The sequence below is a fragment of the Vipera ursinii genome, assembly GCF_947247035.1.
Source record: "Vipera ursinii genome assembly, chromosome: 3".
NCBI classification, from domain to species: Eukaryota; Metazoa; Chordata; class Lepidosauria; order Squamata; family Viperidae; genus Vipera; species Vipera ursinii.
This window is the reverse complement of record NC_139516.1, coordinates 153,584,651-153,656,739: the sequence shown is the minus strand read 5'-3', so window position 1 is coordinate 153,656,739 and position 72,089 is coordinate 153,584,651. Positions and strand designations below refer to the sequence as shown.

The 72,089-nt window shown below is 37.7% G+C and overlaps 1 protein-coding gene across 1 annotated transcript; it reads left to right on the top strand.

Annotated features, from left to right (window-relative positions):
- Positions 1–28,323: 28,323 nt before the first annotated feature.
- Positions 28,324–53,812, top strand: GALR1 (galanin receptor 1). The gene is made up of 3 exons (XM_083359969.1): positions 28,324–29,155; positions 40,674–40,739; positions 53,416–53,812. The coding sequence occupies exons 1-3, from the start codon at positions 28,439–28,441 to the stop codon at positions 53,731–53,733; spliced, it is 1,101 nt and encodes a 366-aa protein (XP_083216095.1). The 5' UTR covers positions 28,324–28,438; the 3' UTR covers positions 53,734–53,812.
- Positions 53,813–72,089: the final 18,277 nt, after the last annotated feature.

Here is a 72,089-nt window from a genome sequence, read left to right as displayed (position 1 = left end):
AGAGTACAGTTCACGAAGTTCAGGTTCAGGCTCGTGCATCTCTGTGTAAAGCTCTTTTCTGTAGGTAACATGTAACGCTGCTCCGCTGTCCAAAGTCCAAAGTAGGCGTCTGTCATACTCTGGTTGAGGCTGTGGATCGTTGGTTACAACCAATGTGGCAAGTGGAGCTTGAGGATCATGCCTGGGACCACGACCACGACCTTGTCGTCCACCTCTACCTCTGCCTCCTCTGGAATCTGTTCCTCTGGGCTGGTACATGGCGGGCGCTGGAAACCGTTGGGGACAATCCCGGGTGGCATGTCCCACACGATTGCAGATGTAGCATCTTGGCATCCTTGGAACGTAGGCTCTTCCATGGAAGGGACGCCTCACTGGAGCCTTCGATGCAGGTGGTTCCCTTAAATGTGGCGTGGCTTGCATAAGTGCCTCTTCTTCGGTTAAAATTCTGCATACATGATCCACTGTGCGTTGAGCAATAGGCACTTGATTAATCTTAGAAATAGCATCTTTCCATTCATAATTCAAAGAGTTAATGATAATGCTGATCATTTGACAGTCATCAATAGGATAGCCTTTTTCACCCAGTTCTTTTCTTATTCCTTTCATTTTAGTTAAGTGTTCTCCAATATGCTCACCAGGTTTTAATCTAGAACCATGGAACTCAGACAAAAGTAAACATGTAGACTCAATGGACGTAGGCCGGTAACATGCTTCTAATTGAGTCCAAATTTGTTGGGCAGTTGCATCTTGTGAAAACGTGAGCTGCAATTCAATGTCCATTGACATCAATAATGTTGTGCATGCTCTATTATCCAAGTCCCATATGTCAGGAGTCCATGGCTGGGCAGGAGGATTAAACACCATCATGTGAGTACCTTCTCTGCGTAACAAAAGCCCAACCTCACTGACCCATGCCCTGTAATTCTGTCCTGACTTCTTTAATTTTGAGTCACCAGCCAGTGGTACAATGGAAGGTGTTTGATGAGGAAAATACAATTGAGGTACTGGCTGTGCAGGTTGTGCAATCCGACCATAACCTGCAGGGGGCACCAGTGGCGTCTGTGCCTGGACATGCGGCAGTTGCATTGAAGCTGCCGGTAGTCTTGGTGCTGGCTGTGACTGTCTTTGAGCTGCTATTCCACCCTGGCCAGCAGGAGGCGCTGGCGCTGGGACTGGTGCATTAGCATAACCTGCAGATGACTCTGGCCTTCGCATATAAGAACCCGGTGGCAATTGCATGTGGGCTACATATGGCTGTGCTCTGCCAGGTAGAGGGGCTTGCATAGAAGCAATATTAACAGGAGAAGCAATAGTAACAGGAATCCTAGCACCATCAGGGACTGGAGCCTCAGATAACGGCAGAAATCTTGTATCTCTGAGCAAAGACTCCTCCATAGACAATTGCGAGAGTGAGAGCTCCAATTCATGTCTTAATGCAGCTTCACCAGTAGATGGTGCTATAACATTTGCTTCAGGCATCACTGTGGCTCTGTATGGCCTTTGAGACAGCCCATAATCATGTGACATAGGAGCCTCCGGTTCCCATTCGTCTTGCATGACACTCAATGATGGGCGTGACTTTAGCTTTAGGGAAGAAGGAGGCAATATGGCTTCTCCTTGTGGGTGTGGCAATATGGCCGATTCTGAAAACTGAATGCCAGCAGAGGCTCTCCCATGCTTTTCATACCATGCTGCACACAACTTTGCGTTTAGCAGATCCTTCTCTAAAATTTCAATTTGTTCATAATAACTGTGCAAAGTCTTCTCATGCACAGTTTGCCCAGGGCTTGGAGAATAATAGCTCACTTCCTTCCCTAGTGAAGCCCTAGGTCTAGCACCAAATCTCTCATAATCAGCCTGATCCCCATGAGCAGAGGTTACAACTGGGGCATCAGCTTGAGAGTCTGTAAAAACAGAAAATGGTGAAACTGACCTTGGCTCAGAGGCTGCTTCTTCAAGATGTGTAGCCGATGCCAACGGAGTCTGAAAACTTGAAGGAAGATCTCTCTGTGGAACGGCTGCCTCCTCCTTAGCAGACAGATAACAGGCCTTCTTCTTTCTGCTTTTCCTGGGCATATTGTCAGCAATGAATCACAGCCTCCTCAGTGCTGGACTAACTGCCTAATTAATTGCCTATCAATAAATCTTGAAAACAAAAATAAACCATCCTCTGCTACCAAATGTCGCGGAACAATTAACAGTCCGACCAGAGGTGGATGGACCGTGGTTCATTTGCATGGTCAATATCAAAGAAAAGAAAACCAAGACATATTCTATAGTAAAACTTTTAATGAGAAAACAAAAGACCTAGACTGACCACATTCTTTCATCAGGCAGAAGGAGAAAAAGGTAAAACTGAAACTGTGAACTTTTTCAGACCTGCGCACAAAGCAGTTTAAAACCAAAACATTGGCTGGACATAGCTGGAGTCACTATGGTTACAAGATAAGATAATATACAGTTGCAGAGCAGAAAGAGATGTACACTTAGGAATGAGCGAAGCTGGCAAAACTAAAAAACACGCAGTGACAGGCGGGTCGAATCCCGAGTGCCGCATAACAGAGTGAGCGCCTGTTACTCGTCCCAGCTTCTGCCAACCTAGCAGTTCGAAAGCACGTAAAAATGCAAGTAGAAAAATAGGGACCACTACGGTGGGAAGGTAACAGTGTTCCATGAGCCTTTGGTTCTAGTCATGCTGGCCACATGACCACGGAGATGTCCTTGGACAAGTGCTGGTTCTTTGGCTTTGAAATGGAGATGAGCACTGGCCCCTAAAGTTGGAAATGACTAGCACGCATGTGCGGGGGAACCTTTACCTTTATATTACCTTTATATTATATTATATAGCAGATTCCAAAAATTTGTGGTGGAATCCATTTTCTTGACCCGGCCTACCTCGCATGGCTGACATCAGTCTTGAAAATCTCGCAGCATGCTTCCTTCTCTCCCTCTTACAGCCTCATTAAAGGGCTGCTAATGGATTTTAAAGCATAGATTAACATTATGTATGCATCACATTATATATTCAACAGTCCTGTCTTATTTTCCATGACCAAGGACTTGAAATTCAGAGAGTGTCATTCCAATCATTCTAAACAAGATGCACATAGTGTGACTTTATGCTTCTAACAAGATGCACATCGCAGCAAATGAACATGTCTGGTTTTGTAAGTATAATTTGTCGCAAGAAACTGGTATTTATCTTCCTTAAGAGTCGATTAGTAAGAAACAACCAGATAGCAGATGTTTCATAGCACCAGCCATCTCGGCTAGAAGAGATTTGTTATGATTTTTTTATTGACAATAATTCTTGTTGTTTACTGACCATCCAACCTAAAGCCTTTTAAAATCTAGATTTTAATTTGGTACTTTCTTTGACCTCTTATGCAAGGCCTTACTAGAGTGTCTTATGCTTCCTTCCAAATAATGAAGATATATAAGCCAAATGAGAATAGACTGGCTAAAAATCTAAAAGCTTGTCTAATTATAACCAATATTTGAGACACAGAACTGCAGTTCTAATACGTTGGCCTTTCCTAATTACATTAGGACAGCTGAAGGGAGGGCTAAATTGTTTTAGAATTTAACAATAGTTTGAAGCTGAGTGATAAAGTATCTGCGTACATTTAAAAGTACATGAAATTGTGCTTCTGTTAAGATTATATAATTTAGTAGTTGGTTCATGTCTAAATATTGACTTTAAACCAATGTTCCAAGACAAAAATAGTTTTTATGTTCTGTGAGATTTCTGGTCGCCAGGCTATCAGAATCATTCTAAAATCTGTATTATCTGTATTATAGCAATTATTATATTAAGTTAATTAAGAAAGAGATGTTGTCTGCATATTTCTGAAGTCTTTCAAACTCTTTGTCGGGAAAGTTGGTAAATTAAATGAAAAAGATAAAAATGTAAAAAAAGAGTGCATTATTAAATAACACCATTTAATTAAAAACATTTAGATAAAACCATTCAGCTAAACCTCCCTTTTATGACTCTATAATCCCTTAATTTGGGGTAGAGTCAGGGTGACTGGATGGAGTTGAGTTTTTACTGGTTAGATGTCCTTCCTTACTCCAACACAGAGTTCACAGCAGATATTTTTTCTTTGCGCCCTAGGAGAGAAATATCTGCTGCTACCTAGAATTGAACTCTCAACCTTCTGAGTGGGAGGCAAGTGTCTTTACCACTAGGCCACCATGCTGCTCAAATGTTTCATTTAGTTATTGTCTTAAAAATGGGCTATGGAAGGAAACTGGTTGTTCAAATGAGGCTCAACCAAGAGTGCAGGTTTCCAAATGGTGAAGAAACAATTACAAGTAGTCCTTGACTTATAACCACAACTGAGCCCAAAATTTCTGTTGATAAGTGAGATAGTTGTAAACTCCATGTTATGGCCTTGAATTACAACCACAGTTGAACCTAAAATTTCTGTTGCTAAGTAAGATAATTGTTAAGTAAATTTTGTTCCACTTTATGACCTTTATTCCCATAGTCGTTAAGTGAGTCACTGCAATTGTTAAGTTAGTAACATGGTTGTTAAGTGAATCTGGCTTCCTCACTGACTTTGCTTGTCAGAAGGGCACAAAACATGATCACATCACCCTAGAACACCGCAACGGTCATAAATGAGAGTCAGTTGCCAACTGTCTAAATTTTGATCAAGTGACCAAGGGGATATTGCAATGGCCATAAATGTGAAAAACTTTTTTCCCATTGCTGTTGTAACTTGAAATAGTCACTAAATGAACTGTTGTAAGTCAAGGACTTCCTGTATATTTTCCACTTGTTTGAGGAAAACAAAATCCAGCTGTGGCTTGGATCTGCAGCCATGCTTAAGTGAAATTTATTGTTTTTGGTGGGTAAGAAAAAGTAGTAGCGGTAGACTTTAGATGTATGTGTGTGCATTGCAGAAACCCACACATCAAAACCTGTCTGATTATGTCTGATATGAAGTGTTGTTAGTTACTGATGCCCAGTTCTAATTCTCAAATATGAATGAAGCTACAGATAGGCTGGGTAAGTATCTGAACTCAGTAACGCACTGGGTAGAAGCTAACAAACTGAACCCCTTAATCCAGACAAAAATAAGGTGTTATTATTCATCTTGTTCAGAATATAGTACACTCTCTTCAAATAGATCGATGTTATTGCTATCATGTCACAAATCAATTGTTACTATACTAGCTGAGGCATGTCTGTCAATTGAAACTTCTCCAGCCACAAATAATTATCCAATTTTTGGCAATGCAAAATTTGCGTGAGTTATACCACTATATATATATAAGAAAATCCCCTGCTGCAGAATGATTAACTGATCAAAAAAGAACATTTTGTTAGTTTTAAAATAATGTTGGTGTGGGCGTCAGCCTGGAAATACTGCCATCTATATGTGCGTATATGGGTATCATTTACTACACCAGTAAGAGTTCTGTGTTTTGTATTGGAGATAAGTTTTTGTCTCACATATGATGTTATATATCACCAGATATTTTGTTTGGACTCTCAATTTAGCAGTTCCACTTTTCTCCCTATCCACTGCATCAGACTATCAGTAATCTTAAAATGAAAAAGAAAATAAATGGAATAGGTACAAACTTGCAGCAAGTGAAATCTTTTATCTGGTGGTTTCTCTCTGCTGTAGGTTTTTCACGGGTTCTGATGAAGCCATTTCACAGAGAACAAAGTGTCACTTTATTTCTGTTTTATTAGATTAGAAGGAATGGATTGCTCTGTTAAACATGAAAAATAAAGAAAATTGGCTCTTTAGAGTTAAAAGAAGGAAGCTTGTCAAAATAATAAATAATTCTGTCCCCTGTGAGGCATTATAGGAAGTATTATTTTCTTCATTTTCACAAGGGAGACATTTGGAATTATTTTATTAGGTCAGATATTTATTTGCACCTTTTTCTGGTTACTCATACCTTGGTCCCTTTCAGTTTAAATTACTATGCACAGGGTTTCCCTTGAAGACCAACTGGAGGTTACAATTGGTTAAGAATGCAGTGACATACAGTGTTGAGAATCCATAGGGTCACCCATACTACATTATACTATACTGATGTTATACTGCATCCAGTTTTTTCCAAGTGCAATTTAAGGTGCTGACTATTACCATAAAAGCCCTAAACAGCATGGGATCAAATTATCTCCCAGACTCCCCCGGACTAATGGTTTTATCTTACTCCAGCACAGCCTTACTGGCGCTCAGGGGTGCCCCCCTCTCCTGGGTGCAACCTGCCTGCTTTTCCATCGTACCTCTTGATGACGGGCCCAATTGTTGGGACCCTGAGAGATGGCCGGGCAGGGACAGGAGCCTCTTTTCCAAATTTAACAAGAGGCCCCTGGTGTGTTTTTTAGCCAAATGTTTTGAGGGGTTAGGGAGGGGGGTGGGTTTACCGGTTCGGTTGGAAACTAGGGGGGTTCCGCCAACCGTTTCTCAGACCAGGTCAGGGATTGATTGCGCCATGGTGGGAGTTGGGCTGGGGGCCTACGGGGCCCCGGGGCGAGGTGTGGGATTATCTATTCCCACGGCGGTTGGGAATGGCCGCAGGTATAGGAACAGAGGGCCACATCAATTCCCGGGGGTGCGTCCCCGCTGTCTTCAAGCGGTGATGCGCTCCGACCCTCTGATTTCAGCACGTGGTACCGGGAGCGAGGATCTGTGGCCACCTGAGCTCAGGCTCGTGTATTTCAATGCCAGGTCCGTAATGAATAAAGCACCTCTCATTCGTGATCTGATTGAGGAGGAGCATGCGGACCTGGCTTGCATCACGGAGACCTGGTTGGGCCCAGAGGGCGGAGTCCCCCTGGTTGATCTTAGCCCATCAGGTTTCTGGGTGCTGCACCAGCCTAGGGCTCAGGGTAGGGGCGGTGGAGTGGCAGTTGTTGTGAGGGAGACCTTATGTCCGCGGGAGGCCACCACAGTCCAGATAGCCGGGTGTGAGTCCCTCCTCCTGAGATGTGGTCCCAGAGCTCAGTTGGGCTTGCTGCTGGTGTACGTTTCACCTAGACACGTGGCAGCAGCCCTGCCTGAGCTTCTCGATATCCTCTCAGGGTTGGTGGTTGAGTTCCCCAAACTTATAGTTTTGGGTGACTTCAACCTGCCATCCCTGGGGGGATCATCTGAGTTAGCTCGGGAGTTCATGGCTTCCATGACGGCCATGGACCTGAAGCAGGTTATTCTGGGCCCAACTCATGGGGGGGGTCACACGCTCGATCTGGTTTTTCTATCCGGACGGTGGTTAGATGATCTTGGGGGGGTTCCCCAATTAATTCACCCCTGTCATGGACCGATCATCATCTCCTGTGGATGGTCTTCCATTTTGCCACTCCCTGTCATGGGGTTGCTGAGCCAACAAGATGGTTCCGCCCTAGGCACCTTATGGACCTTGAGCGGTTCCAAACAGCGCTTGGGCCCCCACCTGCCTCCTTTGCTCACAGCTCGGTCGATGCCCTAGTGGAAGCCTGGGAAAGGGCAGCCACAGAGGCACTCAACCAAGTTGTACCCATGCGGCCCTTGACCCGACGCAGATCCCAACAGGCCCCATGGTTCTCCATGGAGCTCCGTGAGATGAAACGTCGGAGACAGGGCCTAGAGAGCTGTTGGAGGTCCAGCCGATCCGAATCCGACCGGTTACGACTAAGGTTGTTTACGAGAACTTATCTCGCAGCGTTGAGGGTGGCTAGGTCTAACCACTTTGCCACCCTCATTGCGTCCGCAGATAATCGCCCGGCCGCCCTGTTTAGGGTAACTCGCTCTCTTCTTAATCAGGAGGTGAGGGAGGAACCCTTGCAGGGTCGAGCCGAGGAATTTAGCCGATTTCTGTCGGACAAAATTGCTCGGATCCGGACCGGTTTGGACTCCGACTGGGCAGAGTCTGACGAAGAGGATACGGGCGGCCTCGTCGATTTAATCTGGGAAGAGTTCGATCCTGTGACTCCTGAGGAAGTGGACAAGATCATGGGGAAGCTGAGCTCCACCACGTGTTTGTTGGACCCGTGCCCCTCCTGGCTGACTTATGCAGCCCGGGAAGGGACGCGAGGCTGGCTCCAGGCAGTGATTACTGCCTCTTTGAGTCAGGGTAGTTTTCCCTCTGCCTTGAAGGAGGCGGTGGTGAGACCCCTCCTCAAGAAGCCTGCCTTGGACCCAGCAATTTTAAACAACTATCGTCCGGTCTCCAACCTTCGCTTTTTGGCAAAGGTTGTTGAGAGCGTGGTGGCGCAGCAGCTCCCTTTGTTCTTGGATGAAGCTGACTACCTAGACCCGTACCAATCGGGTTTCAGGCCCGGGTACAGCACGGAGACGGCATTGGTCGCACTGGTGAATGATCTCTGGTGGGCTTGGGACAGAGGTTGCTCCTCTGTCCTAGTCCTTTTAGACCTCTCAGCGGCTTTTGATACCATCGACCATGGTATCCTGCTCCGACGTCTCAGGGGGTTAGGAGTGGGAGGCACAGTTCTCCGGTGGTTCTCCTCTTACTTTCTGGGACGCTCGCAGTCGGTGTTGGCAGGGGGGCAGAGATCGACCTTGAGACCTCTCATTTGTGGAGTTCCTCAGGGATCGGTTCTCTCGCCTCTCCTGTTCAACATCTATATGAAGCCGCTGGGTGAGATCATTCGTGGTTTTGGAGTTGGGTATCACCAATATGCTAATGATACCCAGCTTTTTATTTCGACCCCATGTGATGTCGATGTGATGCCCTCGATGTGATGTCCCGTTGCCTGGAGGCGGTCCGGGTCTGGATGGGGAGGAACAGGCTTCGACTCAACCCTGACAAGACTGAGTGGCTGTTCGTGCCGGCATCCCGGGAAATTCCGATTATTCCATCATTGGCCATGGGGGGTAAGCTATTACCCCCCGTAGATAGGGCCTGCAACTTGGGGGTCCTTCTAGATTCACAGCTCTCTTTGGAAGAGCATATTGGAGCGGTGACTAGGGGGGCCTTTGCCCAGGTTCGCCTGGTGCACCAGTTGCGGCCCTATCTAGACCGGGATGCCTTGCGCACAGTCACTCATGCGCTCGTGACCTCTCGTCTAGACTACTGTAATGCTCTCTACATGGGGCTGCCCTTGAGGTCCACCCGGAGACTCCAGCTGGTGCAGAATGCAGCCGCGCGAGTTGTCTTGGGAGTTTCCCGATACTCCCATGTTACACCTTTGCTCCGCGAGCTGCATTGGCTACCGGTTGCTCTCTGGGTGAGGTTCAAGGTGTTAGTGATGACTTACAAAGCCCTTCATGGCATGGGTCCGGATTACCTATGGCAACACCTGCAGCCGGCGTCAACTTCCCTCCGTCCAGTGCGCTCCCACAGAGAGGGCCTCCTCAGGGTGCCGCTGATCAAAGAATGCCAATTGGTGACCCCCAGGGGGAGAGCGTTCTCCGTGGGTGCGCCAGACCTTTGGAACCGCTTACCGGTTGAGCTCCGGACGGCCCCCGACCTTCGCTCCTTCCGGCGCGATCTCAAAACTTTCTTTTTCGAACAAGCTGGCCTGGTCTGATGGGATGGGGTTGGGTTTTTATAAATAGTTTTACTTGTAATATGTATTAATTTTAAGGGCATAATGTTTAATGGTTTTTTAATTTTTGTATTCTATTTTTATTGTGTATTGCCCTGTTCACCGCCCTGAGTCCTTCGGGAGAAGGGCGGTATAGAAATCAAATTATTAAATTAAATTAAATTAAATCTCCCCCCTGAGGGCAGCTGTCCATCCATCAGAGAATATAGGATGGACATGTCTCAAGTCCCTTCCCTTAAACATTTCCATCATGGAAGTGTTTCTTTTCTGTTGCAGCCCCTGCCCTTATGGAACACTCTCACCCCTGAGATATGAGATATGTCTACCTTTCTATTCTTCTGGAGTCCACTTACATCCTGGTTCTTACCCCATGTGATAGGATAGCGAAAGGCCAGTGTGGCATGAGAATATGGGCATATTACAGAAGTTATATGCGTGTATTAGAGAAGTATGGCTGCAGTGCCAGTTTTTTCTGATTTTAGCTATATTGTTGTGACCTTTATACTGTTTGATATTGTTTTATTGATTATAAGCATTTCACAGTTGTTTTTAAAATGGACAGCTATATAAATGTTTTAAATTAATAAATGACCAGACTAGAAACTAATTTTAAAAGTCAATTTGCTTTTGAGCAATACAGTAATAATACTCTAGTTATCTAAAAATACAGTCAAAGGCTGTAAGATGTCCTACATAGGAAATATCACTATTTAGCTCTAAAAATTGTTCACCCTAGTTATTAAATCCACCACCTGACTGGGATGAATGATACAGACAATAATTATCTGAAGTACTCTAAGTACTCTTTTCCATCAAAGCAAGCACAAAAAGGTCTAAGAATAAAACATGATCAAACACAATGTTTAAAAAATGTTGTCACATATACAGAGCAGCTGTAACACGAAAAACTGGAACCCCGCAGAATGTTTTTGGGAATTTGAATTCATTACTCCATTATTTTTGAGTTATTTAGCACGCAGTGAACAGTAATCTATGCTAATAAATTAAAAACTTCATACTTTTCCAGGTGTGAACTTAAATAAGAAACAGAACCCCTTCACTGTACCTCAGAAAGAAAGAAAAAACTTACTCTATAAGCAAGCAAATACTTGGACAGATCTTTCTGTGCATCTGGGAAACTGGCTAAAATACCTTCTCTGTTTAGTGACATTATAAGTATACATTAGGCTTCAGTGGTCAGATAAGTAGAAAGTAGACCTCACAAAGAAGTAGCTGTGGCAAACATCTCAGAAAGGTCCCTTTCTAGCTTTTTTGGGCCTGTAAAAGGGACAAGGAAGAAATGTCTTTGGAGATTCTCAGTCATTCAGGTCATGGTTGTCCCAAAGGTGCTTTTTCCAAAAGGTAACTGGATGTCTTTAAAAAAAATAAAAAATGTTTCACTTCTTATCCAAGAAGCTTCTTCAATTCTTCACTTCAGAACTGAAGATGATCCTTGGATGAGAAGTGAAACATTTTCCAAAAAAAAAGAACAACCCGAGAAAGTCCAATTGTCTTGTGGAAAAAGCACTTTGGGGACAAGGAAGAAATGTACTTTCAGACTTGCAAGTTACTGTTAATGTAACCTTACAAATAAAATAAGATTGGTTCATCTGGACTGTGCTTCTTATCTGATCTACTTCACAAGGTTGACAAGAGAGCACAGCACTGCTTTTATTGTTTTGATAAAAGTATTGGCAGATATTGCCTAGGGTTCATGTATTCCCTTTCTAAAACTAGGAGGGAAATGAATAAAATAATAACAAATAAAGAATAATTTTGCAAAAGTTTTTTCAAGGAAGATAAAACATTTGTTCTTGGAGATGTGAATGGAGTGTCAAATTGGATTGTATCAAGGGAGGAAAAAAAAAACTTCCAGAAAAAGTGTTCCATTATATAGATGATTTGGCCTTGACAAAATCCAAGAGATAGACTATACTTTCTTTTCATTAAGGCATCAGTCATACACCACAACTGATATGTGTGGGTCATTAAAATTCAACTGTATCCATCAAAGAATACAGTTTCTTTCAATGGCATATGCAGATTACAATTCCTAATAATACGGCACTTTGGAGAAAAACTACTGTATCCTGGAAGATGAATGACTGGTTGCTACCTCATGACAGTGTTCTATAGAAATGTAAAGAGAAATTGAAAATTTGAATACCAGGAATCTCTAATGCTACCATTTGGAAAACAACTAAAGCATACAAGAGGGAAGATTACATTTGTTTAAAAAGAATGATATAGCAATTATACTTTAGAAGTTACCTGTTGCATTTTGCCACAGGAATTCTTGGTCATGTTGTAGCTTTAATGCAGGGTTTGTTTGTTTGTGTGTGTGTGTGTGTGTGTGGTGGTGATGGGCGAGGGACAGCCCAATATACTATTTACAATTTGGTTGAACTGCATTTAATACTATTGGAATTGCAGCTTTGAGTCAGCTACCTTGCAGCGATAGATTGCATTCTTACTCTTGCTTTCCACACACTGCTTCTGGCTGCAGTTACTAAATCCTTGTGAATAGCAAGAAATAACTACGTATATAATTCATAATCCATGACTTAGCACTTGGGTTTCTGAGAGCAGCTGGCAAAGGGAGAATTAATATTTGTATGTTATCATTAGTTTCACATGCTGTACCACAACCAGGGACAGAATGAATTTGTAATCTACTGGATAGCCTGCATGGTAAGATTAATTTGAAAAGCTTTATTTGGGAAATTTGCCATGAAAGAAAAAGCCTTTGAAAAATGTATAGCACTTTTAAGCAAGAATACATATTCATATTTTGTGTAATGTCCTCTGAAATAATTTTTTGTCCTTTGATTAATTTTAAGTTCTGAAAACCATATGTCTTAACTGAATGTATAATAATACCAAACAAGTTTTCTCTTTAGGTCACAGTAAGGATAATGATAATCAATCACAGGACTACTTAGCCTTCCATTTACTTTCATAACCATAAAATCAAAGATAAAAAGAAAAATGACATTAAAATGTGCAGATTTCCAGACCTTTAGGAATTAAACTTTCCTGACAGTTCCATGATAACATATTCTTGCTATATCAAGAATGCACATTCAAGTTATTATAATCACTTGACTTTTAGCAAATGTTTATTCATTACATCCAAATATATTGTACCACATTATTAATAATTCAACAATATGTCTTTATGTAAAGCATGCGTAAATTGTTTTCACCTAAAAATCTCAAGGCAGTAACATAAACAATTAAAACATTCAACTCTTTGTCTATTTAACAGTAGTATGATGTAATTCATTATTTTATAAAGGAGAATATCATGAGGCATTCTGTCCAAGATTTTGCAGAGATCCACATATGTTATATCTATGATATTCACTTGCTCAACAGAACAAGCACTTTTGTAAAAGGACATAAAATTGGTCTAGAATGAACTATCTGCAAGAAACCCATGCTGGCTCCTGTTAACTGTAGCTAGCTACAAGTGCTTTGAACATAGAATAAAAGAGTTGGAAGGGACATTGGAGGTCTTCTAGTCCAACCCTCTGCTCAAGCAGGAGACACTATATCATTTCAGAAAAACTGTAATCCAGTCTCTTTTTGAAATCCTTCAGTGATGAAACACCCACAACTTCTGAAGGCAAGTTATTCCATTGGTTATTAATTGCTCTCACCATTAGGAAATGTCTCTCTAGTTCTAAGTTGCTTCTCTCCTTGATTAGTTTCCAACCATTGTGTCTTGTCTTGGTTATTGATGTTTTGGAAAATAGTTTGACCCCCTCGTCTTTATAAGAGCCTGTCAAATATTGGAACAGTATTTGAGGGGCTCCTACAAAGATGAGGGGGTCAAACAGTGCTATCAAATCCCCCCTAGTCCTTCTTTTCATTAGATTAGACATACCCAATTCCTGTAACTTTTATTCATATGTTTTACAGCCCCCTAATCATCCTTGTTGCTCTTCTCTGCACTCTTTCCAGAGTATTAACATCTTTTTTGTATTATGGTGACCAGAACTGGATGCAGTATTCTAAGTGTGGTCTTACTAAGGCTTTGTAACTTCACATGATATGCTCACAAATATGCTGTTTGATTATCAGTTTGAATATTTTACTCAATATAGATATGATATGACTGTTTTTTTTTTAGTAGTCCTCATTTCCCTTTTGGAAAACGGGAATGACATTTACTTTTTTCCAATTTTCTGGAATCTTTCTGCATACAAAAGTGATGTTGTTTTTTCCAATTGCTATGGAGCCAAAGAGCAGGTATGTTTTACAACAAACATACCTGTAGAGCCTTGGTGGAGCAGTGGGCTAATGCCTCCTTAAGTAACACCAGCTGCCTGCAATTAGTGCAGGTTCGCATCCCACCAGGCTCAAGGTTGACTCAGCCTTCCATCCTTCCGAGGTAGGTAAAATGAGGACCCAGATTGTTGGGGGCAATTAAGCTGACTTTGTAATAATGCCGCTTGGGGGTGTGTGTGTGAAAGCCCTAACAAGCAGGCATATACATAGAAGGAAGGCTACTGCTAAGCTTGTGTAAGCCGCCCTGAGTCTTCGGAGAAGGGCGGGATATAAATGGAATTAAAATAAATAAAAATAAATAAAATTGGTAGTGTTTCCTGTACTGAATAAAACAAGCCAGCATAGAATGGTTGAGGAAGAATATGAAGATTCAAGTGTTGTATTCTCAGCACAGGTCCTATATGATTAAGGCACTTAACTTTCTCTGCTCCTTACTTTTCAGAGTGGAAGCCTAAGAGGCTGTATTTCTATGTTTAAGAAGTCATGCAGTTGTTTTGTATGTTGATTTTTTCTCCCTTTATTTTTTTTTACTGAGATGGAAAGCTTCTGTTTTGCTCTGTTCACTTCTCTTAATCATTCTGCAAAACTGCCTGTCATGATGCTCTGTGCTTGACTGAAAATTGACGTAAGAGCTGCTTTTAATAGCTTTCTGAAAACAAATATATTTTTGTATACTACTAATTATCCTAGTAGTATTCACTGATGTTTTATAATATTAATTTGGTGTGTTTCATTTCAACATTTTTAATTTTTTTTATTAAACAAAAATGTTAAACATTTGGCAAAAGTGTATCTCAGACAAGAAGGAGACTGACTTATTGAATGAATTAATAATGCTTAGCAATATATTTAGCTTTTGAAAACTGTAAAAAGAAGTTAACTAAAAGTGATAGTAATAAAATGCTGTTCTCATAGTATAATATACATAGAATATACTTTCTTAAAGGATTTCCTTACTTTCCCAAAATGGAGTATCTCATTTTGGTAAAGATGTATAAACCAACATTCTCATGAATGTACAAGACTGAGTGTTCAAAGCTTGGATTGCATCCATATCAATTTACAGCTGGTATAAGTTCTGCCCATACAATGGTTTGTTGTTAAAACCATAATAAATAAACAATGAAATTCTATTTATGTATAAACTTATATTGCAACTTTATTGATAGCTAGTCAAGTATTTCTCTACTTCAGCAAGAGACTAAACACTTCTGCAGTGTTTTTGGTTCAAGCAGTAAGACAATATAGCATTTGGCAACTTAACAGTTGCAGTTGGAAGATCATGACTGCAGTAACAGTGCAGTATAATAAGTTTGTTTATTCGTATCAGAAACATCACAATTAAAATAAGGCATACTATATGACATAAAAAATTAAATATAAATATAGATTAAAGTTAAACAGAACTTGACCAGCAAATAGCAACATTAATTGTGTTCTGTTGTGCTGCCATGAGGTCTCAGGTATATACTGATCAGGACACAAATAGCAAGTGTACATATGTGTTGTTGTCTGCAGGTCACCACAATTGCAAAGAGTAGAAGCCACTGGATAGGCCAATTTGTTCAGAATATCTCTGAATATAATAAGTATCAGCAGTATTAACAACGATTTTCAATCTCCTTGTAATCAAACCATGCGCAGATAAATATATCCACTCAATCTACAGAGTAATAACAACTCTTAATACTTTTATTCAGATCTTGTTACTAAGTGGCCTGGTAGCATAAACCAATTGTTTGTCTCTTAGTTACCATTATTTAATGCATGTGTAATGAGAAGTACTACACAAAATTGGAAGTTTTAGAGTCTTTTAACTTGCTATTGGTTAAACTTTTTTTGTTAGTGTCTTGAATGCTAATTTGAAAAGTAGAACATGGTTATCTGAACTATAACACTTATTTTATTAAATAAAATAAAGCATTTCTGAGATTCAGGAACTTAAGTAAGGGTATTTTTTTCATTTTATAAATCATATTACCCTGTTTGAAATGACAACACTTTCTATTCTTGTGGTCAGTGCTTTTTTTGTAAAAGAAAAAGGTGACGGAACTCACACATGTCATACAACCCGCCTTGCCTACCCTACAAGGTTCCATCCAAAAAAGGTGCCGGAACTCCGTTCTGAGCGTTCTATGAGAAAAAAAGCCCTGCTTGTGGTTATTTTTATTCTGAAAAATATTACACTCAAGCTGAAAACTTTAGTGAGTGTTAGTGGTTCTACTCTGCAATAGCCTTAGTTAAGTGTAACATGATTTACTAGCTAAATGTATACAGGATTACTTTTAATGCAATCTATTCAACTTTGCACACATATTAATCACCTTTATTAAGTGATACACATTAGAGTTGTTGCAGTTTTGGGAAGCGTATTTTATTCAAAGGCCCTTAATCCCACTTCTTGTCATATCAAGAATTTGGTACCCTTTTAGGAGTTCACTTTAATTCATTCAAATATCCCTTCATGTCAATTGAGCATGTACCCATATATTTCCAGAAGCTGGATAAGATCTGAAGCTAAACTATAAATGCAATCAGCTGAAAGGGTGCACCTCCTATTGCAATTCTTGTAATTTAAAAGTTTATGTACGGTATGTAGTTTGAGTCTGGGTATACTTGCTGAAGTGTGGTTTCTTGTTTTTCAGACTTCCAAAGAAAATCAAATCATACTATACTCCTTTTTTCAATGCAGAACATGCCATCATTTACACTGAAAAAAAAATTCTCTAGGAATAAATAGGACCATATCTAAGATGAGAAAAAATAATTAAAATAATCAAAACCAATGACAAAATATGTCAGCTCCCAGAATATTTTTAAATAGTCATTTTTGAATAAAAATATTTTAAAGACAATCATTAACATGACAATGTTGTGCAATATTTCATTAGGGATCCAGCTCTGGTTTAAACAAGGATTACAGGGTTTTTATTTGGTTTTTTTTTACAATACTGTATGGGTAAATCAGTTCATTCAAGACTGTATTATTATCTAGTTTTAATTAAGAAAGCCTTATTTCAGATCCTCTTATAAATTTATGAAACATGTAAAACAGCACATTTTCTGTTTCAATAGAAATAGGAAAAAATATTTTAACAAGACAGCTGAATTAATGACATTCCGCCCTACATAATGGAAAATCAGTATCTAATTATCAGAAAACTAAGTGATTACTTGACCTTCTTAACTCTTATATTTGGGCTTCTTATTGGGAATAACACTTCTCATGATGAAAAGATTAAACCTTTTTAATACAAGACTGAATTTTGAGATTTGAAGGAAGTTTAAATGGATAAGATGCTTATAAGGAATCATGACAATTACTGTCTTTTGATATCTCACAATTTAGTTAACTTTCTACATTTATTTTTATTTTTATTTATTTTAATTCCATTTATATCCCGCCCTTCTCCGAAGACTCAGGGCGGCTTACAAGCTTAGCAGTAGCCTTCATTCTATGTATATGCCTGCTTATTAGGGCTTTCACACACACATACCCCAAGCGGCATTATTACAAAGTCAGCTTAATTGCCCCCAACAATCTGGGTCCTCATTTTACCTACCTTGGAAGGATGGAAGGCTGAGTCAACCTTGAGCCTGGTGGGATGCGAACCTGCACTAATTGCAGGCAGCTGGTGTTACTTAAGGAGGCATTAGCCCACTGCTCCACCAAGGCATCATTTAGTACATAAAATGTCACAAAAAGCTGGTCCTTGAATTTATATATAAAAGTATTTTACTTCATAATAAATTTATTTCACAAATAAATAGATTTACAGAACTGAAGCTCACAGCCTGAATTAAAATAGGTATTAAGCATGCTTGTCACATACACTGATTCCCTGTCACCAGAACCTTCTATGTATGTATATCCACTGTGTTTATCCTGCCATCTTCACATCACTTACTATATAAATGCTCAGTATTCTTAGAACTTGGGATCATAATGTCAAAACCCTCCAAGCAAAATGGATGGGAACTTCCAATCTATCCTGATTATCTGTGGCTGGGAAAGTACTAGATTAATCCAAATCCAATGGGCAGTAATGATTATACTTTGCTAAATTTGATAATCTGCTTGATCTGTAGCCTCAATTATTGTTAATTATTAAAAGAGAATACCTTAAGAACTGCTACGTAAGTGTGTACACCTAGGTTGCTTCCATTATTTTTAATGACTTTCATGAGCTGTATTTTGTGATGAAATCTTCAGGTATTTTCACCACAGAAGGGTTTTCTTTTTATGACTAATTTTATTCCATAGAGCTAATTACTTTTACAGAAATAAGAGATAAAAAGTGGTTCAAATTATTCATAGTATCTCCAATTTTAGTGTAATTTTGGCTATTGCCTTCCCCAATACAATGTAGCAAATGATGAAAATTACTACTGCATTAGCAATTAAATACTTTTAGAGATATTGGCTTTATTTCAAGAAGCTGGACTTGAGTTCCTCAGTCATTGACACTGCTCATTAAACTGCAAAATGTGAACAAAAACATACAGGTACAAAAAAGTTACAGATACAAGGAATGGACTTCATGATTTATTCATTTTCTAGGACATATTCCTTAACAACAATGTTTGAAGACTGGAATCCTCTTACTGGCCTGCTATACAGACTCAGTGGCAAGGATGGCCTTTTATCAATTTTATCTGATATGTCCTTACCTGTAGAAGAGAAATTTAGTTTTAATGTACCAAAACCAACTAGTAGTTCCTTTACCATTAGCAGAGAATCCTTCATATATCAAAGGTGAAACTAAAGCTGGTAACCTAGTCTCTATCTTTATCTCTCTTACTAAAAAGTACTTTATAAAAGCATACTAGGCATTGTGCATGATGACCAAAGCATCTATACTTTGCATAAATTTATCATTGCATGAAGACTATGAATCAGCAGATAAAACAAAAGGGGGAGGGGGAAGGAACACATGTGTTGTGTGTCTATGAAACTGAAGTGAAAGAATGCTGGGGTGATTTGTCAGAGAATGGATTGAAATCAATACTATAAATGCTAATATCCAAGACAAAGGGTTAAATAGCAAAGTCAGAAATGTTGTGAGTGTTGAAGAAAAAGAAGGCTACAGATATAGATGTTATCATTCAATAAATATTAAAATATTGGTTTATGGAACATATGTTTGACTGGTTTAAGATAAGTTGGAAAACTGAAAAATATCTGATGGTTCCCCTGTAGAAAGGGAAATGTAGAACGAATAAAGAGAAACATCAGAGAGGATTTAGTTTATTAAGTTTGCTGAGGAGGCTATTTAGCAGATAACCAACTGGGAGTATACAAGAGGTGAGAAAATGAGCAAAAATCAGGATTTCAAGCGTAATTAGCCTTATGTAGTCTGGTGTAATAAAATATTGTTTGCCTAAAGAAGCAAAAATGACTGTGCATAACAGCTTGCTCTAGCAGATGTTATATGAAAATGAGAACTGGGTATGATATAAGAAATAAAATTACACCAAATGTAGTAAGAATGGAGTACTTTGGACATCTATACTTTAAAACTAGAAGAAACAGAGTCAAGCATGAATGGATTTTAAATAAACATAGACTGAATGTGAAAGTGAGTGACCAGTATCAACAAAGTAATTGAGGTGATATGAACACATAGAGAAAATATACATTGATAAAAAAGTAAACTGAACTGTGAAGGAATAATAAATAGACTGAGTGAAAGAAGAATACTGAGAAAGTCATGGCTGTATAGACATGATTAGAACCCAAGATAGAGAGAGGTAAGAAGTTTAAAGAAGAAAACAAACTCTAAAATGGTGTATGGACATGTAGAAGCAAAAATGAAAAAGGTAAAGTAAAGGTAAAGGTTGCCCCGCAGATGTGTGCTAGTCGTTTCCGACTCTAGGGGCCAGTGCTCATCTCCGTTTCAAAGCCGAAGAGCCAGAGCTTGTCCGAGGACGTCTCCATGGTCATGTGGCCGGCATGACTAGACGCCAAAGACGCACAGAACGCTGTTACCTTCCCACCGTAGTGGTTCCTATTTTTCTACTTGCATTTTTACGTGCTTTCGAACTGCTAGGTTGGCAGAAGCTGGGACGAGTAACAGGCGCTTACTCTGTTACGCGGCACTTGGGATTCGACCCGCCAAACTGCCGACCTTCTGATTGACAAGCTCAGCATCCTAACCCACTGAGCCACCGCGTCCCTCTAAAAATGAAAATGAAAAATGAAAAAAGTATGGCGCAAAGGAATATTGAAGGCTTTTGTCAAAATTATTAAACTTTGTGATTCCCATATTCTCTCTATCACTGACAATCACCTCTAGTTTTGAGAGATATATTGAAAGATTTGATGTAAACTATTTGCAGTATTTTTTCTTTTCTGTTCCTCCTCCTCTTTTCTTGTTCAAAAATTATGCCTTAATTTTGCTCATATTTCTTACGCATTTTCTTTATTTAGCATAATGTTGCTTGCTAAAAATGGTACACACACAAATATGAGTACATACCATACAGTAATAAAAATATCTTGGGGAATGAGTTCCCCATATCTTTTAATTTAAGTTATTTAAGACATGCTAATTTAGCTTAATATTCAGTTTTTGTATTAAGGCTCATGGGATAAACTGAAGATGAAAATATACTGTCCTTTATGGCAAATAAGAATAACATACTCAAAATTTTGAAGAAACAAAAACATAAATATATATTTTATATGATTTTGTTATTCACAAGAATTTAATGTTTCATCCAGTTGTCTAGAGAGCATATCTATATGTTTGTTTATGGTTATGGTTTATCATCCTATCTAATTTTTCCCAAACTCTTCAATATTTAATGAATATATCAGACACAAAATATAGTATAAAGTACTGGTTTTGGTTCAACTCTTATTAATGTAGGAGAACATGCAAACCTTTGAGAAAATCTATAATTGTGTGTGTGTAAATATGTATATGCATGTGTATGTATATACATGTCAGTATATACATACACATTCAAACACAGATATATGTATGAACTATACATACATATATACATACATGCAAACATACATACATACATATTCTTCTGGTCAGTGTCTTACCTACATTGCAAATGTTGAAATATTATGAGTAAAATCCAGTACAGCATTGGGAAAGTTGAAGTGCCAAATCACATATTAGTTTCATGAGCGCAACTAATGATTCATTAAATTAATAAAACTAGGACATTTTAAACAGTGCCCCAGGACTAATAAGGATAGGGTTGGGAATGGAAGGTTTTAATCAGGACATTTTCTTGCTTGGTATCATCTTGACCCCAATTTGCATTATTCTGGCTGCAATTTAAATGTTTACAGACTAAGAATGAAAATGTAATATTCAGTTTGACTCTAAAAGTACACTTTATGTTTAAGAGTAAGTTTTGCTCTTAGCTGAAAATAATGACATTTATTTTGTACAGAATCAATTACTTGACAAACTAAAATTTATAACTAATCTATTTATATAGCTGAAAATGTGCTATTCTGTCTATTAAACTGAACTGTGCAACACAGCTACAATATTATTACTAGCAGTAGGTAACTAGCTAGGTTTTATATATTAGCTAATGAAAGTCACTAGGACTAATAGAAAAATAGAGAAAGCATTATTGTTATTGTTTACTTGTATCTTAAGTTAGCAGTATTAAATAATGCAGCCTACTTCTAAGATATATAAATTGCACTAAATGAAAAATAGCAATAGCACTTAGACATATATACCACTCCATTGTGCTTTACAGTTCTCTCTGAGCAGTTTACAATATCAGCATATTGCCCCCAGCAATCTGAGCCCTCATTTTACTGACCTCGGAAGGATGGAAAGTTGAATCAACCTCAAGCTGATCAGGATTGAACTCCTGGCAGTGGGCAGAGTCAGCTTGCAATATTGCATTCTCACCTCTGCACCGTCATGGCTCTTATAAAATCTAATCTATTAGAAAATTTTTCTTAGTTTTGTTAATCAATATCCCTATTCCAGCATTTTGGAAAGATTTTTAAAAAAATAGCTAAGGTTTGCCAAACTCGCTTCCCCTTAACTAATAACTTCATTCAGGGTATGTTGGCTTTTTGAAAGATTGTACCAGATTTTCTACCTGTATATGCACTATTCAAATTTTAGGATCAGGTCTTAGCAATGTTGATGTTAAATTTCTAAATCAATAGCAATAGCATGGTGAGTATCATGCACATGAACCTCACCCCCAACCAAAACCTTCAGTGTATTCCTATTCTTTCAAAAACTCCATAATTAGCATATTTTCATTTATTCAGTCATCAAATTTATGCCCCAATCCAAACAAACTCTTATGTTTACACATAATAAAATAAAAAAAAATATAGTAGTATCTCCCGCAAAAAAAATCTTGCCAACTAAAACAACCCTTTATTAACACAGCTGTGTAGTGCATGTTATTCTAAAGCAAATACATTGCATATAGATGAGAAATAACTCCAGTAATCTACATTTCTCGGTAAGAGAAAAATAGAAAGAATGACTGAGAAGTTATTGTTTAGTTAAGAAAATAAATATCCAACTTGAAATGTTGCTATGTTTTGAAATGAAAAATGTCAATAGATCTGCAGTTCTGCCATACCATACAGCAGAGACATATCAGTATTTCCAGCTAGAAAAGATGCTATTATAATATAAAAGAGGTTAGAAATACAAGGGACATTATTAAAATTGCATTCCATGCATACTTTCATGAATGTAAATTACAATGGTGCCTGTGGAGCTTATTTTGAAGTAAGTATTGATAATCAGATGAAAAACCACTGAATATCAAATTATCTGAGTTAAACTTTAAAGCATTTGATAGTGAAAAATAAAATGAAAAGAACATCTTATATGAAAAAAGGATGAATAGTAAATTTGGTAAAATATGGTTCTCTAAGTTTTTACAGACATACTCCTAATATGAATAGTGAGGACTGTAACAGTGTAGTTTCATTAATATTCATTTAGTGCAATTAAAATTGAATACTTAACCTCATTAGTTTTATAAATATTATCATGAGTAATTATTTTACTCAATTAAACATATGTCCTTTTAAATTTTTATAAGCATCCCTTCTTTAAAAACATCACCAAATACCATTTTTGTTAAAACTTTGCTTGCTCCATCCATGCATTTCTATTTAAATAAAGATTGATGGCAAGCAAATTTAAGAAAAATTGCTGATAATGACAATTAACAGTGTCTTTTTAAGTCTTTGACTTTTAAGGATATTCAACATGTACTTTTTATTCTAAAATGATGGCTCTTTAGCCTTCCTGCTATCTTTATTAACATAATTTACATTTTCACTTTGAATGAATTCTTTTATCAGCTTGTGCATCTTTTTGTAAAGCCTCACAGCAGTATATAATGCTTGTCGTATTTCAACCCTCTACGACTCTTGAAATGAAACACCTTTTCTTGAAAAATCTAGTGCAAATGCATCATCATCATTTGCATGAATATTGTGTGAAACAAAAATAACAACAAATTTTAAAGGTTTTGTAAGGATTATTTCCCTATCATTAAAAAATAAAAAAACATTCTACCAGCTTTTGTAGAAGTGGTACACACACATACTATAGCTCTATTCATGTTCAGATGTCAATTTATTCACCACAGATTACTCTTTTTATTAGGACTAGGTAAAATGTCATGAAATAATGGCAAATTTTCTGAATTCTGTCAGGCTGAAGTTCAGTGAGACAACTACAGGCTAAATGTATATATAGAATCATGGTTTCAGGAGAGAAGAACTGAAGGACAGAAGTCAGAAGCAAACTGAAGCAGTTTCAATCTTTAGATTTTGAAACTCAAATACTATACTTGCTGATTTGATGTAGTTGATGTAGTTGAGAAACTTAAAGTAGGAAAGGAAAATTCGCTCTAAATAAAGAGTAGTGTGTACTAATGCACAGTTATGATACATGAATCATCCAGATCCACAATCCTGTGTAAAAAAATTGTCATATGTAAACTTTAGTCAATGTCGAGAATTGGTTTGCTTGTTTCTTCCTGAAGTATGAATATGTGAGGAACTATTGTCTCACCTTTGGTCAGTTGAAGTAAAGAGATGAGATTCAGCTAGTCAATTGTTCAGAAATTGTGTGTGTGTATGTCACCTAATGGTTTTGTTTTTCAGAGGCATTCCATTTACATTTCATCAAAGTAACCAATTAAAGTTCAGCACAATTGCAGTAATTAAGCAGATTGCTTAAGTCTTTTTTGTAAAGAATATATATTACAGAACTTGAAGAAAGTGGCAGTTGATGTGCAATCACTTTGGGTTACTTTGAGTGACTCAAGGGAATCAATATCAATATAGATGAAGCCAACTGAATCTCATTATCGTCCTCTTTTGTAAGATCCCAAAACCAAATAAACCTTGCATTATGACAGCAACAAGTTGACTATTGTTATACTGGCTTTTGCATTGGAAGGACAAATCTATGGCCTTATAACCATGATAGCCAACCCAACTTAATCCAACTGTTAGGTATACCATTCCTTGGACAAAGTTGGGTACTTGAACTGTCAGAAGCAGAGTTTTTGAAGTAGAACTCAACTTTAAAATGCCTGCAATATTAATGTTTTTAAAGACTGGATAAGAATAAAAAAAATCAACCCATGTAATCCTCTGAATACACAGGAATGACTGATCGCATAGAAAAGCCTTGGTTGGTGGGTGAATGACATGGTTCTTTGGACCTTCCTTCTTTTTCTAATATAGCTACTGAGCCTAAGAGACCTTACTGCAGAAGAAGGAAACTGAAGCAAATAACTTGATTCACACCTTAAAAAGCAATCTGTCAGGCTTACACTTGTCTGTAAAACTGCCAATATATTGTTCAGAAGGTAAACTAGATAATTAGATGTAACATCATTAGCACAAATTAGATATAATCTCATTAGTGCAAAGGTAGGTGTTGAAGCCATTTTAAATTTAAAAAGGCAACAAAAGGCCCAGAGCTTTCTTAAATTAACAAAGGATAGACAAAACCACAAATGAAGATTTTTTTAAAAAAAAACTTAAGGAAAATAATAAAAGCAAATGCATTCTTAGATTATTATCCATAGCTGAATGTTCTTCAAAGAATTGACAAGAAATCATAATTTTAAAAAATCAAATCTGCAATCAATTGTTTTAAAAAGGAAAAGTCTAAAAAAATAGAAACAGGATCTATTTCTATTTTCAGATAACTAAATATTCAGATAACTAAAAAAAATAAGAATCACACTGACCTTCCCAACTTTTACAAATGCTTTTTGCTCTGGTTGTTATTGGCTTTTAAAAGCAATCACATTTTTGGCTCTGTGCATGTGCTGAAGAATCCTTGACTGACAAACTTAATTGGATTAGAACAGTATCCATATACCACTCATTTTCTTTCTTAGATGGTGTGACTGACTATCACCAGAAGATGGGAAGGCAGAATAGCTTTATTTTCAATATATGTGGTGTTTGGAGTTTACTTGTGCTCCTGACCAACTGTCCTTCCAAATATTGCACTAGAAATAATCGCTCTTGGTGACTTTAGGTATAGGTGCAAATTCATTAATGTGCAGTTGCAGATTGGCTTTTAATTAGTTGGACAGTCCTTGTTTTTGATGTGCTGCAATGTGCAAAGTAGGTGGTAGCAGCAGAAACATTAAAACTTATTGGATTATTTGAGCTTGGGAAGAAACGAACAGTACCATGGATATGTGGGGACTGTCATATGGGGAAGATCCCCCAAGAAATGGATCCTTTATCTATTTAACTCTATTTCTTTTTTAAAGATTTCTCCCAAAGAAGTCTTATAAAATATTGATTATTGAATTTGTATGCTGTCCAACTTCCAATGATTCTGCCTTTTACTATGAAGTTAGAAAGCCTTTCTTCGTTACCAGACAGAATAACAGATTTGGGAGGGACCTTGGAGATCTTCTAATCCAACCTTCTACTCAAGCAGGAGACCCTATACCATTTCAGACAAGTGGTTGTCCCATCTCTTTTTAAAAACTTCCAGTGTTGGAGCATTCACAATTTCTGAAGCTGTTCTACTGGTTAATTGTTCTGTCAGGAAAGTTCTCCTTATTTCTAGATTGATCCTTCTCTGATTAGTTTCCATCTATGGCTTCTTGTAAGGATGATGCGATCAATTGCTACTTTAAAAATGCTCCTGATGAGTTGCCTTACAAATGAGTCTTCCCTTGAAAATGTCGGCATCCTAACTACAGTACTTGGGAATTCATAGCACTACCGCTGAGGACCTGGCTTTTAAATATAATTGAAGAAAGAAAATAAAAAGATAAAGTATTTTTATCTATTTATCAAAAGTCCAAAAGACACAGAACTTAACACATTTTTTAAAAAAAATATGCTAAGAACATTGGAATAGACTAGCAGTCATATAATCCCACATACAGAGGAATATTTTTACTGATAATTTCCATACATAGATTAATAGATGGATACATGCCCACACAGAGATTTACTTACCACTCACAATTGAAGAGTACACCCTGATTTGGGGGTAGAATAGATGACAGGAATAAAAATTTCAAATAAAAATATATCAAAGAAAGTCTATATTCTCTAGTTATTTATTATTTATTGTGTAGAATCTTGGGGCTGAATTCATGTTTAGACTTTCATGCTATATCCCATATTGTTGTACAAATTAAATCATACTATTGGGCAACAGGCAAGAATTGTGAAATGTACTGACTTGTTTTAGTCTTTGATATTGATACTGATATAGTCTTTGATATATCAAAGACATAGATTTTTTATATATATTCTAGTACTTAACAAACAGTTGCAAAATGACAGTAATGTGTAGAGTGCTAATGGATACAGATTGTCTTGTGCTGGCTATTGAGAACACAAAATGGAACCTTGGTGACATTTTAAAGAGAGAAAACTAATCCAAGGGCACTGTGTTCTGAGGGGAGAAGGACATTCACTACAAAGAACTAAATAACTTAATAAAAATAAACAAGAAAAAGTTTGCTGCAGGAAAGCATGGGTGCCAAAGATGAAGTTATTTTTTTTACTTATGTTCACATTTCTTGTTTGTTCATCCAATAAATAACTGAATGAAGCTGCTTTAAGAGAATCTTCTAAGAATGCATTTAATTTTAATGAAAAGATTTTTAGATTCACAAGTTAAGATAGATCACAATACAGAGCATGGATTGAAAGGAAAATGCAGTATACAATTGATCCTATAAAAGCAGATTAATAGAATAGCAATTAGAAGGTAGCAGAACAATACACTTTTTTTCTATCTGTGTTGTTGTGAGATCAACTCTAGAGAGAGTTTTGTTTGGTTTGGTTTTGTTGTTTTGACATTGCAACCAAGCAGAAACGAAAAAGATGATACCATTATGTGGCAAAACTTTATGTGTTTTGTTTCTGTATGATAAAATGATACATTTCAACTTGTCAACCAAAATAAAACCCTTAGTTTTGAGCTAACAACTGACCTTTGGTTGCATTTTCTGAACTGGGGCTATTTTCTTGTCTCGTTGGTGAAAATATAAGAGTTACAAATCTGAATTTAAAAAAACCAGGATGCTTCCACACTTTTTTAGCTTGCTCTGTCTCTGTCTCTCTCTACCCAACCTACCTTCCTGGGTTACCCAGCATATGATGGGAGGAAAAGCTTAAATGCAGCTCTGGGCTTCTTGAAAAGAAACACATGTTGGAAATAGCAAATATCCAGACGGAGTTACATTATCCTGAGTGTAATTTACTATATGCCTGGCTAGGTTGAGGTGGCCTCGGCCAAAATGAAGAGGCAAGGAAAAGAACATCATAAAAGGAACAAGACAGATCCTTTCCCATCAATCCCACCGGATTCTTGCATGGGCTGATTCCAGGCAGGGGAAAGGGCAGCGTTTCCTTGGGGAGGCCGGGGGGGGGGGGTTAGCTAGAAGAGACCCGGGTTTTACTCACTGAAAGTGGGTGCAGGAAACGTGGGAAGCCGACCTGGCCCCTGATTTGGCTGCCAGAGTTCACCCTACGTCAAGCAAGCTGAGGGAGGAGCATGATATTGGGAGAAATGAGGAGAAAAAGCAGCGAGGGCGCCAGCCAACACACGCCGGCTGCTGCTGGACGGTCGCTCCCTCAGTGCTCGGCTAAGCGCCGCGTTCAGCTGCTGGGGCCAGGAAGGCGGGGAAAGGGAGGCAGCCAAAGCGGTCGGGCTTTGTGAACCTCGGGAGTCTGACCCGGGTGGCGTTCAAGTGTTGGCAGTGGGTCCCAGGAAAAAAAAAACAACAGAAGTCTTTCCACGCTCAGCTCAGGCTCGACTGTGGGAAGTTCCCCGCTGCTAAGGAGCAGCAGGGCAGGGACGGACCGAAACGAAGGACAGCGCGGTCGTGGGGAAAGCAACAGCTTTGGGCGCGCGTGGAGCTTCTTTGACAAGCAAGAAGCAGCGCCGGCTCGTGTCTCCCCGTCCCTCCTCTGAGCTGCTAGTAGGCGCGGTGGGGAGGAGAGGAAAGAGGGCTCAGCCTCTGGATTCTCCCCGCTGAGTTTAGCGAGGGAGAGCGGAGAGGTTCGCCGGGGCATCTTTCCGAGAGGATTTCCCGTGGGAGCCACGCGGGACCCGTCGCCTTCCGAGTTTCCTTTCCCAGACGGCGCAGAGCATGGCAGCAGAAGCCCCTGCCGCTTCCAGCGACAGGAATCACACCTGGGGCTCGCCCCCCTGGCTGGACTTCAATGCTTCCAGGTCCTCCCTCCCTCAGTCCTCAGAGAAAGAGAAAGCCGGCTTCCTCTCTGAAATTGGCGTCGAGAATTTTGTCACCTTGATTGCCTTCGGCCTCATTTTCACCTTGGGGGTGATGGGCAATTCTTTGGTCATCACGGTGCTGGCCAGGAGCAAGCCGGGCAAACCCCGCAGCACCACCAACATTTTTGTGCTCAACTTGAGCATCGCTGACTTGGCTTACTTACTCTTCTGCATTCCTTTCCAGTCTACCGTGTACATGCTGCCCAACTGGTCTTTGGGCACCTTCATCTGCAAGTTCATCCACTACTTCTTCACGGTCTCTATGCTGGTCAGCATATTTACCCTGTCAGCTATGTCTGTGGACCGCTATGTGGCCATCGTGCATTCCCGGCGCTCCTCATCCGTGCGGGTGTCCCGTAATGCACTGTTGGGGGTAGGGATCATCTGGCTTCTCTCTATTGCCATGGCTTCCCCTGTGGCTCACCATCAGCACATTGTCCATGAAAAATTCCTCAACCAGACTTTTTGTTGGGAAGTGTGGCCCAATCTCCAGCACAAGAAAGTGTATGTCTTGTGTACCTTCATCTTTGGCTATTTGCTACCTCTGCTGCTCATCTCCTTTTGCTATGCCAAGGTAAGTGAGGCTGATAAGGACAGATATTCTACCCAACAAGTGCATGAGATAGCCTCTCTCAGGATCATGGGAACTCGGTGCAGCAAAAATAGATAGTGGTTTATCCAGTGTCTATATCCAGTGATAATATGGAAATATGCAACTTGTATCTTACCTCTAATGGTGCTTCTTGCTATTTCTTTCCTGTGAGGTACATATAATGCTAAAAGCAAATAACAAACACTTGTGTGAATAGTTTGAGAGAGGATTGTTCAAGGTGCTGTTCAGACATTGAACAGCACTGTTTAGTGCTCTTCAGTTCCAGCACGTAATCTTATGCAGGATACAAATATAACTATATATTAAACAAACATGACAAGGGTTAAAGTTCCATTTGCGGACATTCTGTTGAGCACATAAATAGTTCAGATGTATAGATGCTAAAGGAAGTTATAGATGAAGTATTTTTGAGGATATTTTGGAGCAGCAGATTTCAAGTTGGGTAGCTGCCCTTCAAAGGAAGAAGCATAGCCCAGAGCAAGTTTTGCATTGCTCTCTCTGCCTGTGTTAGGTTAATCACAGTTGTTTGCTTGTTTGATCGCCTCCCTTTAAGTTGGTCGTGAACCTCTGTTTTTCTGAATCACGTACTAGGAGCGGACAAAAAGTAGAGGTTTCTTGAAATATATCCCAGAATTGCCGTTGCTAAATGAATGAAATATTGACTGAGGTTTGAATTAACTACCAGTATTACTATCAAGGGAATTTTTCTGTTATGTTGGTAAAGTATGAATTGTGACACCAAGAAAGACAGCTGGTCTATCTTATCCTAATGCTGCATCATGACTATCATTTAAAAATCTGCTAATTGATTTTAGTGTTCAGGATAGGAGACAATCCACTGATGAACATACTTGTATATCTGGCTGAAAGAGAGAGAATTAATAGAAATCCTGATAACTTAAGGGACCTAATCACTGTATTCTGACTGATGATTCACTTTCTCTGAACCTTGAATCTGGTTCCATTGAATATGGAACAATTCAAACAGTTCTTTCTCTAGAAGTTAGTACTTGTTGCTGGCATGCAAATAAACTAACACTTACCTGAAATCATCAGTAATATTGATAATTTATCTTCGAAGCACTCTCTTTGTCAGCATATGCACTAAAATTGGAATGATACAGAAAAGATAATTTATCTTTGAACAAAGTTTCTTTCAACTGCATAATGAAAAATCAGCTAATTTCAGAATAATTGTAAGAAGTTTCACTTGGGATATCTGTAATTCCAAGTTTTCCAATGAAACAGAAAAGTTGAACACCACACACCTGTTCTGATTTACCATCTGCATTAAAAAGGAAATCTTGAAAGCTGGAAAGTTTTTTTTAAAAAAATAAAATAGGAGAAATATTCCATTTTAAACACCAGAAATATCAGAACAATCTTTTTTCTGGGGGGCGGGGAGAGGATGGAAGGGAATATGCCCATGCACATCTTTTTAATGGAGAATGAAGCAATAGGACTCTTCTGCTGATCTATCTACAGTCTTATATAGCAGTAAGTCTATTTTGTTAGCATAGAAGTCTCAAAGCTTTCCTTATGTAGCTGACTGCCTTGTGAGTGGATAGTAGAAAGTCTGCCTAATGGTATCGTGCTGGGATCTTGCCTGGATTCTCTTCAAGCCACATGTTATGGGGAATGCTTGAATGGAACAAAATCCTGTTCTATATTCTGCTTCTGGAGACATATCTCTATTTAAGTAATGGCCAGTGAGGTGAAACTGTTGGTACCCAGTATGTAACATCTGAGTGGAAATTCCACGCACATACCTCTACGTATTGAGTTCTTGATATTCTCTAAGCTTGGCTGGGAAATAACCAAGCTTTGATAACACTAAGAACTCAATGGTTCCAACCAGGAGCTACATATATTTTTTAGTATTGGATACCTTTACATGCTAGAATTAAAGAAGGATTATCTGATTAGCAAAGCACAAACCCATACTTGCTAACTCAATTTGTAACCAGTACAGCCTCTTGACAGTATTTGGCTACAATTTCCAACTTTACTATATGTATAAATGCTAAGGATATCAATGATAGGAGAAAATGATTTGAATGTTAGATATTTCCCTTAAGATCTTCTATTAAAACCAATTCCTAGCTTTCTTCTCAGCAAATGAGAAGTCTTGTGAAAGATCAGCATAACAGCTGTCTATTTTCAGATAACGCTAATAATACTTGCAATATTGTTGAATGCAATGCTCCAGCAACACTGCTTGTTTTGCCTCTTCTCCTTTTACTTGCTAGCACAAGATATCCTTGAAGTTCCAATTATGCAGTTCTACAATTATGAACATGTTGTTTGGCCACAAAAGTTTGGCTTCAGTATCCATGATTTGATGTTACTATTTGTGAAGTAATTGAAGGGGTGTTTGTTTGTGGGGAAATAACATCCATTCTGACTTCTGTTTTCTCCATCTTAACATCTGGAATTGTTACTAATTTTTGAAAAGGTCATTAAAATAACAGCATTTTTAAAAATCTAGGAAAAGAACCAGATATAAATGTGCATAAAAGATTATTTTTTTTAATTTTTGCTATTCCCCAGAAGCAAAAGGAACTATATACTTAGTAATTATTGGTTCTATTCCACTCAACCCATGAAACATCTCATAAGAAATTACTTCGTATATTTATGTATATTTTTATAGATAATTGTGGGATATTTTTTATCTTTTAACTTCTAACTTTATGCATAAAATAGATGCTGGTGAGGAATGGAAATGTAGTAGCAGAATTTTTCCACTTACCCTTAATTACTTCTAAAGATGATGACTTATGATTTTGTTTGGTTGCCATATCTAAGTGTTTTCTCCAAGTCCATCACACACAGTGTCATTAGAAGAGAGAACTGAATGTCAGCCTCTTCTGTTGAAACTTATATCTTCATTATTGCACTTGAGTGGCCAGTAAGGTATCAAAAGATGAACAGGTAGGATCAAGGTACGGGACATAACTATATTTAAATTTTATTAGTGTGAATAGTAGATTTATCATGAAAACTAATGAGAGTGGAAATGCATAGAAAAACATTAAATGATTAGCAAGCCGCAAAATCAATTAGCTTAGCTAATGAGGGGAAAAAAAGGAGCAGATGACCTGGAAATTGTTATAAACAGAACTTCAGTCACCAATCACATTGTTTGAAAGTCATTCATTTCTCCCTTAAAAAAGAAAAAAAAAGCAATTCAGATCTTAACATCAATACATATCGACACCTATGCTGCCAAAGGTACAAAGCTATATTTTCAGATTTCTATCATAATTTGTTTTATCCAATCCTTGGCCTGAAAATTTGCAATTGTAGATTATGTTGATAAATTGCATATACTATGGTTATAGCCAAGAAGATATGCAGTCTTAATGCAAAACAGTCGATCCAGAATCAAAAACCAATAATCCAACTAACCTCAGCCCTCAATGCAACAATAGCAGGAAATGACCAAATCACATAGGTTACTATTCCAATTTCTGAATAACATTTCTAACAGCAAAGTGATTACCACCAACCCTATTAAATAACCTCTGAGGTGTCCAGGATATATGATAGAAATAGTATTAAACTCATTTTGAAGTCATAGGAAACTAATTTCATATTGTGCATTGATTTTCTACTTCCCTCAATAAGCTTGTTATAAAATGAATAGCTAATATTAATTTCTTCAGTTTCCCCAGAAAGAATGGCTAAAGAAGTAAACATAATTCCTCCAGAATATCTCTCTATCATGGAGGTAAAGTAACATTTGTGTCTAAACCGAGTAAAATAAACATGTGCTTAAACTGAATATGTAGCCCAGAGCTAAACCAAGCTAATTTGTCCATTTGACAAGTTTTAAATCCAATTTCTGCAGAACTAAGTTGACCCAAAGAAATTACATTATGAGAGGAATGGGTTGTTCACTGCCTTCCCATACCTGATGTAATCACTACTTTTAAACTGGGATTATAATATATGCTTATCTTGGGTCTTTTCATATATACCTTACAGAGGCATTGAAATTAATCCACAGAAATTAGTTATAATTGTAGTAAAAGCGGTTTACCTGCATGAGATAGAGATAAACAATATTTATACAGAACAGAATAGAATTTGGCCAAGTGTTATTGGACACATAAGGAATTTGTCTCCAGTGCATAAGCTCTCAGTATAAATACAAGCAACAAAGTGATAAATCATAAGATGCAATCATAATTCATAAGATACAACCAACAAGTGATATCATAGGAATAGGAGTAGATAATAGGAAAGATGAGAAGGATAGCAATAGTAATACAACTATTTTTGAATATACTATTCAAAAGATAAAAAAGCTAAGAAGGTAACAAAAAGACTAGAACACTCTAGCATCCAACACTCAAATAAGCAAGGATTAATACCAGGCAAATTATCGGAAAACAATACTCTAATCTCTAATTACCTCTGCCAACACTGGCAGGCCAAGCTACTGTGTATAAATGTAGAGCAAGCCCCACAATCCCTAGCATTGATGATGTTACCTATCTGGGAAATGAAATGTCTGCAAGCAAATAACAAAACTCCTCACCAAGTACTCCACAGTTAAACATTGAGGTGTGTATGTATGTATGTGTGTATATATATTCCCTTCTTTTCGAAGTGATAGTGTGACTGAAAGAAATTGTTGGTAGGCTTACATGTTACTGCCACCTTTCCATTAGGCCCTGTGCAGGTTATTTAACCTTGAAGGAAGTAAAACATCACTTTCTACTAATATTTAGTTATATTTTAGTGGAATTATCTATATCTTGGCTTACATAGAATCCACTGTCTCAAATGAGATGTGATATAGCTGAGAGCACCTCATAATTTTAAATTCTTTTCAATCACACTAATAAATATAATGCAATATATTGGGTCAGTCCATGCATTGTTACTTAATTATAGTTCATCAGAAAATACTCTGTTTAATCATGCACAACATTTTCCAACAGGCCTATACAAATTCTAAATGAACAAGTAGCCAATTGTATTTATTTGCTAGATTTATGTAGTGGCTTTCCTTCAAGAGTTCAAGAGATGACTTGAGTTGGTGAGCACACTCCACTCCACTGTTTTGGCCTAAAATAGTTTTAGCAACTAGCCTGTAGTTTATTTTATTTACTAGATGTTTATCCTGCCTTTATTACTTTATAGGTAAGTCAAGGCAGTGAATATATATAATCCTTCTTTGTTGTCCGATTTTTCCTCATGACAACAGCAACCCTGTGAGTGGGTTGAGTGGAGAGATAGTCACTGGTCTAAAGTCCCAGCCTGCTTTTGGGATGTAAGAGGGGACTAGAACTTATAGTCTCCTAGTATCTAAGCCAGCACTAGCTCTCTGTTTCTGGTTCCAGGCTCAGTGTCTTCAAGAAAAGCACATTAATGCTTCTTTCAAAGCAAGTGATACTATCTCTTTTCAAAGAGAAGTTTATAACCCCTTGGCTAGTGGTGGGATTCAAATATGTGATCAACTGGTTCTCTGTGTGGATGCTGCTTCTGGAAGTCCATTCTGGACCTGGGCAACAAAAAATTAGCTACTGGTTCTGCTGAAGTGGTGTGAACTGGCTGAATCCCACCCCTGCTCTTGGCCTTAACTAATAACATCACTGGAAACATGGAGAAAGTAGTAGTACTGTTCTTTTTCCATTTTATTTACACCATTTTCTTTTGAGATTGTTTAACCACCCTTTCTCCATATTTAGTTGGCATTAACAGGACATTTTTATGTAAACCTTTCTTTCTAGTAGATATCCTAGTGTTGTAGGGCATCCCAGTGAAATAGCATTTTAGTAACTTTGCAAAGAGGTCTGTTTCTAGTGCTAACTAATAAATAAAGGTGGATGGTAAAACTGGTAATTTAGGAATCAGTCATAAATGTTGAAAGCCTTTTTACACTGACGTGAATTTCTCTCAACTGGAGAATAGTTGAATTTGTTTCAATCATCAATTCTCTCCATTCTCTAAAACAATCTATAATATATAATTTGACATCACTTGTAAGAATGCTTTATTTTTAGACAGTTTACACAATACTATTCAGATATGTCCCAAACATGCTTTTTTCATGAAGCAAGTGGACTTTGTTTTCCTTTGAAGACATTTTGCTTCTTGTTATGTATTGGGCTCAGTTGTGGTTAGCTAGAGCAGCTAACGGCTCTCCAGCAGCTCAGACTCCCCGTCTCCAGAGCTGCTATTGGCTGCCCTTAGGTGGCAATGGGTTGCTTCAAACCTATTGGCTGCCACCTAGGGGCCAGGCTATAAATTGCTGCAAGCTGCAGCCCAATTCTCAGTTCAGATCCTGCAAGCAATAAACCATGACCTTTGTTGAACTCGCTTGCCTCGTCTCCTTTCCTGCGCGAAGAACTCACTACACAACACTTCTCATCCAAGAAGCTTCTTCAGCTCTGACTGTATGGTGGAGAATGGAAGGATTTATACTCCTTGCAGACAATCCTTCCATTCCCCACCATACAGTCAGAGCTGAAGAAGCTTCTTGGATGAGAAGCAAATGTCTTAAAAGAAAAACAAGAAAGTCCACCTCCCTCGCGAAAAAAGTATCTTTGGGACAACTATAACCTGGATGACTGAGAATCTCCGTAATTATTCTGATATGATAAATTTACTATAGTATTTAAATTTATTTTATTTTTATTTTCAATTTTAATTTATTGCACAGATGATTTTAATTTTATTTTTATCTTAATTTCTGTACTTATTATATGTTTTGTTGTTAGCCGCCCTGAGTCCTTTGGGAGATAGGGCGGGATATAAATCCCATAACTAACTAACTAACTAAATAAATAAATAAATAAATAAATAAATAAATAAATACCAATTAGGCAATTTATATACAATTTATTATCTTACATTTTTACAGAGATAAAAAGGTTTTATATATATTTCTATTTATTCTTGATTCTGAAAACAGCATTATACAATTATTCCCTACTCATTCATTGATTCATAACCTCAACAAACAATTTAAGTTCCAGACAAAAATAGTTTTTAAAAGCGGTTCTTTGTCTGAATGCTGAAATGATAGAGGAGGATTAGCTCAATAATCAAAATGAGCAGAGAACTGGATCCAAAGAACTTTGTATATGAACAAAAGGTATAATTTGGCTACATGTAGGAAAATTTAGACTGTTTTCCTTGGAAATGTTATGATATTGTACCACATTTTGTGCTGGAAATTGTTAGAGTGGCTGAGATCTCACTATACTCAATCCATGAACAGAAGCTAATATGCCCAGTATAATATAGACTATGGAAATAATGAAGCGGTAAGAAATTGCACAATATATAAATCACAAGAATAATTTTGAATAATGATCCTTTTATTTTTTTAAAAAAACTTGCTGACTTTACAGATTTAAAGACCAGTAATTTAAAATAATTGTAAAATATTATTAATGGCCTGGAGCACTTTTTTATCTTATTACCAAGAAAAATATTTTTGCTTCTTGACAAAAATGCCAACACTCCTTTTGCCTACTCTATATTTTTTTCATCCTTAACATTCCAGTAATAAAGTTTTATTATACTAAAGAGCATTGCGTTGAATCTCAAGCAGCACTTTTGTAAGAGGAATAAATTTCTCTATTAAAGATAAGTTCCTTCTAATAGAAAACTGTCTTTTAATGAAATCTGTTTTGATCCACTCCTGTATATGAAAATGATCAACAGGTTTTTCTAAATTCAAAGAGTGGGAAGGAAGCAAATATTGAAATATTTTGTTATATTGGTTTGCAATGTCCTACAATGAGACATATCTAAGTTATCTCTGGATATTGTATTATTATTTTTTTTAAAAAAACCAAAGTCAACAAAAGAATATGTTAACTCTGCTCCCAGGAAAGGATAAAAGTCTAAATGAGTAATATACATTTATAGGCATCTATCATACATTTATAGAAAAAAGATCTATAAGAGGGATTTTTCTCTTCAACATGGAAATTTATAAATAAAAAAATAATGGTTATGGTGAAGGTGAAGTATGGAAAATATGGAAAATTAATGTAGTGATCCTACTAAATATTTGAGAATTATACCTGTGTATGATTTCTTAATTTTCTGTATTATCCATTCTTTTGCCAATTGAAAAAAAATCCATTTTTTTGCATTCTCTAACAGCATAGTCTTACATCAGTCTACTTGAATTAAATTCTATAGGATTCAGTGCACATATTCTTCAAATTACACTTCTATGCTCTTGTACATATCTATAATAATCTATAACATGCAACAGATGATCATAACATATAACTGTATTTATTTCTAATACAAGGATTTGTTTCTATTTCAAGTGAATAAAAATAATGTAGACTATTTTTACATAGCTTTATGTACCTTTCCCTCACCGCCAATGACCTCAATAAATTACTTTTTCCTTATTTCTAAGTAACTATAGCCAACTGAGACATGTTTCTGATATGGTAAGCTTATAGATGTGAGATGTAGGCTTGGGGCTGAAGATTAAAAAAAAATACTTGGGAAAGAAGGAAATACATCTCTCCGATTTTATTTTATAAGAAAGGTAAGGGATCTGAACGGACATATAATGTTTCACTTTTACACTGAACTAAAATGTTTATGAGATAGCCTTAAACTGTTTGTATAAACACAAATCTTTTTCAGTTTTAAAATTATTAACATGGCAAATGAGTCAGAACTATCTAGTTTTTCCTACTAACCATAGTAAAGTTGCTATAAAACATTTGTACTATTCATTATCCTGAAATAAAAGTATGAGCACTGCATCTCCATATACAATGAAATAATTTAAATAAATTTAATTAAAGTTAATAATTTTCTGATTTTAATGGTTGCCAATTATATTTTATATATGCCATCTATAATTATGAATAGCATGTACATAATCTTATACTTACGATGAAACCAGACTTTTCTGTATCTATTTTTACATTATACTGACTTGTGAAAAGTACATTAATCCTAATGCTTATCACATTTTCAAATTTCTTCTTTCTTACATTTTCTAATATTAAAGCCTTTAAAAGCATTCTGAGTAGAGGCAAAAATTACCTGCATAGTTTATTTTTTCACCAAGTACAAAACCTGTAGATAGTGCAGCTTCTTTGTGAAGGAAAGTTAAAACTTTATTCTTTTTATGCATAATACATAATAATTTGCTCATTTGGGCATTCTGTTATATTATTATTTAACATAATAAATAGGTAAAGTTTCCCTCACATGTGCGTGCTAGTCGTTTCCAACTCTAGGGGCCGGTGCTCATCTCTGTTTCAAAGCCAAAGAGCCAGCGCTTGTCCTAGGACCTCTCTGTGGTCATGTGGCCGGCCTGACTAGATGCCAAAGGCTCACGGAACGCTGTTACCTTCCCACTGTAGTAGTCCCTATTTTTCTACTTGCATTTTTACGTGCTTTCGAACAGTTAGATTGGCAGAAGCTGGGACGAGTAACAGGCGCTTACTCTGTTATGCAACACTCGGGATTCAACCCGCCAAACTGCCAACCTTCTGATCAACAAGCTCAGCGTCCTAACCCACTGAGCCACCACATCCCTTATTTAACATAATAGACTCTCACTCTGCATAGAAATAATAGATAAATTACTTTTTAGAGAAAATTACAAGTGGGAACCTCAGGAAAAATCAGAACCCATTAAATCCATGTAGTATATTTTTGGGGAAAATAAACAATATAAATAAAAAAATATAAACAAAAAAACCCTCTGTTATTCTGTAAGCAATACGACAGCTATGCTATCAACTCCATGCCACAATTGTAATGTGTGAGAAATTTGTAATGCTAGTGCTGCAATCCTACATAAAACTAGGATTAAATACTGAACCCAATAGAATTAATTCTTAAATCTTGAGTGAGACTGTAACATAAGAATGTTACCAAGCCATACTCACTTTCCAGTATTGAGGTGTAGAATTAATATGGATACTCACTTTAAAACTTTCCCTCTTGCCTGTCACAAAAACTAGCTGGAAGTTAAAAACAGATGATGTTGATATTGAAAGCAAACACACATCTATTTCTCTAATCTGTTTTAGAAATACATTTTCCCCTCTATGTTTCTCAAGTGCCTCTAGCTAGGTTAGAGTGTTTTCAGTTTGCTTCAATCTAGCCACAGTACAGTAGTTCAAAGGCTACTCTGCAGGTGATCACCCATCAGTCAATTGCAAAAGGTAGTTTTACTTACATCCCATGACGATGCCTTCAAAATCATTGAACAACATTTGCCTATCGACGGTCATTGGGAATGGATCGATAGCTGGATAAAAATATCTAAACCAGGGATCTCCAAACTTTGCAACTAAGACGTGTGGACTTCAACTCCCAGAATTCCCTAGCCAGCATGGATCTAAACATCTGACTGTGCTAACCATTATACTCATAATAATTTCTGAGCTTGTTCTCTCTTCCTTTTTTCCCTAATAAATACAGTTCCACCACAGCAACAATTTCTAGTTATCTGAAAGAAAGTCTTCAATCTCAGCTTCTCAAAAACCCAAGGACCCTATAGGCTTGTCTGGAAGCTGAGTGAAACTGTTTTATCTCAGGTAATTAGAAAATCAGTGAAACAGTGGAATTGCACTTATTAGATAAAGCAAAGGAAGAAATAATAATAATAATAATAATAATAATAATAATAATAATAATAATAATAATAATAAATAATAATAATAATTTTCCTGATGGATTTTGAATTAACAAAATTTGCTGGTGTTATATAAAAATAGAGTTTTACTGACTATTCTATTCTACAAGTACAATAGAAGCAAAACAGCCCTTTGAAGAGATGTAGAGGTAAGGAAGATTTTATTAAAAATAACAAAAACTTTGTCATGGTTTATAAATGTGTGTGTATAAGTTTGTATGTGTGTCTGCAGACATAAAAATACTGATCTTCAGGAGGATCTACCCATAGAAATAAAAGGGGTTAGTAATGATAATTGGAAAATACAAGTAGGTGGACATAGCAGCAATGGGATGAAATGATAGCCTGAAGTATGAGATGAACACTTATAAACTGATGCCAATTTGAACTGGATTTTCTTAAACTGGCTTAGGATCAGATTTGATAGGCACACAGGACAAGTATGTTGTGCATATATGCTCTTAATGAATGTGAATGTGGCAACAGGTGAATAGCAATCACATGTTAAGGTGTTGCCATTATATAGTGTGAATGTTGTGGTATGGACCAAATGAAAACATGATTTATTTACTGATTTGATTAATTATAATTTATACAAAAATGGTTTGGAACAAGAGGTCCATTTTCCCCCCAATAGATTTTAGCAAACCGTGCTTCAAATATTATTTTTCTATGTTTGAGGAGAATTAATATAGTTAGCAAGTTAGAGATTACAGTTATGGGATGTATTAGATATTTCTGCTGAGAAAATTGGTTAGTATTTATTTGAAAGAAAATGCCAAATAGTGCAAATAAACTAATTATATGAAAGGTATTTATACTTTTCAGGTCCTCAATCATCTGCATAAGAAGCTGAGGAACATTTCAAAGAAGTCAGAAGCATCCAAGAAGAAGGTAAACAACTTTTCTTATAAAACAATCTATAGTAGAGCGCCATATTTATTAAACCAATTAGTTACAAAGTAATTTGCATGTTTGAGTTCCCTTTGTCATACTATGACAAAAAAAGAAAAGAAGGTGGAAAAATGATAGCAATCAAAATTAGAGCAGAAGTGTGAGATAACAAGTAACAGATATTAAGCTTTATTGCTTTCTGAGGAAAATTCTTGAAAAATAAATATACTGTCTTGAAATGCCATTTTTTTCTGCCTTCATATATTAACCAACCCTAAATAGTCCATCAAATGAAAAACAAATTGTTAATTTACCTTGTAATTTTAATATTTTTCTCAGAAGTCCTGTCCAGTTGTGGGGAGATCACTCCATTTCAATACAGGTAGTCCCTGAATTACAACATTTCATTTAGTGACTGTTTGAAGTTACAATGGTATTGAAAAAAGTGACTTATGACCATTTTTCACAGCATCCTGACGGTCATGTGAACAAAATTCAGATGCTTGGCTATTAGTTCATATTTATGACTGTTGCAGTGTTCTGGGGTCATGTGATCACCTTTTGTGACCTTCCGATAAGCAAAGTCAAGCCAGATTCACTATAACAACTGTGGTACTAACATAATAACTGCAGTGATTCATTTAACAACTGTTGCAAGAAAGGTCATAAAATGGGACAAATTTCACTTAACAAACATCTTGCTTAGCAACAGAGCTTTTGGGCTCAATTTTGGTCATTAAGTCTAGGACTACCTGTATGTAATCAACACCAACTTTCATAAGAAAAGTAATAATCTCTCCATACCTTGTTTTTAAGAGATAGCTTTCATCTCATTTGGGGAATAGAGTCCCAACAGTTTAGGTTTAACCCTATGTGAATTAACATCTACCCCAACAAATCTGCTGTGTTTATTAGTCAATGCAAGTTGTAGTTTAGTTTTAGTTGAAGGTTAATATAAAAATACAATTCATTTTCTCTTTTTCATTCAAGGATTCTTCATTTAAGTATTTATAAATGAAATATTTCACACCATTCTTATTATATGAATCTCTTGTAAACAAATAATGTCTTTTTTAATTTTAAAAATTTTCAGTAGATGTTGACATTTTCCAAGATAAACCAGAAATATAAAAGATAAATGATTTTTCAGACCTCTCTCCTCAGCAGATACACCTGTGACTTTATTTAGCAGATCAGTGCCAATCATCAAGCATGCAATCAAATAACATTACCAAGAATTATATTTATTTTCTGTCTTGCTTAAAAGCAGAAAATATGTCCTTGCTTATGAGCCCTATACAGCAGTCTAAAAACAACATGATGTAATAAAGGAACTGTTATGTACTGGGCTCATTAGTAACACCACGTGGGTTGCTGGAGCAGCTAACGGCTCTCCAGCAACCCAGACTACAAATTTCCAGCGCTACAATTGGCTATCCCTAGGCGGCAATGGTTGCTTCAAACCTATTGGCTGCCGCCTAGGGGCTAGACTATATATTGCGGCTAGTTGCAGCCATTTGCTCAGTACAGTTTCTGCACGAAATAAACTATGAGTTTCCCTGTACTCAGTTACCTCATCTTCATTCCTGCGCCAAAGAACCTGCTACTTAACACTGGCGATGAAGGTGGGATCCTGCTTCACTGAAAAAAGAGTTGAAGTCTATGAGGGGAAGGCAGTGCACGCCGGAGGGAAAAGGCATTTCCCCCCCCCCTCTCAAGGTCGGCTAGCAAGCTACGCTAGCGACCTCATGCTCAGAGGACTCATTCCCTGAACCTGGAAGCAAGATTTGGAAGGAAATGCAGGAACCAGCAAAGACAGAATGCTGAAGGTCAGGAGACTTAGAGAATTCGACGTGAAGCACCTGGAAGAATGGACATCCTATTTGTCCCAGGTAGAGAACTACCTCAGGGCAAATCAGATCATGGAAGAAGCGCTGAAGGCCACAACTCTACTCTGTGTGTGCAGCCCAGCAACCTTTGATTTGGCCGAGAACCTTTTCGCGCCGACACCGATTGAAGCGGTCTCCTATGCAGACTTCAAAAAGAAGCTAACCGGACATTTCCAACCCAAGATGTCTGAAATGGCTTGGTGGTTCAAGTTCGACCAGAGAGTGCAGCAACCCGGCGAATCAGCTTCCAAATTCATAGTGGGCCTTTGCAAATTTTCAAATTTAGAAGAGCGACTACGAGACCAGCTCATCTGCGGCCTTCAGGACCGAACGCTTCAGCAGAGACTCTTTGCCAGACCAAACTTAATGTTTTCAGAAGCACAAGACGAAGTGATGGCTGACGAAGCTGCCGTGGGTGCAGTTCAAACAGTACAGCCCGCCAAAACGACAAAGTTTGAAGAAACGGTCCACCTTGAGGATGCCAAATGCACTGATGAATCTTCCAAGGAAGAAGAGCCTGAAATTAACAGACTCCAAAAGCAATCCAACGCATGACACCGAAACAGCTAGCAGCGAGACAATCTCTTACCTAGATGTAAGGGGTGTGGCAGCAACCATTTTTGCGCCGATTGCAGATTCCGTTCAGCCATGTGCAGAGCTTGCAGAAAGACAGGCCACATCACAGTGGTTTGCAGAGCCCACCAGAGAGACCAGCCACCCAAACACCAGTCAGAAGAACCAGCTAGGAGAGGTACTGGAGCCCAGGGTCCAGTTAGTGTGGGGTTTTCAGAAGCTATAGAAGCGTGTGCTGCACTGGGGCTTGAAGCCCCTTCAAACCTAAACTCAGGCTCTTGGTAGAGCTACAAGGAGTTCCATGTAAGATGGAATTGGACTCTGGCTCTGCAGTCTCAATTATATCTTAAGGCACTTTAAACTTTGTGTGTAGGTGCAGTAACAATTGGGCTCAGTGGGTTAGGATGCTGAGCTTGTCGATCAGAAGGTCGGCAGTTTGGCGGGTCAAATCCTGAGTGCTGCATAACAGAGTGAGCGCCTGTTACTCGTCCCAGCTTCTGCCAACCTAGCAGTTCGAAAGCACGTAAAAATGCAAGTAGAAAAATAGGAACCACTACGGTGGGAAGGTAACAGCGTTCTGTGCGTCTTTGGCGTCTAGTCATGTGGGCCACATGACCATGGAGATGTCCTCGGACAAGCTCTGGCTCTTCGGCTTTGAAACGGAGATCAGCACCGGCCCCTAGAGTTGGAAACAACTAGCACGCATGTGCGGGGGAACCTTTACCTTTACCTTTACCTTTTAAGGCCCTCATATAATCCTAACTGACTTTCAAAATGCTCAAGTTAAAGTTAAGGGAGAAGCCACTTTGACGGTAAAATTTAAGGGGTTTTTTGGGCACCTGGATGTCACTGTAGTAGGGGGGCAGGGAATGAATTTCATTGGACTCGATTGTTTTGATGCCTTAGGTATTCAGATTACTGGTATAAACCAGACACAAACTGTAAACCTCGCATCAGTATGTGAGGACTATGCAGATGTTTTTGATTCAGCCCTAGGAACATACATAGGCCCGCCTATCTCATTTAAGCTAGATCCCAACGTAGTTCCAATCAGGGTTAAGCCTGGCAGGGTCCCCTTTGCCTTAAAACATAAAATTGATTCAGAAATCAATAAGCTTGTAGAACAGGGCGTGTTTCAGCCTGTTGATGGTGGGGAGTGGGAAACTCCTATAGTCACTCCACTTAAAGCCAATGGGGATATTCGTATTTGCACTGACTATAAATGCACTCTAAATAAAGCCCTCAAGCAACACACTTACCCGGTCCCAGTGGTCAACCACATTTTAGCCTCCTTGCAAGAGGGTACTATTTTTGCTAAACTTGATTTAGCACAGGCCTATCAGCAGTTGCCGGTTGATGAGGCCACAGCTGCAGCTCAGACAATTTTAATTTGAGCAGGCCTCAAATTAAAAAAGAGCAAGTGTAGTATTGGGGTTCCTTCAACAGAATTCCTGGGTTTCTGAATTGATGCTAATGGCATTCACCCTGCTGATTCTAAAGTGAAGGCCATTAAAATGGCTCCTAGACCCAAATCCAAAGGAGAGCTACAAGCATTCTTGGGCCTCCTAAAATTTTATCACACTTTTCTACCTCATAAGGCTGCACTAGCAGAGCCCCTCCACAGGCTTCTAGATAAGAAAGCTCCATGCAAATGGACTAACTTACATGAAAAAGGTTTCCAGGACTTAAAAGCACTATTGTCAGAAAAGTCCACTGTAACTCACTACAAAGAATCTAAACCATTATGTCTTGCATGTGATGCATCACCCTATGGGGTGGGGGCAGTTTTAAGTCATGTAGAAAAAAAATGGAACACAAGTTCCTATAGCATTTTACTCAAGGACATTGTCTCCTGCTGAGCGCAACTATGCTCAGATTGACAAAGAGGCCCTAGCCATCATTGCTGGAATAAAAAAATTCCATGACTATTTATATGGCAGGGACTTCACGGTGTATACAGACCACAAACCTCTGTTGGGACTTTTCACAACAGACAAACAACCCCCCCCCCACATACTTTCTCCAAGAATGCTGAGATGGTCTATTTTTCTATCTGCATAGACTTTTAAATTGATTCACAAACCGGGCAAAGAAATGGGCCATGCTGATGGCCTCAGCAGACTACCACTGCCACTAATGGAACCAGATCTGGCTTTGGCTGCTAGAATACTGTCCATATAGGACATACCTGAATTTCCTCTCCATGCAGGAGACATTGCTGCTGAAACTGCCATAGATAAAACACTTAGTAGAATATTGTCATGGGTATATACGGGCTGGTTGGATAAAGTTGCCCTTATTCTCAATTTGATAGTGGATGAAATGGCCAACCTGGCTTGTATCAATGAAACTTGGATGGACCTCTTGGCCTTGTGCCCACCTGGGTTTTGGGTTTGGCACTAGCCATGAGGATGTGAAGTGGTGGTGGTCCTCCGCAATTCGTTACTGGCTTTCAGAAGCTCTGCCTTACAAATAACTTGGCTGCTTTAAGACGTGTGGACTTCAATTACCAGAATTCCTCAGCGGCTGGCTGAGGAATTCTGGGAATTGAAGTCCACACATCTTAAAGTGGCCAAGTTTGAAGACCTCTGCTCTAGGGCATAGAGGGACTGTTGCTGTTGTATCACTCTTGTGGGTGATGTGTGCCTTCCTCAATCTTGGGTTCTGTATCAGAAACCTGGGGGCTGGAAGGTTCTGCACAGTATCTTAGCTGTTCTGAGCACTGCACTCTTTTGGACAGAGAGCTCTGGTGCTTTTTCCTGGGGTCTGTTGAAGCCTCTCTCTCAGCTTAGGAGTCCCAGTCCTGACTGCTCCTACCACCACTGAGAATACCTTGGTCTTTACTTTCCACATCCTCTCCAATTCCTTTTTCAGGCCTTGGTACTTCTTCAGCTTCTCATACGCCTTCTTCCTGATGTTGCTATCACTTGGTGCCTCTACATTTACCATCACCTCTGTCTTCTAGATTACTAGATTTCTATATAGAAACCTATATATATATATAGGTTTCTAATTGTAAGCTTCTCAGAATCATTTGGGAGATGGGCAGGATATATAAATTAAAACAAACAGACTGAGTGGATAAGGACATTAATGTACTATTCAGAGATAAGTCATGCTTAGGACTTACTCACAGACATATTGTGTACAATATAAATCTCCTTGCTGAAAATTAACCCATGATAACACCAGTGGTAAATTAAAACTAGAATAATACAAATGGCTGAAATCTTGGATGATATCTAAAATGTTGGAGTTCTTACAAGATTAGGTGGTTTTTTTGTTTTTGATATAAATAGGTTTTACAGCCTAGCTTTGACGTGTAAACATAAATGGTTTTAAAATGTATTTGGTCTTTGGGAGAATCACTCTTCAAAGGTTTTGCTTTTTATAAAATTACAATAAGCAAACAATAACAATAGTGTAGAATCTCCCTAGTTGCAAACCATATCAATAACAGTATAATGGCTTCTGCTGTAACATAATACGGTGTTGCAAGAGATTTTCAGCTTATTATATACAATTACTATTTTCAAAGGGCTCCTTTCTTATTATTTTAAACTGTCATAAGTTATAGCATATATACCTCAGAGTTTTTTAAAAAGGACAAAGGAAATATACCTATAAATTAAATGTAAAGAAATATCTTTCGTTTCAGCTAGGTTTATAGATTGCCGGCGGACAATACCCAGGGGGAGGGCCTTCTCTGTGGGTGCGCTGGCCCTTTGGAACCAGCTACCTGTAGAGCTTAGGACTGCCCCTAACCTCCGCTCATTCCGCCGGGACCTGAAGACCTGGATCTTCGAGCTTTCTGGCCTGGACTGAGAATATTAACTGGGGTTTTAATTGTATCTTAATTGTTATTGGGGTTTTTAGATTCAAGGTTAGTTTAATTATTTTAATTGTTTTTAATCTATGTAATTTGTTGTACTGTTTTAAAAAAACCTTGTGAACCACCCTGAGTCCTACGGGAGAAGGGCGGTATATAAGTTTAATAAAATAAATAAATAAATAAATAGACAGAATTATGGTTCATTATTATCAGCAGATGATACAACACAGGTTGATTGATTTTTTTTAAAAAAACAACTCAGTTAAAATAGTGACAATCAGAGCTTTTTAGATGAAGATAAATTATAATTTTTATATTTATATTTTTTATAATGATATCAACTGCCAATTCAGATAACCTATGGAAAATTGGTTAACTGGTTATCCACATAGGCATCTGACATAAAATTTTCTGGACCAGTGACTATCATATCTCGGTCTGAAATCTCTTCATGGTTAGTTAAGATCCGCGAATCTGAAGAAGTCTTTGAGTTTTAAATGTTTTGACAAGGTTAATACAGAAATTTCAGCACACCAATGGATAATTTACAAAGCACTCCTAAGGCTATAACTCAGAATTGAATGGCTCTTACTTCAACTTAAGTGTTTTTAGGATTTTTACCTGTGGATTTGAAGGGGTAAATTCTTATCATAAAGTAATACCTTGCTCTTATTAAACCTCTCAAGCGACTGGAGGATTTGCTTACATATATCCTTTCTATTTTCATTGCTTTTATGATGCATTAGTAATTATTTGTATAATTTAGGGGAGCCAAGATGGTGGAGAGGCAGCAAAGGCTGTAAAGAGCTCCTCCAAAAGTAAACGTTTTATTTTATTTTACTTTATTTTTATTTTAACTTTTTAACCTCTTTTAATATTGTATTTTAACCTACCCCTTTTTAACTTTTAAACCCATTTTTAACCCATTTTAACCTTTTAAAACATAGTTTTAAACTTATTTTAAACCTGTTTTAACAAACCTGAATGGGGAAAAGAAGGAAGAGACAGCACTCTGCAGCAGAAAGTATATCCAAGCCTTTGAAGCAGCAGAAAATGGAGGATTATATTGCAAACAGACAGTCTGCTCCAGTAAGTAACTCATTCGCAGGCACCTTATCAGATAAAGTTAATTTATGTGACTCATTGGAATGGGACTTACAAACCGAACTGGAGAGCAGACAGTGTGTGGAGTTGTCCTCCTCCCTCTCGGAGAATGGCTCCCCTCCTTGGAATCCGGCAACAGCCTTTTTTACACAGGATGGAGATGTAGCAAATTTGAAGGGGGAAAATATGACAGACTTCCTCTCTAGACAATGCTTGCTTACAGCTCAAACTGTAAACTCAATATATGATCTCTTGTCAATTGTCATAAATAAGGTCAACTGCCTGAAAGAATCTTTTGCAAAGTTTGTTAGGAGCCACCCAAATATTGTAGGACTTGGGAGGATAACCATGGACAGACATGGAATGGCTTACTCAGAAAATGAAAGTAGAGAAGGACCTTGTTCTCCTCCCAAAAATTTGAACACCTACAGAGAAAACACTCAATCAGGCAAAGGTCTAAGAGATGACCAATATAACTACAGTCTGCAAACTAACCAGGTTACTTTGCAAATTTATGACAAGAGAGTAAATAGAGGGCATTGGAGCAATAGAAAAGCTATTAGGCTGTCCCTGAGCTGGCTGCTCTGCTGTGAATTCACTCTGATAGATCTACTACATGCAGAGTGGCTGCCAGCAAGAACACAATGTATGAGAATTCTCCTATCGTTCAAGCAGCCCACAATTCCCTCCATGCTCTTCAGAATGAAACCCTTTCTGAGCTCCTTTCAATATTTCCAATAAGGGTCTTTTGTTCAGAAAAAGTGTGCCCACTCCTGAAACAGTGTCACCAAGAGGGAACTGTCGCTTTAAATCTAGGCTGCAACAGCCCTCACACTACTAAGCCTGAGGCTGCTGCAACTGAACTGACCCTGAGAAAGCAAAGAAGCAATATACGAACTATGTTACCCACAGCTGCAGGAACTGCTGAGGATGTGCCAGAGGAAATGTTGATTGACCTATTCAGTGCATTGCCAGAACCTGAGCAAGTCAACATCATTCAAAGATTGGATGACCTAAAAGAGGCACTGACAACAACTCAATCTACAGCAAAGCCTCTATTTAATTTGGCTCCACTAACCACGCAACCTTGTGACAAGATATTTAATCAACAATCTGCCTTTACCTCAACAGTAAAAAAAGGTGTTGTCACATAGGCTGAGAGTGGAGTAACTGCACTGACTGACCCAGCCTCTGAGAAACAACTGAAAGACAAAGGGCTTCATCACACAGTGCCCCCTAAGCTGACAAACACTAAGGACATAATCCAGCTTACATCCTCATTTGATTTAGAAGTTCTCACAACATCTTTCCACAAGATGAACCCTCAGCCATGCCCCTCCAAAAATGGACATAAATCTACATTTATAGACTTAAGCCAGTGTACCTGCCCATTGGAAAAAAAATCATTCTTGGAGCAAGAGCAGAGGCACACTGGCAACCGAGATATAGAGGAGCAACAACAAGTTCTGCAACCCATGAGGAGAAATATCAAACCTCATAACAACTGTCTTTATATGGGAAGCTTAGATGATATTGACCCAGCTCCAATGTCAAGTTGACATCTGGCATTTCTACCATCTAGTCAATCAACTAAGTCAGACCACCTTGCCTCTGAGAACCTCATACAGTTGATGACCTGGAACATAGCTGGCTGGAAAGGGATGGTTGATAGTGGACTAATGAGCTTTCTCTCTAGATTTGACGTAATAGCCTTTCAAGAAAGCTGGCTAACCGAAGTGGATGAACCAGTACAATTGCCAGGCTTTCAGGGATGGGCCTCCCCAGCCCTAAAAACAAAGAACAAATGGAGACCCTCTGGTGGGCTATGCATTCTTATAAAGCAAGAGTTGCAATGGCAGGGAGAGAAATTATATAAGGAAGATAAGTATCCGTACTTTTTAGCTGTCAAATTTGAATATGACCAGTTTGAGTTAATATTGGTAAATGTGTACATTCCTCCAAGCACATCCCAGCACTATAATTTGGAATATTGGATGGGCTTGGAAGTTATCTTAGAAGATATATCTATACTGTACCCTCAGTCCATAGTGGTATTATTAGGAGATCTGAACGCTAGACTGGGTCCCTCTCTGTATGAGCTTGCCCAGAAGAAGGGAATCCCAGGGGAGTTCTTTGATAACCATCCTCAGTGGCTCTCAAGAGACTGTAAAAGTAATGCCGCTGGCCTGCTCCTAGTCTCCTTAATTTTTAAGGGTAATCTCCAAATTTTGGGAGGTAAGGACAAGAATTATACATACCCTTATACATACCACTCAGCCAATTCAAGTACTGTACTGGATCTCTTTTGTGTGTCTAGAGATAAGGCTGACCTCTTCTCAGAGGTCCCAGTACACCTTAGCGACAATAGCGACCATCAGCCTGTAAGTGTGACATTGCGAGGCTGCTCAGATTTAAGACCATATAACATGGCTGACAGATGGCTCACCAAAAAGGTAGAGGTGACCCAAAATAAAAAGTTAATTTGGGCCAAAGTTGATACTAAGGCAATATTAGAATGCCTTAAAACAGAGAATGCTACTAAGTGGGCTAGAACAATACAGTCATCTACTACTGACTGGATGTCAGCCTTCAATGCATTCTCCAATCTTTGTAACATACTGAAGAAACACCTAACAGCTAAACCTACTACCAAAAGAGCCCAAGTGGGTAGACCTCGCTGGTTTGATTCTGATTGCCAGCGACAGAAAAAGAAATTGAAGGCAGCCATGAGGCTTGCCCAGAGGAATCCTACTGCCCATATACAAGCTAAGATGCTGCACACAAGAAGGGAATATAAAAAAAACCTATAACATTAAAGAAAAAACGTTTTGCCATTTCAATCTGGTCAGAACTTGAGTTGGCTGCCAGAAGTCTTAATTCAGTATTATTTTGGCACTCTGTAGCAGGTATCCTGAAGGAACGGAGATTTGCATTTGACATACCAATCTCTGCTGCGGACTGGGAGAATTATTATCAGTGCTTGTTTGCCCCCACCGAACCGGTAAAGAAATTATTTTTAAACAGTGATTTGGTAAATCCTAGAACTCTCCCCCCTTGGCCATCAGTCTCAAAAAAGGAGATACAGTCCATCATTAAAAGCTTAAAGAGCAATAAAGCCCCAGGCGAGGATTTTTTTACCAGCAGAATTATTTAAAAAATTTCCCAACTGGTGGGGCCCTGTATTAGCAGGTCTTTTTACACACATAAATAACACCTGCCATATACCAGATGGGTGGAAGATGGCAATAGTTGTCCCCATATATAAAAAAGGGAATAAAAAGGATCCTAGTAACTATAGGCCCATCAGCCTGATTGACATTGTAGCAAAAATATATGCTAGGTACCTTTTGAACAGAATTGAAATCTGGGTAGAGGAAAACAACATCCTCACAGAAGAACAAGCAGGTTTTAGACAAAACAGATCTACTATTGATAACTGCTTTGTTTTGAACCATCTATTTGCCAAATATGCCTATAAGAGGAGACCCCTGTTTGCTGCTTTTATAGACCTTACAGCAGCATTTGATATGGTAAATAGAGACGTACTATGGAGTAAATTGACATCTCTTAAAATAGAACCCAGACTCCTGGCCTTGATTAAAGCCCTTTACACAAGTACCTGTCTGAGGTTGCGGTATGGGGTTAATGGGGCCCTGACTAACAGGATTCACACAAATAAAGGGATAAGGCAAGGGTGTATCCTGGCCCCATTATTATTTAATTTATACATCAATGACTTGCCAGGGTTAATGAAAGATACCATGGTACACATGCCGATGATCCTAAATACTTATTGTAACAGCTTGCTTTATGCTGATGATATGATTTTATTATCATACTCACAAGTAGGATTATGTAGGCTATTAAGAAGATTCAGCTCTTATTGCCAGGATAACTCCCTAATCATTAGCAAATCCAAATCGAAAATAATTGTGTTTGGAAGAAACCATCAGAGACATAAGTGGCAATTAGATGGCGAACCAATTGAGCAGGTTAATACCTTTGTATATTTGGGAGTAACTTTTTTCAAGACTGGATCTTGGGCCTGCCATCATCAACGGAGTACATTTAGAGCAAAAGCCCGTTTGAATTTATTGCTCAAACTAAAGAACCATAGTTACCCAGGGTCCCTAGCTCCATTACTCAAGGTTTATACGGCTAAGGTTACGACAATGCTCTTGTATGGAGCAGAAATTTGGGGTCTTTATTCAACCACAGTTTTAGAACAAACACAGTCCCAGCATCTGAGATGTATTTTGGGTGTAGATCCAAGAACATCTGCTGCAGCAGTTAGAGCTGAATTGGGAATTCATACAATTCAGGCATTATCTAAAATTAGAGCTTATAACTACTGGTGCAAAGTTAATGAAATGGAGACTGATAGACTCCCCAAATTATGCCTACTAGAGCAAATAAAACTACAATCACAAATCTCCTGGATCACCAAACTAACAAATTTTGTAAGAAGCTGTGGCCTTCCTGTTTCTTGCGTAACAGGAGAACAATAAAAAAAAAGAGTTGCCCAAAGAATTAAGGATATAGAAGCACAAACTGATATAGCTATCCTTAGTAAGGTGGGTAACTTGAAATGGCTGAGTAAATACAAATGTACTTTTCAAGTGGACAGTTATTTGAAGTTACAATTCCCAAAACATCTTAGGGAGATATTCACGAGAGCGAGATTCGAACAGCTTGATACAATGGTCAGATATGGGAGATTTCATGCTATACCATACAATGAGCATCTCTGCATTTACGGAGCGGCAGAGGTAGAGGACCTGGCTCACATCCTATTTGACTGTTGTCTGTATAAGAGGGTAAGAGACAGGTATCTTGGTCTATATACCAAACGAATGACCCATTGGGATCCCCATATCAAAATAACTTATCTTATGTCCGGTCAGAACTTGAACATAACATTTAACGTAGCACAGTATTTAAACAAAATGATCCAGTTAAGATCTGCATATGTGGGACTGATTGGGGTAGATTGCAAGGGCAACTCCAAAATATAATGTTATCATATTTTATCTATATCTTAAATTTGTATTTTATTACTATTTCATCTTAAATTGTATTTTATTTTAATTCCATTTTAAATTGTATTTTATCAAATTCCATTTTGGATTGCTTTTATCAAGTTTTGGTGACGGTTTGTTGCTGGAACTTTGCACTTTGATATGGCCCAAGGGCTAATCAATAAAGTTGTTGTATAATTTAATTGTGTGACAGCCTTTTCACATTATGTATTGTTTTTTTTTCTCTCCCTCTCTCTTAGACTGCTCAAACTGTCCTTGTGGTTGTGGTGGTTTTTGGAATATCCTGGCTGCCACATCATGTCGTTCATCTCTGGGCTGAATTTGGAGACTTCCCCCTAACTCAAGCTTCATTTTTCTTCAGAATAACAGCACATTGCCTGGCTTACAGTAATTCTTCGGTGAATCCTATTATATATGCATTCCTTTCTGAGAATTTTAGAAAGGCCTATAAGCAAGTGTTTGAGTGTCAGATTGGTCACAATTCTCCTCTGAATGCAGTTAAAGATAATAAGAGTAATATAGATACGCCTCCAACTACTAATTCTACACATGTTTGAAGAATGAATGTGGTTGGCTGTTCTGCTGCTGTTTCATAGGAATGGACTTGCTGTAGCTGCTTTCATTTTAAAAAATGCAATTCCCAAACTGAGAAAATATTTCAATTTTGTATGGGTCATTAGTACTCAACTAATTGAAGTTCAGTTTATTTTGTTGCTGAAAGGAGTAAGAAAATCTGATTCATAGACAAAATACTTTAATGGCATTCTTACTGGAAGAAGTTTGAATGAGAATTGTTTTTAAAAATTAAAACAGAAATTGAATAAGATTGATATATAATTCATCTTGCTCTAATGCATTTGTGTTATGCTTAAAATATTGGGGTTTTTTCTTATACAAGTTTATTAAATTGCTTAAGCCATTTGTAATTGTAAGTTGAGAACTTTCTGTAGAGTAACTCTTGCATAAAATTAGTTTGTATAGATGTATTTTTGGATTTTGAGGAAAGTAATTTAAAACTAATAGTATTAATTTTATTCTGCTTCTGTCAATAGTTTTATGCATAGCAGATAATTTGCTTATTTATTTAAACAATTCTGTAACTTGGATCCATGCTAACTATTTATCTCCCTGGTTTATGATTACAGTTGATTTCAAACTATTTTTTTCTGGTACTTGATACTTACATAAACTGTACAATGTCAGAAATACAAATTATGGGCAGTGAATTTGGTTATTTACTATAATTGCAAAGAAGGTGATGAAGCAATCATGCTTCATATGCATATTTTAGAGGAGGACTAGAATAAGTAATGAGCTGATATATAGTTGCTTTCATTCAGACCTACCAGTTACTACTACTTCTAAGTGTGTTTGACAAAGGCACAGGATACATTCCTGTACATTCTGTGATGAACTAAATGAAAAGGACAATTATATTGGAGAATTCATCCTATCAAGCATTTTATATATATAATATCTTTAAAACCAATGCCTGCATTTACGACTTTTGCAGCATCCTGCAGTAGTGGTCTTCCATTGTGGAATGGAGAAACTGAAGAAGAAGAGATCACAAGAGAGTAAGCAGCCACCCTGTGGGGAATATACATTGAAACAAATGCTGTGGTACTTGCAGCCACAAGCCTGTTTGGAGCTGGGAGCAGTGAACCAGCTATGCAAACATTCTGTTGTATACCCCATTGGGTGCCTTACTATTGTGAATTTCCTAATCAGATGTGTCTTTCTCTTTAATTTCAGCACATAGGGATTCCTACCCCACTTTAATCATGGTATAGGTCAGGAGTAGGCAACCTTGGCTCTTTTATGACTCATGGACTTCAACTCCCAGAATTCCTGAGCCGCACAACCAGCACAGTTGCCTACCCGTGGTATAGGTGCATTACTAACTGATGCATATTTGATGATTGACAAAAAACTAATTTTTTAGATTCTTTTAATCCTGCCCTTATTGTCTTTATAAATAACTCAAGGTGGAAAACATATTGAATATTTCTTCCTTCACTATTTTCACCACCACAAAAACCAAGAGAATTGGACTGAGAGAGACAGTCACTAGATCAAGGTCACCCAGCCAACTTTTATGTCTAAAGTGGGACTGGAACTTAAGATCTCCCAGTTTATAGCCTGGTGCCTTAACCACTACTAGACCAAACTGATTGTATATCAGGTGGATATGTCTTGCAGATATATTTAGATGTTTATCTCACTGATATATCCATGTGATCGGGAAGGAAGCTTGTCAGAAAAAGCTGTTAAGCACAATGACTAGCTGTGCTAGAATTTAGGGTGAGGTAAAGCAGCTTTGGTATGCTGGACACCTTTTTTTAAAAAAAAGAAAAAAGTGACAGCAGGTATTTTCTTCAATATATCCCATTCTCTTGTTTCTCTTCAGATTGATCATATCCCATTTTGCTCAAGGATTCTGTGAATGTGTTAGGTACTCAAGGTTACTTCATTATTATACCCAATTAACCATCAGTATCCAATAAATGGGAGCAGAAGAAGACACTCTACTTTAATCTTTTGAAATCTGTGTCCTATAAGGTTTTTCTCTAATGCTTGATATTGCATCAGCTTAAAGTTCCACGTATGTTTGAATTTGATCCTGAGAATGTCTCAATAAACACCTTCGGAGCAGGTTGTTGACGCTGTCTTCTGGAAGCATTAAGAAAATGGCCTTTCTTTTTAGAGGGAGATCATAGTCAGGTGCATAAAGGTTTTGCTAAAATAAATATATAAATAGATATGCCAATTATAAAGATGTTAATTAAGAGCTGTCTATCCCCCAAAGTAAAATTCTTTTCTATCTTGAATGATTCAGTGATTCAAATAATTCAGGCGGAAGAAAATGCATGTTTATGAACATTACTCTCTTTTGGATACTTACAAAACAATATTTTTCATGGTTGTGCATCTCATAACCTGAAGAAAGAAGCATCGCTAACATGTAACAAGTAAATGAGAAGAAATGAATGCTGCCAAGACTGAATTTAATTCAGAGCTGTGCAGAAAAGATCACAAAGCAATGACTTTAAACAGATTGCGTTACTTTGATAATTTCTGGTGTTTGTTTTTCCGTTTAAAAATTCCATATGTATTTCTGTACCTGATTGTATAACACAAACATAAACACTGCTTGATACTGAATGTGTGCCTTAATATTGCATTTAATTTTAATAGGCATTTTTATGAGTTTTTAATTTACTTAGTCACTGGGTAGCCATGTACAAAGCTTTGTAAAGATGCATCTTTCTGCATCATCTTACTGGACTAAAATTTCTTGTGTATATTTCTACAAAAGCAGAAGTTCTGCTCTACCATTGATATAAAATGTCTTTGTCAATGTTGAGACTTCCTTTACATACAGATGCAAGAATGCATGTAACACAACAGTACAGATAGTCCTTAACTTACAGCAACAATTGAGCCCAAAATTTGGCTCAACTGTTGCTAAGTGAGACATTTTTAAGTGAGTTTTGCCCCATTTTATGATGTTTCTTATCACAATTGTTAAGAGAATCACTGTAGTTGTTAACTTAGTAACATGGTAGTTTGTAAGCCGCCCTGAGTCTTCGGAGAAGGGCGGGATATAAATGGAATTAAAATAAAATAAAATAAATAAATGAATGTGGCTTCCATATTGACTTTGCTTGTTAGAAGGTTTCAAAAAGTATTCATATGACCCTGGGACACTGCAATTGTCACAAGTCAATTATCAAGCTTCTGAATTTTGATCATGTGACCATGGGGATGCTGCAATGGTCATAAGTGTGAAAAAGTCAGTGCTGTTGTAATTTTGAATGGTCACTAAATGAGCTGTTGTAAATTGAGGACTACCTCTACAGAAGTGCTTTAATACTATATACAGACTAATGTGCACCATATACCACAGTACCCTTCTAGATTCCTTTTTTTTTCCTATTTTATTTGTTTACTTCCCAGTGTATCCCACAAGTCTGGTGCTCTCTGGTAATGTGCTACTTACATGGCCCAACATTATTAGTGTTTAGGTAAGATAAGCCTGATGATGCAATTCAAATTGAGACTCAAACAACATTCAACGTTTACATATAACAACAATAATTTCATCTAGCTTTATAACTATGATTTGTGACAATTGCCCACCCTGTACATATCTATTTCTGCAAAAGAATGATAAGTAAATGTGATGAACATTGTTTTAGCTGAAATTCCTAATTGTTCCAACTTTTAAAAGTATGATAATAGTGCCAACTATTATTGCTATGCTGTTTGTAGAAGTTTCTGCTTCCAAGAGTAAGAGAAATAAACAGTAGCCATCAAATTGTATTGTAGTGACTTCATTGATAAAAGGGTAAATAAAATTATTGCAATAGCTAAAACCTATTTAAAAGCATCAGTCTGTCTGTCTGTCTATCTATCTATCTATCTATCTATCTATCTATCTATCTATCTATCTATCTATCTATCTGATGTGCATCATGACATAAATTGGTGTTTGAATGATATTTACTTCAGTTTGTTATTTGATATTTATCTTGGTGTTTGACAGATATAAGTGTCTTTTGAAAGCCACATCTGTCTCTCTCTTGCCCTTTTTGCCTTATATAATACATAAATTCATGAATCCAGTTTTTTCCAGTGTCATTTCATCGTGTGTTAAACTAATCCCCCTGTCTTATCATATTTAACATTTATTCATCATTCTTTGAATCTCCTCTTACCTGCTTCCAAATCTGTTTTTATCCAGCTCTATTCTTCCACAGGTGTATTTTTTGTTTTCCAGTTCATAATAATGTCAGCAAACAAATACATGCAGAGGGAGTGTGAGAGAGAGGAAAGGAAGGTGAGAAAAATAAATGCCTTATTCTTCAACTGACAAATGTGTTAGTAAAAGAAAAAAAACAGCTATTTTGTTGATCTGAATGAAAAACAGATGTTAGATTTGGCAATTTTTATTGAAAAGTTTTAAAATACATTTTTAGAACATATACCCCATCTCCCCCACCCCCTCCCCTTCCTGCCCTTCCCAACCCCCCCCCCCAACTTACCAGAGCTGAATACAGGGTATTACATCATACAATCTTACTCTAAAATAATCTAATTACTATAATTACTCTTCAAATCCTATCACACTTTAACTCTCCTTAGCCATAGAAAAGATAAATAATATATCCTCTAATTATAATAACTAATAACTATTCATATGCTAAATGATACTTTATAGTCCCATATTTATTCTGAATATAATCAATCCATCTTCTCCATTCTGCTGTATATCTTTGTTGTGAGTGATCTTTCACATATGCTGAGATTTTGGCCATTTCTGCCAGGTTCGAAACTTTCAAAGTCCATTCTTCTATAGTAGGCAGATCCTCCTTCTTCCAGTATTCCACCAGCATGTCTTGCAAATTCTCCTGAGGATTCTCTTTCAAACCTCTGATCCTCAGGGCAAACTCCATATCTCTGTATCGTATCATCACAACCTCTTGATCCATTTTATCCATATTATATTCAACTTCACCCATTTTGGCCTCCAACATCAGATTATTTTGTTTCACTTCTTCCACCCACTCATTCAGAGTCTCAATACAACCTGCAAGCCCCTGAAGTGCTAACAGAATGTCCTCCCGCATTTCCTTGTTCTTATCCTCAATAAGCACAGTGACCTGTTCAGTTATTTTTTCAGTTATTTTTTCAGTTATTTTTTCAGACTGAGTTGCTAAAGCCACTTTTAAAGCATCTAGTAAGTCCTTTAAAGTTACAGGTGGAGCAGCTGCGGGGGATGATGTCAAAGACTGCAATCCAGATTGCTGAACAGGTGATGTCCCTGCACTTTTAGTAACAGGGATTCTAGGAGGCTTAGAAGCCATTTTATAGCCAGTTAACTCTCCGTACACACTTTCACTTTTCTTCTCCTTTAACAGCTTAAACCAAATCTTGTAAATTTAAGCAGGTCAAGTTTAAAGTCCAATTCCTCCTCAATATCCCAGCAAACACTTTCACTGTAAAAGAAGCGAGAGAGGAAAGAAAAAAAAACCCTTCACTTCTTATAAAAAAAATCTTCCCCTCTCTTTTCCCTGTTCACTCAGGTGCCATTTTCCCTTTCTTTTCCAAGTAGTTATTGAGACGAATTTTTTTTTTGAGAGTTAAAGCCTTGTACTTGCTATTTATATGACTCCTGTATCCGCTGTGCTGCTACAATGTTTCTAGATGTCAATCAGATCCAGCAGGAGTGGATTCAGCATCTTGTTCTGCTTGTAGCGGAAGAGTTCTGGGGCTCTAGGGGAGCTCTTCTCCTACCCGGGAACTCCCCCTCCCCTCTTCACCCAAGGAGTGGGGTTTTCATGCTGCGGAGCAGCTGATTGTCGGCTGCTCCGCGGTTTAAACAGAAATGAAGGGCCGGCGGTCGATTCCGACCGTCCGCGACGCTGGAGAGCCACCCGGAAGTTAGACTGGCAATTTGAATTCACGACCTGCTTCCCTTTAGCACTGAGTAGAGATTTACTTTGCTTTTTTTCCCAATTAAGATGCCATCCTTACTTAGAAATACCATCAAAAGTTTAATTTTTACTGCCAATAATCAATTTTATGTATGGATATGTTAATTGTATACTGATTAATATATATCAATAGTTCACAAATACTAGAAGAACTGAATAGAATATTTTTATAAAATGATAAATATATTAAATTATGTTTGTAGGCCTAAATATGTGATAAGATGCAGCACAGAGATGTTGCACATTACATTTGAAGTAGTAGTAGTAAATATTTACTGGATATGATTGAGTCTGACTTCAAAGATGAGAATATTTTAGCTTCAATAAAGAATGGAGATGATGGATGTATTAACCCAACTAAAATTTGACTGCTGATTATAAATTCTAATTATGCAAAACTAACAAAAGAGAGATGCTAGTTAGGAGGGGAATATTTTCTTAATTTACTGTCAGAATTTATTGGAGTTATTGATGTAACCAGGCAAATCTGGAACGTAGTTCAATTTCAATAACACAGCTCTCTCTCTCTCTCTCTCTCTCTCTCTCTCTCTCTCTCTCTCTCTCTCTCTCTCTCTCTCTCTGTGTGTGTGTGTGTGTGTGTGTGTGTGTGTAAAAGAGAGAGAGAAAAGAAAGTCAAAAGGAAAGGGAAGAAAAGAAAGAAAAACAAAGAGAAAGAAAGAAAGAAAGAAAAAAGAAAAAAAGAAAGTTTATATGTACACAACATGAAGAGGATCATCTTTTATTACAAATTTTATTAAAAGATAGTAATACTGGGAAAAATATTCTGTACGTCCATTTATAATACTTCATAATTAATTCTATACCACTATGTCCTCAAGGTATACTGTACTTTTGGCAAATCAGTTGATATATTTCCTGGTCAGCTTCAGAATAATCTACATTAGAGTGACCTTTCCATTTGCAATGTTTAACAGCCTGGGTCCCATTATAGCTTTTGTCAATTTGGGCTTTTACATAATACCATTAATCAGCTTAAAGAAAGTGTAAACCTGTGCCATATCCATTATTTCTTGCTAATGAGAAAGACAATACAAGTCAGCATGAACGTATTTTTAATAATATAACAATAAGCACAACTAAAGCCCAGTTTTACCCCAAGTGTCTTCCTACCAACCTATGCAAGTGTCTATGGAGATTCTCAGTCATCCAGGTCATGTTTGTCCTAAAGGTGTTTTTCACAAAGCAGCTGGACTTTCTTTTGTTTTCTCCTTGAAGATGTTTTATTTCTCATTCAAGAAGCTTCAAGATAAGAAGTGATGGATGAGAAGTGAAACATCTTGAAGGAAAAAACAGAAAAAGTCCAGTTGCCTTTTGAAAAGCACATTTGGGACAACGCATGCAAGCTAGGATTTTGAATCTAGAAATTATTTTGCTGTTGTCCTTTTCCCACATGGTAGGAGATAATGTTGAGTAGTGACTTGCTTAAAATGCACAAATGTTTCTGTCATTCTATAATCCCATTTGTATGGATTTCAGTAGTTTTTTACATCTTCCTTTATTCTTTCCAATTGCCTCTATTAAATCTCTTCTGTAATTATTCTTCACTATTTCTATTTCAGTTATAAAATTTCTAATGAAATTCATTCTCCTGTTATTGTTATTTTCATTTATTTGTTGACATTCTTAATTGAGATATCTGTCCTTGTCTTTCCTTGCACAACACTGCAAATTTACATTTGATAGTCACAAGGCCTTGTTTCCCAAGGCCTTTATTTTCTATCTTTCTTTTGCTAAAGCTTATTCTTTTCATCTGAAGTGTGGGAATATTTTTTTCTGCTTCTATTTTCAAAATGTCGCTTACCTTTTTCCATGGTTCATCAGTTTTTTCTTCTTCTTCTTTGTAAGTCTATTGAATCTATTCCTTACAGTGATTCCATATTTGGATCGGACATCTTTCAATTCAAGGCTTCCATTATACTTTACTGTTATCCATTTTTCTCTGTATATTTCACACCATTAGTTCATCCTCTGTTCGACAACAATCACATAGCAATAAACTTTCTGTCACTTCTTTCTCTCTTGTGGTTTTATGCCGTGAATAATCCATGGAAGCACCTGATCTGAAGTGCCTGTTCCATGTCACCTAACTTCACTTAAGGTACCCAGTTTGGTAAACTATATTTCCATATTGTCAATTTCAAATTTTCCTTGAATCATACGGTATTTCATACTCTATCCATCCTTTTAAAACAAGGAACTCTGCTTTCATTTTTACAGTCAGTGACCAGTTCCTTATAGTCTTTGGAACTATTTGTGAAAGTGATGTTTCACCCAAATTTCTCTTAACATTTTCAGCTATGTTCACACAGCTTTCTAGGTAGCAATATTGTATAGCAGTGGGTCGCCTGTTGTGTTGTGGGTTCTGAAGAGCAGGAAAGACGCCAGGCAGATGTGTACAGAAGAATCATAGCTTTATTGTAACTGAACCTGCACTGGGGCTTTGGGGTAACGTTGCACAATATATATAGTCCAACATACTATGAGCAACCAATCAGATTGAACCCATTATTCCCGCCAAGTTAACTGCTGCCAGGACTGGAGACGTCCTGTCTGGGTTGCTGGAGAATCGTTAGTTCTCCAGCAGCACACGTGATTAAACCCCCCAAAAGCTCAGTACATAACATCGCCATTGCCTTTTGGATCTGTCTTTCCCCACCACAACTTTATACCATACTGGCAAGAGTGAGCCTACTACGAACTCCCTCTCTTTCAGGTCATGGAGACTATAGAAGTCTCCCACAAACTCACTGTGATCAGCTTTCTGGCAGAAGGTTATGAGCTTGTCAGATATTGTTAAGGATTATATTTGACTGTGACTTTTTCCTTTTATTTTAATTGGCAATTTTCATTTTTCAAGTTCAGTTTGTGTTATTATATTGATATAGCTTTCTTCAGAGTCACTTATTTGAGATGGGTGTCCACAGAAATTGAATAAAATAAAAATAAATTAAATATCTTAGGAAGGGTTTGTGAATAAATGGCTTTGGCTTCAAAACATTATTGATCTTGCAGAGACAGACTTAAGAGAATTTTTTTTAAAAAAAGTAGAGATTTTGCAAGTAGTCTGAAGATCTACTATGTATACATTGTTAATTAGACCACATTTTGTAGCATATCCATTTATTTAAAGGATGAATATGGTACCGATTTCTGCTTTTCTCTGTCTTAAATGCATGGCTTGTTTCTTAGGCTCACTATATAAAACAAACAAACAAAAAAGAATATGCATAACTGATACTGATCAACTTCAGGAGTGAAGCTTAATTGTGAGATTGGTTAAAGAAGCGCAAATTCATAGACAGTCTGAGAGCACCTCATTATTTTCATGGTGTTATTTCTTTTATATAAGTGCTGAAAGTTCATAGGAGACCAATCATTGTAAATAAAAATGTTTCTATATCAAATAGCATTGTCTTCATTAATGGGAAAAAAACCTATAAAAACATAATATAACGAGAATGCGACATATGGTTTATTTATTTATTTATTGATCAGATTTATATGGTTGCCCGTCTCACAAAAAATTACTCTGAGCAACCTCTTACAAGAGGTTTATAAAATAGTTAAGAGATTAAAATATTTAAAAAATAAAATCACAAAGGCTACAATAGGACAGCAGATGTTAACAAAAGTGGAGCCACCTTGGTACCTTGCTGGTTGCTGGGCCTGAAGGCATAACTAGATTTTAAGTGACTTTGGGAAAATCAACAAGGACAGAGTCAGCTTTACTCTATGTTGCATAAGGGGCACCACAGCAGAAAAGGCCTAGCCTCTGAGGCCTGCCCTTGTAGCTTCCCAGCAGATGATATTTGTAGCATGCCTCTTCTTCCTGATCTGATAGGATAGGCAGATATACTCAGGGAAAGGTGGTCCCTCAAATAACCCAGTCCCATGTCATACACGATTTTAAAGGTAAAAAAACCGTACTTCAAATTGGAACCAGAAGCAGATTGGCAACCAATGCACCTCATGGAGCAGAGGTGTAACATGCTATTCCATAGGCACACATAATAGCCCATGCTGCTGCATTTTGCACCCAGCTGAAGTTTCCAGATATTTCTAAGGGCAACCCCATATAGAGTGTATATATAATACAGTATACTCTACATGGGGATTATAGAGTCTACCCAGGAGGTGGCTGGGGTATGAGTGATTGGGAGCAGAGCTGCCCTAGCCTATGAATGGGTGCAACTGGCTCACAGTACAAAACTGGAAAGCTCTCCTCGCCATGATTGCCACCTAGTCTTTGAGCAGAAGCTATGATCCCAGGAAGACCCTCAGGTTGTGCACCAGGTTTGTTTGGGACAGCACAACCCCATCTAGCACCAAAGATGGCATATTCCAAAGACAAGCAGGCCTCAAAAGTCAAAATCTTTCCAGGGTTCATCTGAAGCCTGTTGTTCTCCAAGCAGATTCACACTGCCTCCAAGCAAAAGGAAATCTTGTCCACAGCATTGCTTAATTCACCAGGGAAAGACAAGTATAATTTGGTAAAATCAAGATATTGATGATTCTTCACCCCATGGTGATAGATGAGGAGCAGCCTCATGGAGACCTTGTAAAGGAGTGGAAGAGTGACACACAGTAGGGTCAAAAGGTGGGATCTCTGTCCCTTAGTCACTGTAAAGTGGAATAGATCCCAGATAAATGAAGCAAACCAGCACAATACAGTGAAGCTCACCCCCAATCCTCTGAGCCAATAAAGAAGGGCACAATGGTTGATGGTCTTGAAAGCCAAAGAGGTCAAGAAGGGCAAAGATGGATGCACAACACCCATCCTCCTTCAGCAGAAATCATCCAAAAGCATGACCAATGCTGTTTCCATCCCATTCCCAGGTCTGAATCTTGATTGAAAGAGATCCAGACAGTCCACTTCATCCAAGGTCCTCTGAAGCTATTGCACAACCACCTTCTCAACCACCTTTTCCCAAAAGTGGAGATTAGATACTGGATGGAAATTGTCTATAGAGTTGGGACCAGCAATGGCTTTATGAGGAGGGGGTGAACAACTAACTGCCTCCTCATTCAAGGAAGAATTCATTATCACTAGAATCTACTCAATAACTTGTCCTCAGCACCAGCAGGGGACTTGACCTCTGGTCCTGAGGCAGTTCAGCTTCAGTAGCTCAAAGCATTATCAGGGTGCTCAGTGACCCCCTCCCTTACCTCAACACAATCAAAAACACATCCCTATTCATAGGAATCTCTTCCTTGCTATCCCCACCCCATTCTCCATTCTCCCAACCACACCAGTCCTCTCTTCTGGCTCTCACTTAGAGGGACAGAATTGGTCTTCATTGAGTCCATAAGTGCAGGCAACCTATCAAATAGGTAGAGTCCATTGAAATGTAAATGTCATGTCATCCTCTGTCTCTTCAGGAATAATAGGAGGAAATACAAAATGACCTTCTCAGGGAGGAAGGGACCACAGTAGCTTGCCCCTCTACTGTCATTCCCCTGCCCCCCAACCAACCACCACTAGCATCTCTAGACTCTCAATTGAATGGCCCTCTAGATAGAGTCCCAAGGCCCTGGATGTCTTTCCAGAGGGAGAGTGCCAAGGTGTTGCTCCTGGCAGCAACCACTTGGGCTGTACAACATCACAGTAAGTAGATATCCTCCATCATCACTACTTAGCAGGAAACTCCCAATATCCCAACTAGCTGCAAAAACATCCACTCCTCTGATGCATCCAATCCAAGAAAGAACCAGCCCAACCAACCTGGCAGCCAACACTGTCCCTCTGACACAGCCATGACAATTTTTCTCCACAGAAAAGAATCTGCAGGAGAGAAATGTTTGTGGCCAAAAAGCACACAGCACCAGAACTGAGGGGCCATCTCCTCAGCTACTGCCAGGTCCAGGAGTGCAGCAAATCTGGCAATCATGGCCCGAATAGCAAACAGGTTCATCTTCTGGGACTACTTTTCATGTAGCTCAATTGTTTTTCATCACTGTTTGCATGGGCTTCAGGCTTTGCATGATCAAAATAACTAATGTTTTACATATTCCACTGGTGTATCATAATTAATCGACCTAAAAGGAGTACACATGACTCCAATATCTCTGAAAGTAGTATATTTTTATTTTTCCCCCTTCATCTGATTACTACACAAGTAGGAAAATAAAACTGTTTTTCCCCATATGTTCTCCCAGTTTTAAGCCATTTTAATTATGGCACACCTGCAAGAAAAACAACCTTGATGTTTTTCCTATGTTTTTAAAAATAACTGCATAGAAACTATGCAGAAAGTTGAATATTTGGTCTTATCAAGGAAAAAATGAAACTAGAATAACATTCCCAGCTCTGTTACAGTTCTGCAGCTGGTCCACAATTCTAATGTTTGTTTGCTTGTGTGTGTGTCTGTGTGTGCACATGCACACAGACAAAATTGCACTATACTGTATATTCAGTCTCCTTTGGGGTTTTCATAGTCTTATAATTCTATCCCTTTCCCTGTTACACTCTGTAGTGTGAGCAGAATGAACTGGGTATAAAGTATTTGCAATATTCATGGTAGCTATCGAGTCATGAAATAGTTCAAAACTCCTTTCTCTTTTTGGTTTCTACGTATCTTGCTTAACACAGATACACCAAATAAACAAGAAATCTTATCAACCACACAGGCAGCCCAGAATCACCACATTTTAATGAGCTAATTAAAACTTCGGGAGAAACCCATCTTAGTGAGTCATATTTATTCTTTGTAGAGCCTTTTGCCATTCACTTATTTGAGGCATGTGGGTTAAAAAAATGACAGGCAGAGGAAACGGAGATGAAAAATTGAAACAACGTCCAGTTTGAAGGTATCACAGTAAAATAATTGTTAGTATGGCATGTTTTCTTTTAATAGAAAAAAATACAGTCTTGTAACTTGTAAGAAAAGAGCAGAAAAGCACATTTATGTATGCATATGCTTTACATAAGTGAATCTTTTGGTAGGTCAAAATCAAAAAGTTTGAGCTGCAATGTATTAATCATGAAAGCAAAATTTTCAGCCACGGATAAGAATATGTAAATAAAGTATCCTGCCAAATGAATGGAACATTCAAAGCAGACTTTTAACAGATTGTTTAAAAACTGCATACAATATCATAAGAAAAATATTCAGTGTACGTAGGAGACTGATTTTATATGTGTATGACATAGTGAAGTATAGTGGATGATTTTTGCATAAAATAAGTTTATACTGTCCTTTTCATTTTCCTAGTCCATGCCTTAATTTCTTAACCTTCATTTCATCATAAACTAAATTTCAGAAGCTAACTCTTGAAATCAATATCTTTCAGCCTAATGAACTTTGCTATGTTGTTATGAATATTATGTAAATCACATCTATTGCTACACAGTCTTTGTATGTAGCAGTATCTGGGTTGGTAGCTAAGCAGAACTAGATGTAATTCCCATGGAATCTCCAGAAGTCTAATCCACTTTGAGCAATTTGTTTTATTGCTGAAGGCATTGTATCATATCCCTTCAGTGAGGGATTACATTATGTATTTTCCCATTGTTTCTGGTTTTCCCACCTGGTCTGGAGGTCAGGACAAGAAAATGGGTATATGATTTTTGCATGACTAGAATCTCTGAAAACTGGGGAAAATAATTCATGGCTAAGGTACAGTCTTCACATAACTACAGTTTTCAATTATTGGTGGGTATGTTCTATGCAGATTAATAGCCAACCAAAAAAGTAAAAATCAGATAAACAAATAAACAAAAATATAATAAACTTAATACCAAAATAATATTCTTTATCTCCAGTACTTCTTCTTTCCATTATATTTGTTAGGTAAATTTTAGCTAAAAAGAGCAAGACAACATTTTCAGATCATTTTCAGGAAGAAAAAAAGGCAACTCTAATAGTTACTTGATATATTCTTCTACTTACTGGTTGATGAAATTGAATCTTGCATGAATCTCAACATAATAAGCATGTCACAAATGACTTTGGGGAGTGAGTACAAGTTCATTATCACCATGAATAGGTTAAATGACAGATTTCCAAGAACACAGGCTAGTGAAATTTAAGAGAAATCTTAAATCATAAAGCACAGTGAAAAATGCAAAGGTCAGAACAAAATGTAACAGCTAAACAAGCTTTTAACATAAGGTATATTAGAAGTAAACTGGCTTCAGTTGACTTCTTTTATCAAGCACATGATCTAAAATTAATGTTCTGCTCTGCTAATATAAAGACCATTAAGCATAACATAATAGTTCAGTTTTAATTCCACCAATCACAATAAAATACCCATTTCACAGCAGAAAAGAAAAAAAAATCTAATACACTCTGAAAAACTACAACTCCCCAAAACTCTCCTCATCCAATTTCCCAGATAGACTTAATCACTGCTCTTCAAACTACTTTTTCTTTAAAAAGACAAGCTGTATTAGAAAACATCTTGTTACCTTGAGTGCTGCAGTCTGGTTGGGATAACCTGCTTCACTTTGTGCAGGCTAACTCAGCAGCTCATTGTTGTAATCATTACGCAAAAGAAGGACCACCGCCACTACCATTGCTCCCGCCAGTCAACTGAGCCAGTGCTTTTATTTTTTAAATAATTTTATTAAGCTTATCAAAATATAAAATATAAATGAAAATGAAAATAGTGGGAAAAATGGAGGAAGGAAAATCGAAGAGAAAGAAATAGGGTAAAGGAGAAAAAAGAAAGAAAAGTATTGACTTCCAACATTAAAAAAAAAGTAACACCCTCAACTTTTATGTACTAGACATTTCTACAACAACAGACCTAATCAGCAAAACCCAAAGTCAAAGTTTCATGTTTTTTCCATCTCAAACACAAAATCTAGAAGCAGCTTCCAAGTTGAAACAAAATTGGATGTGTTTTTTTTTCTTTGTTTAAAGTTAAGTTAGCCATCTCTGCCAATTCTGTCAGTTTTTTCATCCATTCATCCATTGTGGTAATTAAAATATCTTTCCATTTTTGTGCATAAAGCATTCTTGTTGCTGTCAAAATATCAACTGAGCCAGTCCTTATTATGCACTTTAGTAATTTCTATACCTTTCTATATCAGCATGCTGAAATAGCACAGTGGTTCATCTTTGCTTCATGTGGAGAAGATTGCATGTTTGAAAACACGTAGAAATTTTATGTCTGTGCATTTAAATGCCTTTCTTTTTCCCGAGGAAAATGTATTTTCCTCTGGGCTTTTTTCTTGTTTTATATTTAAACATCCACAGATTTATTGTTATACCATTGTTCTGGTCACTGTTTAATTTAGTCACCATAGAGGCTATTTTGGTATTTGGGAGCTGGGACTGACCTCTGCCATCTCAAGTGTCTGGCTGTTAAATGGTAAACTTTTATTTTGTAAAGCCTAAGGAAAAATCTAGCTACTCAAGGAAAGAAGAATATTTTTTTTTTTAAAAAATGACATTTCTTCTGAATTTTGGCTAACAGCCTTTATTATGATGAACATATAACCCCTGCACTATTTTAGCAATGCTGACATAAAACTTATTAGTTCATACAGAAAAAAAAGAAATCTCTTTCTTAAAGCTGCTTATTATGCCTACTTTTGTTTGTTTGTGTGCGTTTAAAACTTTCAGTTAAGATGTTTTCATCCTGCCCTAGGCTGATTCAGACGAACAATAATAAAGCTTTTGTAAATTCAATAAGATTCACACACATTAAAAATCGATTGCCATTATTTTCCTGGAAATCAAATGTAGGCATCCACAATAGCAGAACTGTTAGCTTGTAGCCTGGACTGAATATCTTGCAAAAGTTGTTGGCAAAGTGCCTTTGTTTATTCAGGTTTTGCTTAAATTGGCTCATGCTGGGATGAACATTGGACAAGCACAACTTAAATGCCCTCTTAAACGGATGTAAATATTGACAAGCATGCAGTGGGCTGGATAGCTGTAATGTGTGGCTGCCGTGGCCTGTGTTGTTGGAGCTGTGTATTTCTGAAGGGATAAACATGTTTGGTTTAATTTAGCATTTGTACAAATACAGGCAAACACATTCAGGGACTTAATATATGAATGCACTGAAGCAATGTTTGAAAACGTCCCAAGTGCCCATTTGAAACCATTCATTTAGATGCACTGCAAAAGGTACACACTCTTCCATTTCAATGAAGCCCAAGGGAATTTGATAACCCTAACATTCAGTAATGGATTGGGAACTGAGTTGCTGAGAAGCAATGAGGGCGGTTAGTGTGAGCAAAAGCGCAAGCAAGCTACACAGGCTGCTGAATGCAATTATCAAATGATCCTTCTGTTTTCTCCAGCCCTCTAGTGGTGCTTGAGGGAAAGCAAATGCCACTGAAGGGCGAGTTGGAATTACAGATTTGACTTGGATGTATTTCTCATTACACCTGAAGTGTACAAACGATTACATGAAATACGAAGAGCCAGATTCTCAAGGCTGCTATTGAGCCTGCATGGTTTCTGCTGCAGCCTACATAAGTGTTGTCTTGCTAGGGCTTCTGGCGGAATTAACACCACTAAATTACACAGTTTTATTCAGCTGCACACAGCTCTTGACAGAAGTAGTAAAATGCAATGCTTTCTAAATACAGACAAGTTTCAGGTCTAACCTGAAACAAAAAGACCACTGAAGATTCAGCTATTAATTCCTGAGCGCTTATTGGGAATCTAGTCAAGGTGAGAGATCTGCTATTTTTCTTGTTGAGAAGTCTGACATCCACTCAGAATTACAAACTCTCTTTTGAGATTGTCTATGCAAAATTGAACTTTGTTTGTAAAAGAGGCTGAATTATCAAGCATCATCTGAAGGCAGGACAAGAAGCAATGGATGGAAATTAATCAAGCAAAGTACCAGCCTAGAACTAAGGAGAGCCTTGGTGGAGCAGTGGGCTAATGCCTCCTTAAGTAACACCAGCTGCCTGCAATTAGTGCAGGTTCGCGTCCCACCAGGCTCAAGGTTGACTCAGCCTTCCATCCTTCCGAGGTAGGTAAAATGAGGACCCAGATTGTTGGGGGCAATAAGCTGACTTTGTAATAATGCCGCTTGGGGTGTGTGTGAAAGCCCTAATAAGCAGGCATATACATAGAATGAAGGCTACTGCTAAGCTTGTAAGCCGCCCTGAGTCTTCGGAGAAGGGCAGGATATAAATGGAATTAAAATAAATAAAATAAAAATAAAAATAATTTTTTCCTGACAGTTAGAACAATTAATCAGTGGAACAACTTGCCTCCAGAAGTTGTGGGTCCTCCAACACTGGTAGTTGTTAAGAAGAGATTGAACAACCATGTGTCTGAAATGGTAAGGATTTCCTGCTTGATCAGGAGGTTAGACTAAAAGATCTCCAAGGTCCCTTCCGACTCTGTTATTCTGTTATCTGTGTGATCTCTGATAAAGTTAACAGATCGCTGCATAATTGTCCCAAAGCCCACTATTTTTTTTTCTAAAAACTGAAATGGATGTGATGCTAGGGTCTCATTCCACTAGAACCCTTCCTTTCCTGTGTCTAGCTTTAATTTTATTGCTATTGCTATCAAAAGAGAAGGCTTTCAAAAAAGAGGAAGTTGCATTCCATCTTTTATATAGATCAACATTTTTTTTTAAATTTGTTAAATTTATTTGCCTCCTATCTTGCCATGCGGCTACTCTAGGCGGCTTACAATAAAAAGGAAGAAAAATGAAAAGGCATGTAAACAGAAGTAAAATAATAGAACAATGAAGTAAACGATGACAAAGGAACATAACGAGAATAAATGCATCAATATTATAACTAAAAAGATAGATGGGTGGAGACCAGAGAGCAAAGGGGAGGGAGGTGGAATCTGGCATCAATCTAGCAGCCATGCCCAATATGGAGAACACTCCCCCCCCCAATATGGTGCCCAGACTAATTAGCAGAGTCACATCTTCAGGCTCTTGGAGAAGAAATAGGAGGGTTGGGGCAGATGTTACTTTAGAGAGTAAGATGTTTCAAAGGGGGGGTGCTGCCACAGAGAAGCCTCTTCTTCTGGATCGTTATAGTCAGAGTTTTTTGACCAATGGGATCTCTGCTGGTATGAGTAGGAGGGGCTTGTTCTAGCAGGTTGAGGCAGTTTACTCTATTAATATATCTAAATTGATTCACATTGTTTCATTCCTAATGAATTTGATACTGGTGCCACTTCATTTTGCCGCTTGAAAAGAGTAAGAATAGATTTCAAAACTGTGCCATGACTTTTAGCAATGATGTGGCTATGGTGATGAGTTCAACTTCAAGCAAATAACATCTAGATTCTAATTTATGTACTAGTAAATAAAAATGTGCTATCTCGAAGCCTAAAGTTGTTGTAGCAATCATTGTTAAATTGATTCTTCTGATAAAAAACATGTATCCTGAGTCTGGACAATCAATTTTGTGTGTCAATTAAATAATTTAAAATTATTGGTTGTGCCTTAGA

Bases quoted from the DNA above. Each gene is read 5' to 3' on its own strand.
- GALR1 (XM_083359969.1), top strand. From the start codon at position 28,439: ATGGCAGCAGAAGCCCCTGCCGCTTCCAGCGACAGGAATCACACCTGG. The intron at 29,156-40,673 runs GTAAGTGAGGCT...TATACTTTTCAG, and splicing joins TCTCCTTTTGCTATGCCAAG to GTCCTCAATCATCTGCATAA. The intron at 40,740-53,415 runs GTAAACAACTTT...CCTCTCTCTTAG, and splicing joins CAGAAGCATCCAAGAAGAAG to ACTGCTCAAACTGTCCTTGT.